Source organism: Bos javanicus, chromosome 1 (genome assembly GCF_032452875.1).
Source record: "Bos javanicus breed banteng chromosome 1, ARS-OSU_banteng_1.0, whole genome shotgun sequence".
Classification (NCBI taxonomy): domain Eukaryota; kingdom Metazoa; phylum Chordata; class Mammalia; order Artiodactyla; family Bovidae; genus Bos; species Bos javanicus.
In genome coordinates this window covers 129,911,508-129,983,036 of record NC_083868.1, presented here as the reverse complement: position 1 = coordinate 129,983,036, position 71,529 = coordinate 129,911,508, and the positions used below count along the sequence as shown (strand labels likewise).

The following is a 71,529-nucleotide window of genomic DNA, read 5'->3' as shown; positions in this document are numbered from 1 at the left end:
GGGGCCCTACTTTCCCTTGCTTAAAGCTCCCACATCTAGCTCTCAGTAACCTCTTTCTAAAAAATACAAGCATAGGTCTGCTTTCATCTCCTGGAATTATAGTTTGGTGCCTCTTGTGTTCAGGTTCATCCCATGGGAACTTGGGATCCCACCAGAGCCTCCGGGAACCCAGCGCCCATGCACCTTCCAGCACTTACACCTGAAACATCACCTCAGGGGAATTTGTTGACCCTTGGCCAGGGATAGTGGAGTTTCAGCCATGAGACCCAATTATGACCAGTAGTGCATGGCAAACGCTGAAGGCTGGCCATGGACTTTGGAGTATCCCTGTTGCCTTTGTTACCATCCAGCAGGGTTCTGACCTTGAAGACCCACCACCCTGGTACCTGAAACACTCCAATGCTGAAAGGGAAGAAGTGTTTTGACTTTCAACACTGGCATCCAGTGACATGTTTGGTGAGGGGCTTACATTGAATTCCAGGGTCCTTCACTGCAGGAATTCTGTTCTGTGTTCCTGGGTAGCCGGCCAGGAATCTGAAGCTTTATCCTGATTGGCTAGAAGATGCCTGTGCCCACCCATCACAGACCACTAGGTTCAATGTCCTTGGAGAGAGGCCTGATAAATAAAATTCTGTGGAAAGGAATTCAATGCTACCCTAAGAATGAGAATATATAGGAATTGCTATGGTGTGAAAAGATAAAAGTGAGCCAGCATGTGCAGAAAGGAGAGGGAGTGGGCAGGGAGGTCTTTTCCTCTTGTCTGCAACCCTGCGGTAGTATTCTGCATTCCAAAGACAATGTGGGGTGTTTTCCCACTGGGAACGCTGGAGAGAAAGTTGAGCCACACACACCTATGCTTGGGCAGGAGGACGGGTGCCATAGACAAACCTTTCCTGTGACATGTGGATCAAAGGCTTTGCCTTTGAGCCTGTTGACTGATCAGGTGCAGTTGTGCGGGTTCCTGGATCCTGGGCAGATGGGTTCTTCCTTGTGCTTGACATTTCCATCATCTGTCTTTTGGGCTCTAAAAGCTCCACCTCTTGAGTGTAGTTTCTGTCCTAGCAGAGGGTGTGAACCTTTGGTTCAGTTGCTGGAACTCTCTCCAAGAGCACCGACCTGCTCCAGGGATAGAAGTAAAAGTTGATCCTGCAGCAGATGCTGATAACATTCTCTGTTCCAAGAGCCCTTTCCCTTTGCACCCCGCTTGGAGGATCTGACCGCCCCTGACTAGTTCGGCCCAGGGAGGCTTCAGGATGCTATCCCAGACTCAACCCCAGGCTGGGGCTGAAATAAAAGGGCCCAGGACGTGCCTGGGGCAGCGAGTCAGTGTAAGTAGGGACCTAGAGTTCCTTGGGACTCGATAGGGAGTGGGGTTTCTGGTTAAGTTGTTCTGCTTCTGAGGTCCGCTTTTTGAAACGAAAGCACGTGACCCTGGGCGCCTAGCCTTAGAGTGGCAGAATCATTTGGGGACCCGGTAATCTTAGGGTAGTTCTCTAGCGGTAGTTCTCTAAGGTGAATTACCAGTCGTAGTCAGGGCTGTCAATCAAGCAGATTAGGTCCAGCGAGTTCTCCGGGTGGAACCTGGAAGGGGGCGGAGCCTAAGGGCAGGGATGTATTTATTGCTGTGCGGGACGCGCTGGCCTCACTTGCAATATTGGCCATCGCTGGTGGTTGCGCCAAGGAGTGAGCTTCGGTGACCAGGGAGCTAAAGTGCTGAACGCGGCTGCCCTGCGCGCATGGACAGTGAGTCTCCCGGGAGCTGGCCCCAGATATCTGAGGACTTGCTCAGCATCACCGGGTCCTGTGCCCCAGCCAGCCCGTGCCGGTTTGCCTTACAGGTCTTGGAGACCTGTCGCAGAGAGCAGGACCGAGAGCCTCGTTGCCCTCTGTCAAGTCTCGGGTGTGCCGTCCTTCGGTCGTTGTGATGGGCACCCGGCCCCTCAGCCCCAGCGCCTCCTCTGACGATCTGTGGGGACCGCAGGCCGGCGGACCCGGCCCAGCCAAACGCCGCCGAACAGAGGAGCTGGAGTTTCTGGAGTCCGAGTCCGAATTTGAGCTTGAGCCTGAGCCTGAGCCTGAGCCTGAGTCCGAGTCCGAGGTGGCACCCAGCCTGGCCGACTGGATGGAGCCCCCCATAGAGTGTCCGCCCACGGCCCAGCTGGTTGTGCCCACTGGCTTTGCCCTGCACCTGCCTCTAGAGCACGTCGACCTGTTGCTGGAGCTGGACTCCATGTCCATGGTGCAAGTGTCTCTCGGAGATCAAGTCCTCATGCTGATCCCCGAGGCTCTCCTGGACTCGGACGTGGAAGCGCCGAGGGTACAGATCCTGGAACCGGCCGCTGTCCTGAGCCTTCCCGGCGAGTACATGGCCCTGGAGCCTGAATTCTGCCCAGCTGTGCAAGAGGTCGCCTTCCAAGAAGAGGCCAATGAGGACGACGCTGACCTGCACGTCAACTTCCCGCGGCCTTGGATGGATGGTACAGGCAGCCCCGTCTCTGTTCTCTGTGACCCAGAGCTGCAGGGCTCCTTCGTAGAGCCCTGGCGTCAAGAGATCAACCTTAGTCCAGAGAAAGGCTCTTCTCACCACGACGATTACCTGGACTTGCACCTGCAGGAAGCCTCCCACGACTCCCCACTTCAACCTCTACCTCCTTCTCCTAGTCCTGGTCCCGTGGAGCGCCCGAAGCGTCCTCAGGGTCCTCATTGCAAGGCACGGAGAAGCCTGATCCTGCAATGAACTGATCCCATCCCCACCCACCGCCAGGCTGGGGACCAGATCAGAGTCTTCCGATGAGGGCTTCATGTGCAGTTGACTGCTGGCAAGCATCTCAAGAGCCAGATGAGTTTTGGATGCTTGCCATGTTGCAGAATTTTCCATCAGTTGCAAAATCAGCATCTAGCTGACTAGAACACTGGCAAGGAACTCACCAGGACAAAGAAAAGCCTCCTGAAATACAGCTTTCTTTCAGAAGATCAGACAGCTGCTTAGGGTTTTCTCTAGGGAGGTCACTCTGAAGTATCTCTACCCTGCCCCACCCCGCCCCCAGTTTCCCTTCAAACCCTTGTGCCAATGCTTTCTCTCTCAAAAGCCATGCTTTCTCAGGCACCTGCCTCTTCCTGTTCCCCTCATATTCCAGCCAATGGAGTGATATTTAATCTCTTTTTGGTAAGATTTTGTCCCTAATGTCCATTCTAATTTATGAGAACTTCTGTGCAGTGTGAACTTTTCTGGATGGCCCCTGTCGTTCCCTGTGTGTTTATGTGTCTGTTGAATCTAGGAAATATCCACTGAAGAGTGTGGACAAAGTGTTTGGTGTATACCAAACACAAAACTGTGAAGAGAGATCATGTGCCCTCCTCTTTCTGAGTGCTGAGGTTGTCAATGGTTGAATTCTGTACTGGGTTTGTGGGTTTTACATAAAATTTGTGACTCCCTTCCCTAAAGCCCACTGTTTCCCATTGTTTTTATAATAGAAATCTGCTGTCATGGAAAGGTCTATAATTCTCCAGATTCTGTGTTTTGAATTGTTTTAAAACACTCACATGGGAAATTTGCTGTATGACACAGGGAGCACAAATCCCATGCTGTGTTACAACCTAGAGGGGTAGAATGGGTGGGATATGGGAGGGAGGTTCAAGAAGGAGAGGACATATGTATACCTATGGCTGATTCATGTTGATGTTTGGGAGAATGAAAGAGTATTGTAATTAGCCTCATACAAAAAATAAAAAAAGAAGACCCCACATGTATGTTATCCATTGTGACTGCCACTTAGAGACAGTTGGTTCTTAGATTGACTTGGTATCCAAAAAAACAACTTCATGTTGGCCATGGTTTATGCATAGATTCTCCTGCCTGACCAATAAAGACAAAAGTATCTCCAAATCATGAGGGTATTGTGTCTTTGTATTGTTTACCTGCCTCTTATCTTTCCTTCATCTTTTGATTGGCTATTTCTTGTCAAGGGCAGAACTATGAGTTGGGTAGGGGCTTCCAGGGTCTCATGCCTGGTGTCAATGGAAGTGCTTTTAGCATTATCATGAAGCAGGAGCTCTCTCTATGTGATTTGTAAGTAAGTGTTCTAGTACTGAAATGATGGTTTGTAGTGTTTCTGATCCTGAAAATTTCAGAGTCTTGTTTTTTGTCTCTGTGCTTGAGGATAGAGACTTTGTCAAAGTATTTCAACTGTTGGCATTTCCTGATTTGTGGGGACATAAAGCAGCTACTGGGAATTTGAAGTCTTTAGGAGTCCATGGAGAAACCTAGCAGAAGAGCCAATGAAAGAAATTTGGGGCTTCAGGAATTGGAAACCTTGAATGCCCATGGTAGGTCTTAGGAATTGAAGATGGATGAGGAAGAGCATTCCAGAAGGGTAGGGTCTAGGGTTTGATGGATGGGTTAATGTATTGATGGTTTGATTGGGTTATTTATTAAAGTGGAGATGATTCACCATTTAGATTAGATTAAGATGGACTACTAGCAATTCATCTTTCCTGATCCTGGGGCTGTACAACTTATTACAAAGTCAAGGCAGTCATTCCTTGTTTGGGAATGACTAGTACATGCTAGTTTGCAGGCCTTCACCCCACCTCTTTGTGCCCCTGCTTCCTTTCCTCTCCTAGCTTATATGGACTAATTTATTTACTCTACTTTTGAGTCTGTTTCACTGTTGCACCTGCATTAATCCATATTCTTTCTTTATACTCTCTACAGTGGTGATGTCATACAGTATTTGTCATTCTCAGTCAGCCTTCTGTCACTAAGCATGCTAGTGATGCTAGGTTTGCCCCGTTTCCTGAAAACAGAAATCCACTCTTACTTCTAGCAGCATAATATTCCATTTGGGTGTGTGTGTGTGTGTGTGTGTGTGTGTGTGAGTTTACTTGTGTGTCCCTCCTCTCCTGTATCTCTTTCTGTGGATGGGTACTAGGGTTGCTTCCATATTTGGGCTATTTTCTGTAGTTGTGCTATCAACATCCTGTTCATGGCTCACTTTTAAGGAGAGTTTTTGTTGTGTTCTGGATGTATACTAAGGAATGGAACGTCTGGATGGTACAGAGTCTACCTGTAGTGCTTGGAGGAGAATTTATTCTCTTTTGCACAGTGGCTGTCCCAGTTGTCATTCCCAACAGTGTTTGGAGATTGCCTATTCCTCATATCCTAGAAAATATTTCTTTTGGAAGACTTTCAGGTGTCAGCCATTCTGACACCTGTGAGGTGATAAGCCATGGGTTTTTGAAAGTGTTTTTCTCTAACAATTAGTGAACTGAAGCATCTTTTCACATCATGTTAGGCATCTGCCTTTCTTCTTTGGACCAAGGAGTTTATTCAGATCTTCTGCCTGTGTTTGGGTTGGGTTGTTTGTTTTTATCCAATGGTGCTGTCAAAACCACCACCAGCTCCCCTGGAGCTACACCCCACCCCACCTCACCTCTGTCCCTGGCCCCATGGACCTCACTTTTCCTCCTCCTAAGCTCCCCAATCTCCACACCTGAGGACCAGGATAGAACCTTCTGGTGATGGCTCTGTGTACATTGCCCTCCTGGCAATCATCACAAGAGCCAGATGACCTTGGATTCCTGCTGCCTTCCAGAATTTTGCCTTGGTTGCAAAATTTGCATCTAGCTGGCTAGAATACTGGTAGAGATCACCTGGGCAAAGAAAAACCTCCTGAAATACAGCATGCTTTTGGATAGCTGCTTAGGTTTTTCTCTAGGGAGGGCACCCTGAGCAGCTCTATCCCACCCCCACTCCCGAAAACCTTCTAACCTAACTCCCAGCACTTTTCTCTCAAAGCCATCCTTTCCCAGGCACCCTATCTCTGCCTCTTCCCCTTGTATTCCCACCAATAGAGTAATTACTTGATCTCTTGTTGACAGGATTTTGTCTCTATTATCCATGCTAGTTTATGACAACACTCTGCCCATTGTAAGCTTTTCTGGATCACCAGTGTAGCTCTTGTGTGTTTAATCTAGCCGATATCCACTGAAGAATATCCACTGAAGAATATGGACAAAGTGTTTTTTGGATACCAAACACAGAATTTTTCAGAGATCATGTGCCTTCCTCTTTCTGAGTGCTGAGGTTGGCAAATGGTTGAACTTAGTTACTGGTTTTTAACAAAATTTGTGATCCCCCCCAAGCCAACTGTTTCCCATTCTTTTCTTCTGATATGTTTTTACAATAGAAATATGCTGTCATGGAAAAGTCTGTAATTCTCCAGACTCTGTATTTTTTAAATGTTTTAAGACCTCACATGGGGAATTTACTGTATGACATAGGGAGCACCAATCTAGTGTTCTTTGACAAGCTAGAAGGCTGGGATGGATTGGGAGGTGGGAAGGAGGTTCAAGGAGGGGACATATGTATACCTATGGATCATTCATGTTGATGTTTGGCAGAAAGAAACATAATGTTGTAATTGTCCTTCAATTAAAAATAAAACCTAAGAAAAGAAGAACCCAGGTGTATTTTGTCCATTGTGACTGGCATCTAGAAACAGATGGTTCTTAGGTTGACCTATTACTCTGCAAAACAGCTTCACTTTGGTCATAGCTTATGGGTAGGTTCTCCTGCCTGACCAAAAAATACAAGAGAATTTTCAAATCATGAGAGTACTGTCTTTATTTACCTGTCCCTTATCTTTCTTTCATCTTTTGACTGGATATTCTTTGCCAAGTGCGGAATTATCGGTTAGATAGGGGCTTTGAAGTCTCATGCCTGGTGTCAAGGGAAATCCTTTTAAATGTTACCATGAAGTAGCACCTTTTTGTATGTGGTTTGTCAGCATCCCTTCTAGTACTGAAAGCCTTAGTTTGCAGTTTTTCTGATCCTGAAATCTTAGGTTGTTTCGTGTGTCTGTGTGATGACAAAGACTTGGTCAAATTATTATTCCAAGTGTTGGCATTTCATAGTTTGCGGGTACACAAAAAGCAGGTACTTGGAATTTGGGGGTCTTTGGGGGGGTCCATCAAAAAAGCTGGCAGAAGGGCCAATGAGAGCATTTTGGGGGCTTCAGGCATTGCAGAGGACTTGGAAATTGAAGGTGGAAGAAGAAAAGCAGTCCCAGTAAGGATGCATCCAGAGTTTGATGGATGGGTGGATGGATTGATGATTTGATTGGGTTATTTATCAATGATTTCCCCTTACAGATTAGATTTAGGTGTAGAGATGAGTGATTCAGCAGTCTGACTACTCCTAGGTTTCTACAACTTATTACCAGGTCAAGACAATAATTCCCCTTTGGAACAATACCTGCTGGTTCCTAGGACTTCATCTCCTACCTCTTTTGGCCCCTGCCCACTTCCTTCTCCCATTTGGTAATATTCGTGTGTTTACTTTACATTTGAGTCTGTTTCAGTGTTGCACATACATTCATCCACATGTTTTTTTACACTGCCCATGTAGGCAATGCCATACAGTATTTGTCATTTCTGTCACTAAGCATGTTAGTTTGGGAGCCAAATAAAAGAGGCCAGGACATGCCTGGTGGAGTTTGGGGTGGGGTGGGGTAGGGGTGGTGGGGGTGGAGAGAGTCAGTGGGAATAGGGACCTACAGGTCCTTGTGACCCTATAGGCAATGGGTTTTTGGGTTAAGGTTTTCTGTCTCTGAGGTCTACTTTGAGAAAGCAGAGCATGTGACTTGGAAACCCAGTCTTAGAGCCTCGGGAATATTCGGGGACCCTGTAAACATAGGGTAGTTCTCTAAACATAGATCCCTAAAGTGACCTTCCAGCCAGAGCCAGGGTTGTCAATCAGGCTGCTCTGGTCTGGCAAGTTCTACTCCGCGGAATCTTAGACGGGGCGGAGCCTAGGGGCTAGGTTGTATTCATTGCGCCACGTGCTGGCCTCACCGCAGCAGCTTTAGCCATCCCGGGTGTGTGCGCCGAGGAGTGGGCTTCGGTGACCAGAGAGCTGAAACGCTGAATGTGGCTCCCCTAGTAGCGAGGGCTGTGGGTCTCCCAGGAGTTGGTCCGGGACCTCTAAGGACTCCCCAGCAGCGCTCTGTCTTGGGGTCCAGCCAGCCCACTCTGGCTTGCCTAGCCTGTGGTCAAGACCTGTCACAGCGTGCAGGACCGAGCTCCTCGCTGTCGAACGGAGGTGCAGGAGCGCCCGGAGTCCGAATCCGAGCCTGAGCCTGAGTCCGAGGTGGCACCCAAACTGGACGACGGGAGAAAGCCCCAGGCTGAGCGTGAACCCACCGCTGAGCTGGTGTGTCCGCCGGCTGTGCCTTGCTCTTGCCCCTGGAGCATGTAGACCTGCTGCTGAAGCAGGAGTCCACGTCCGTGGTACAAGGGTCTCTCGGAGATCACATCCTCATACTGATCCCTGAGGCCCTACTGGGCTTGGACGTGGGTACAGATCCTGGAACTAGGCTGCTGTCCTGAGCCCACCTGGCAAGTACACAGTCCCGGAGCCAGGATTCTTCTGCCCACGAGGAGTACGTGGACCTGCATGCCGAGTACCTGCCTCATGGGATGGATGCTGCTGGTGGCCTGCACTGTTCTCCGTGACCTAGATGCACAGGGCTCCTTCCCAGAGTCCTGGCTTCGGGCAACCAACCCTAGTCCACAGAGAGGCTCTCCTCACCATCACGACCTAGTGATGTCTCCTCTACTGGACGTGGAGCTTCAGGAGGCTTTGCGCGACTCATCACTCCAACCTCTAACACCCTCTCCTAGTCCGGGTCCCCTCAAGCGCCACCAGCGCCCTCACAGTCCTCCTGGCAAGGAGCGAAGAACCCTGATCCTGCAGTAAACTGCACACCCGCCTTACAATGGTGTGGACTAGGACAGTCTTCTGATGACGGCTGTGTGTACATGGCCCACTTGGCAAGCATGGCAAGAGCCAGATGATTATTGAAAGCATGCTGCGCTGCAGAATTTTGCATCAGTTGAAAATTAGCATCTAGGTGGCTAGATCGCTAGCAAGGAACCTCACCTGGGCAAAGAAAAGCCTCCTGAAATACAGCGTGCTTTCAGACAGCTGCTTAGGTTTTTCTCTAGGGAGGTCACCCTGCAGTAGTTCTACCCCACCTCCACCCCTAATTTTCCTTCAAACCCAACTGTCAGCACTTTTCTCTCAAAAGCTATCTTTTCCCAGGCACCCTACCTCTGCCTCTTCCCCTCATATTCCTACCAATAGAGTAATTAATCTTTTGTTGACTAGATTCTGTCCCTATTGTCCATGCTAGTTTATGACAACACTCTGCCCAGTGTGAGCTTTTCCGGATGGCCGCTGTAATCTCTTGTGTATGTGTGTGTGTGTTGAATCTAGCCAATATCCACTGGAAAGTGTGGACAGTGTTTGGTGTATACAAAACACATTATTGTCAGAGAAATAATGTTCCCTCCTCTTTCTGAATGCTGAGATTGGCAATGGTTGAACTCTGTTGCTGAGTTCGTGGGTTTTTAAATAAAATTTGCCATCCTCCCCACTCCCAACCATTTCCATTTCTTTTTTCTGATGTTTTAAAAATAGAAATCTGCTTATCACATAACTCCAGATTCTGTGTTTTTAATCGTTTTAAGACCACACATGGGGAATCTGCTGCATGACACAGGGAGCACAAATTTGGTGCTCTGTGAGAACCTAGAGCAGTGGTATGGGGTTGGAGGTGAAAGGGAGGTTCAAGAAGGAGAGGACATATGTATACCCATATCTGATTCATGCTGATGTATGTCAGAAACCAAGACAATATTGTAAACTAATTATCCAATTATTTTTGCTGCTGCTTAGTTGCTTAGTCATGTCCCCATGGACTGTAGCTCCTCAGTCCAGGCAAGAATACCGGAGTGGGTTGCCATGCCCTCCTCCAGGGGAATTATCCTTCAATTAAAAATTAAAAAAAGAAGACCCCACATGAATTCTGTCCATTGTGACTGGTATGTAGAAACAGGTGATTCCTAGATTTACCTGGTATCCTGCAGAAGAGCTTCATGTCAGCCATGGCTTATGGGTTGATTCTCCTGACTGACCAATAAAGATAAGTGAAAAGTGTTAATGGCCCAGTCATTTCTGACTCTTTGGGACCCCATGGACTGTAGCCTGCCAGGCTCCTCTGTCCACAGAATTCTCCAGTGAGAGTATTGGAGTGTATTCCCATTCCCTTCTGCAGGAGATCTTCCCAACCTAAGGACTGAACTCTGATTTCCTGCATTGCAGTCAGATTCTTTACCATCTGAGCCACCAGGGAATCCCAGTAAAGACAAAACTGTTTGTCTTTGTTGACCTGCCTCTTATCTTTCTCTTATCTTTTAATTGGATATTCCTTTTATCCAAGTGGAACAGTGGGTTGGATAAGGACATCCATGTCTTTAGCCTAGTGTCAATTGAAGTACTCCTAAAGTTTACCATGAAGTAGGAACTTTCTGTCAGTGCTTTGTGGGTAAGTCTTCTAATACTAAAGATATTAGTGTGCAGTTTTTTGGATCCTGAAAATGTAGGAGTGTTGTTTTGTGTGTCTCTGGTTGAAGACAGAGACTTTGTTGAATTATTCTGAATGTTGGCATTTTATAGTTTGTGGGGAGACATAAAGCAACTGCTTGTAATTTTGCTGTCATGGGGATACAAGGGGAAACCTCGTTAAAGAGCCAGTGAGAGCAATCTTGAGGCTTCAGTGATTGAAAACCTTGAATGCCCCTGGGAGGAGTAGGAGATTAAAAGTGTAAGAGGAAGAATCCCAGCAGGTTCTCATACAGTTTTCTGGATGGATGGATGGGGTTGATTGGGTTATTTATTGAAGTGGAGGTGATTTACAGTTTCAGATTAGATTCAGGTATATAGACAGTGGTTCCTGTACAACTTATTACAAGATTAAGGCAATCATTTCTTGTTTTGAACCATACCTGCTATTTTATATGACTCCATTCTCTACCTCTTCTTGCACTTGCCCCCTTCCCTCTCTCATTTGGTAAAGACTAGCTTGTTTACCGGAGAAGGCAATGGCACCCCACTCCAGTACTCTTGCCTGGAAAATCCCATGGATGGAGAAGCCTGGTGGGCTGCAGTCCATGAGGTGGCTAAGAGTGGGACACGACTGAGCGACTTCATTTTCACTTTTCACTTTCATGCATTGGAGAAGGAAATGGCAACCCACTCCAGTGTTCTTGCCTTGAGGATCTCAGAGACGAGGGAACCTGGTGGGCTGCCGTCTATGGGGTTGCACAGAGTCGGACACGACTGAAGCGACTGAGCAGCAGCAGCTTATTTACAGAGTTCTGTCAAGAGAATGCAGTGGTTATAGCAAACACCCTCTTCCAACAACACAAGCGATGACTCTACACATGGACATCACCAAATGGTCAATACGGAAATCAGACTGATTGTATTATTTGTGGCTGAAAATAGAAAAGTGCTATACAATCAGCAAAAACAAGATTTGAGCTGTGGCTCAGACCATGAGCTCCTTATTGCAAAATTTAGCCTTAAACTGAAGAAAGTAGGGAAAAGCACTAGGCCACTCAGGTTTGACCTAAATCAAATTCCTTATGATTATACAGTAGAGGTGACAAATAGATTCAAGGGATTAGATCTGATAGACAGAGTGCCTGAAGAACTATGGATGGAGGTTCTTAACATTGTATAGGAGTCAATGACCAAAGGCACCCCATGAAAAAGAAATGCAAGAGGGAAAAATAGTTTTCCAAGGAGGCCTTACAAATAACTGAGAAAAGAAGAGAAGCAAAAGGCAAAGGAGAAAAGGAAAGATATATCCATCTGAGTGCAGAGTGTTAAAGAATAGCAAGGAGAGATAAGAAAGCCTTCTTCTTTTTTTTTTTTTAAGAAAGCCTTCTTAAGTGAACAATGCAAAGCAATAAATGGGAAAGACTAGAGATCTCTTTAAGAAAATCAGAGATATTAAGGGAATATTTCATGCAAGGATGGGCACAATAAAGGACAAAAATGGTAAGGACCTAACAGAAGCAGAAAATATTAAGAAGAGGTGGCAAGAATACACAGGAAAAACTGTACAAAAATGTCTTAATAACCCAGATAACCATGATGGTGTGGTCACTCCCTAGAGCCATACATCCTGGACTGTGAAGTCAATTGGGCCTTAGGAAGCATTACTGAGAACAAAGCTTGTGGAGATGATGGATTCCAGCTGACCTATTTCAAATCCTAAAAGGTGATGCTGTTAAAGTGCTGCACTCAGTATGTCAGCAAATTTGGAAAACTCAGCCACAGTGGTCACAGGGCTGGAAAAGGTCAGTTTTCATTCCAATTCCAAAGAAGGGCAATGCCAAAAATGTTCAAACTGCTCCACAGTTATGCTCATTTTACATGCTAATAAATTGATGTTCAAAATTCTTCAAGCTAGGTTGCAGCAGTATGTGAACCTAGAACTTCCAGATATATAAGCTTGGTTTAGAAAAGGTAGAGGAACAAGAGATCAAATTTCCAACATTGGTTGGATCATAGAGAAAGCAAGGCAATTCCAGAAAAGCATCTACTTCTGCGTCACTGAATATACTAAAGCCTTTGACTGTGTGGATCACAACAAACTGGAAAACTCTTAAAGAGATGGGAATACCAGACCACTTTACCTGCCTCCTGAGAAACCTGTATGCCAGTCAAGAAGCCACAGTTAGAACTGGATATGGACCAACTGACTGGCTCAAAATTGGGGAAGGAGTATGACAAGTCTGTATATTGTCACTCTGTTTACTTAACTAATTTGCAGAGTAATCATACGAAATGCTGAGCTGGATGACTCACAAGCTGGAATCAAGATTGCTGGAAGAAAATATCAACAACCTCAGATATGCATGTGATACCATTCTAATGGCAGAAAGTGAAGAGGAACTAAAGAGTCTCTTGATGAGGGTTAAAGAAGAGAGTGAAAAGCTGGCTTAAAACTCAACATTCAAAAAATGAAGATCATGGGATTTGGTTCCATCACTTCATGGCAAATAGAAGGGAAAAAAGTAGAAGCAGTGACAGATTTTATTTTCTTGGGTTCCAAAATAACTGCAGACAGTATTTTTAGCCATAAAATTACAAGCTGCTTGCTCCTAGGGAGGAAAGATGTGACAAACCTAGACAACATATTAAAAAGCAAAGATATCACTTTTCTGACAAAGGTCTGTATAGTCAAAGCTGGGGTTTTTCCAGTAGTCATGTACAAATGTGAGAGATGGACTGTAAAGAAGGCTGAGCACCAAAGAATTGACACTTTCAATTTTGGTGCTGGAGAAGACTCTTGAGAGTCCCTTGGACAGCAAGGAGATCAAACCAGTCAACACTAAAGGAATTTAACCCTGAATATTCTTTGGAAGGACTGATGCTGAAGCTCCAATACTTTGGCATACCTGATGTGAAGAGCCAACTCATTGGAAAAGACCCGATGTTGGTAAAGATTCTGGGCAGGAATAGGTAGTGACAGAGGATGGGATGGTTGGATGGCATCATCTATTCAATGAACATGAGTTTGAGCAAATTTGGGATATAGTAAAGGACAGGTAAGCTGGGGGTGCTGCAGTCCATGGGGTCTCAAAAGTCAGTCACGACTTAGTTGACTGAACAATAACAATAAGCTTGTTTACTCTATGTTCAAGCCTCTTTCACCGTTGCCTACCATTTGTCTGTATTCTTTTTTAACATTCCCTGTCCATGGTATTATACAGTATTTGTTATTCTTGTTTGGGCTTCTGCCACTTAGATTGTTATAGGCTAAGTTCATCCGAGTTCCTGAAAATGGCAGAATTTCAGTCTTCTTTCTGGGACAGTATTATTCCGTTTTGTGTGTCTGGTTTTTTGCGTTTGTCAGCCCTCTTCTGTATCTATTATTCTGTGGATAGGCACTAGGGTTGCCTCCTTGTTTTGCCTATTGTCAATACTGCTGCTGTAAACATCCAGGGCCTCATTCACTTCTAGTGAGAGTTTTTCTTGTTTTCAGGATATATACTCAGGAATAGAATGGTTGGATAACACGGTGTCTCCAACCATTTGTAGTGTTTGGAGGAAACTTTATTCTGTTTTGCCCAATGGTTGCCCCAATTGTTATTCCCAGCAACAGTGTCTGGGGATTTTGTATTCATCCCTTTATAGAGTCTATTTCTTTTTAAAAGACTTTCATATGCTATCCATTGTTAACGTTGTGAAGTGACATGTCATGGTTGTTTGAAATTGCATTTCTGTTGATTAGCGATGTGGAGTATTTTCTCTTATGTCATGTTCATCTGCCTCTCTTCTTTGGACCAAGAAGTGTATTCAGAACGTCTGCCAATAGTCTGATTGAGTTGTTTGGTTGTTTTTATCCTACAGAGCTGGAGGAACTGTTTATAGGTTTGGATTGGTCATATCACTTGCAGATATTGTGCCCGATTCCATAGGATGCCTTTTGGATTTGTCTGTAGTTTCCTTTGCTCTGTGAAAGCTTTGAAATTCAACTAGGTCCCACGCATTCAGAATTGCTTAGATGACTTTTGCCTGAGGAGACATATGCCTTGACACAAATGTTGCCTTCATTTATGTCCAAGATCGTGTCTCATTGAGGAGTTTTATGGATTAAGGTCTCACTTGGAGGTCTGTCACCCATTTTGACTTTATGTTTCTTGAAGGCCTGTAGAAATATTCAGCTCTCTTTGTTGTCCATGTGGGTGTCCAGTTTTGCCTGCAACACATGTCGAAGAGACACTCTTGCTATTGTATATGGTACCTTTTACGTTGTGAATTCATTGACTATAGGTGCCTGGGTTTACTTCGGGGTCATGTCTGGGATCTCTGTTCTGTTCCATTGAGCTCTATGTCTGTTACTGTGCCAGTACCATGCTGTTTGAATTTCTGTGGCTTTGCAGTTTGGTCTGAAGTCTAGGAGGGTGGTAGCTTCAACCTTGTTTTTTGTTTCTTTTTTCCCCATGTTTGCTTTGGCCATCTTGGGTCTTGTGTGGCTCCCTGTGAATTTTAGGAATATTTGTACTTGTTTGAGAAAAAGGTGTTTTGCTAGGGTCTGCCTTCAATCTTTTGATTGCTTCAGGCAGTATGGCCATTTGAACAATATTAAGTCTTCTAGTTCAAGAGCTTGTGATATCTTCGTATTTCTCTTGTCATCTTTCATTGCCTTTGTCAGTGTTTTAGTTTTCAGAATTCAGGTCTTTCTCCTATGAGTCAGTTTTATTTTGAGGTATTTAATTCTTTTTATGGGATTAGTACTGGCATTCTTATTGACTGGATTATAGATGGCTTTCTTCTTCTCCTACATTCCTTTTCCCTTAAGTGAATATCTTCTTCCTGTATAAAAAAGCTATATTTTCCTGTGTATTAATCTGTATGCTCCACATTTGTGGAATTCATTTATTAGTGCCTATTCTTTTGTGGTCAAGATGTTAGTATTTTCCTTTTTAAAGTTCTTGCCATCTGCAAATATTAATAGGTTCCCTCTTTTTTATCCAGTGTGGGTGCCTTTTATTTCTTATTTTGCCTGTCTGCTGAGACTAGTTTTTCCAATACTTTTTAAAACAGAGAAACTGTTCAGGGGCAGTGTTGTCATTCTACTTCAAGGCAAGAACAACAGTGTTGCTATACAAGAAATTGTTGAAACTGCCCTTTCTTATACCACATTTTCTTGTAAAGGCCTATAGTGCATTTTGGAGAATGTCTCTCCAATAAAAGACAGAATAGGTAATGTACTTTGCTGGTAACAGTATGAATTGTAATAAGGTTTTACACATTGCAAAGAAAGACCCACAATACATGGCCATTCCAGGAAGAAGACAAATTCCCTGTGTTATGTATGTTAATAGATTGAAAAGGATCTCCTCACATCAACACTGGATTAGGAGTTGGTGGGAGCTGAAGTCAGCTACCGTCTTATATATAGTGTTTATATTTTAAAAATATATTAAAGAAAAAAAATATATATCCAGGTATTATTTTTAGGTGAATAAAAATAAATAGGATTTTTAAATCCTAGTTATGCATTTTTTTTGAATAACCAAATGGCCCTCATTAATGTTAATGTCAAGAGCACCCTTGGTCCCAAAGTTCTGGACCTGTGCCTCAGAGTGCCAAATGAAGGAAGAAAGCATTCACTATGCTCAGATGCCCAATGCTGAGAAAACTCAGTCCTACTTCGGGGTGTCTATCTTTTTCTTGGCTTCTGTACTCAACTTTCCTCACTCTTCTCCTAACTGGACCACTGGTAGCCATCTTGTACCCTATCTTGTACCCTACCCAGAACTGGGATTTATTTGGTAATTCTGCCTCATAGTGGTTGAAGAAGTTCATACAGATTGAATAGTTTGTTTTGATTGACACCAAGAAAGACCAATGAGTGGGCCTGAAAATCCACTCTGCCAGTCATTGAGCATCGTAGAGTAAAGAAAAATAAGGTAAAAAGAGACAACTGATCTGGTACCCAGCAAGTCATTTATGAATTATATAGATGTTCTGTCATGAAAACACCTAGAAAAATAATTTCTTTTTTATTAAAAAAAAATCTTCTCCCAGTCTCTGGGTTATCTTTTCACTTTCTTGGTGGCATCATTTGCAGGACAACTTTTTAAATTGTTTTTCATTTTATTTTTGGTTGCACTGCGGTTTCACTGCTTTGTGGGGACTTTTCAGTAGTTGTGGGAATGGGGGCCACTCTAGAGTTGTGGTGGGTGAGCTTCTCATCGTGGCTTCTCTTGTTGTGGAGCACAGGCTCTAGGTGCACGGGCTTCAGTTGTTGTAGCACTTGGGCTCAGTAGTTGCAGAATGGGGGCTCTAGGGCACAGGCTCAATAATTGTGGCATATGAGCTTAGCCGCCTTGTGGCATGAGGAATTCCCGGACCAGGGATCCAAACTGTGTCTCCTACATTGGCACTCAGATTCTTCTCCACTGTACCACCAGGGAAGTCCTGGAAAAGTTATTTTTAACATATCTGGCCCCTTTTTAGGATGATGATGAGGATACTGTTTACCATTTCATTCACTGCATGTAGGCTACATGCTGGGCACTCTTCAAGATACTGAGAACAGGGCTATGATATCACTGAGAAAAACAGATTATAAACATAATAAAGAATGAATAATTAATATTTACTAGACACTTGCCATGGAGAAGGCAATGGCATCCCACTCCAGTACTCTTGCCTGGAAAATCCCATGGATGGGGGAGCCTGGTAGGCTGCAGTCCATGGGGTCGCTGAGCATTGGACACGACTGAGTGACTTCAACTTTCACTTTTCACTTTCATGCATTGGAGAAGAAAATGGCAACCCACTCCAGTATTCTTGCCTGGAGAATCCCAGGGATGGGAGAGCCTGTTGGGCTGCCATCTTGGGGTTGCACAGAGTTGGACACGACTGAAGAGACTTAGCAGCAGCAGCAGACACTTACCATGTTCAAAGAACATTTTACCTACATTGTCTCACAACCACCCTACACAGTAGATGGCATTCTCCCCTCTTCATATGTAAGGAAGCTAAGGTTACCAAAGGTGAAATGACTTGCCTGCGATCACACAGTTATAGAGGGGCTGACCAGAAGAAGAAACTGGGAGTGTCTGTGCCAGGCCCCCAGTAACTGTCTTTGTTTCAGGACAGGACCACAGTCCCTTGTAAGCAGAGTTCAGTGTGAGGATTCACAGGGCCCCGGACAATAATAAGCCCAAGTTCTGATAATAAGCCTACTGATATCAGGAGAGCAGTGGATAAGAGGTGGCACCAGCTGAGGCAGAAACCACTCTGCTCAGGGTCCCAATACTCATTATGCCAAGAGCTCCAAACCGTATCTTCTGTCCTAGCAAGATTTTGGCTCCTCCATCTGTCGCTTAAAACATAGCATGTCCACACTCACTGCCCTGAATGGAGTTCCCATTGAATGTTCTCTGACCATGGGATGTTCAAGCATTGTCAAAAGAATTCTCTGGGACCAAAGCAGATGTTTCCTGCAAGTTCCCCAACATCTCCTCGCATCTTCCTATCCTGCCTTCTGTACAAACAACAGAGGAACAGCAGCTGCTCCCATCACCTGGGAATATAGAAGTAGGTGCCTGTGGCATCCATGTTCACCCAATGAGAACTCATGTTCCTGGTAGCCATGCCCTTAAAACTGTGTACAGCCCCTGCATGTTCCCTCAGCAAGCCTCCTGATCTATATAGGGAATTTCTTAGCCCATAGGCAAGACACTGGAATGTAACCATGAGAGTGGATGCAGGAAGGAGTATAGGGGAAACCACTGAAGGCAGGCCCAGGAAGGTTGAATTTCCTTCTTGACTTTGTCATCAACAGGCTGGGATGTCGCCTTGATTATACACTGCAGTGTTCCTGAACCCCTCAAATGCTGAATGAAAACAAGTTCTGTCATCTTAAACTCGGGCCCCAAACAGAAGCTTTGTGGAGCTGCTTAAGGAGAATTCCTATGCCCATGGCTCTCAGAAGTCTGATCAGTGGTTCTGGGATGTGGCATAGAATCTGCATTTTACACTAACTGGCTAGAGAAGGGCAGTGTCTGCCAATTCAAAGATCACTAGCTTGAATGTCCATCAAAGTAAGCCTGATTTTAACAGGATCTGTATGAAGGAATATTATGTGGCCCTAAAAATGAGACCATATAAGCTATTTTGTAAAAAGGGACAAAGTGAGCAATCATGTGGTAAAAGGACACAAAGGGAAGTATTTTACCTTCTTCTGAAACTATATGAAAGAATTCTCTATAGTAGTAGTAGTAGTGTTCCAAAGTAATTATTGATTTGTTTTCTTCTATTAACTCTGGATAAGTTGTGGATCCACACCTTCCCTTGGCCACCAGGATCTGTAGCATAGGTGCGCCTTTAAAGTGACACCCAGATTAAAGGCGCTGCTGCCTGCATCACCTGGAGGGGAGCCTGATGGGTCAAAGGATTCTCTGCTACTTCCGGGATCCTGGCCAATTGGTTCTTCCTTTGGCATGACAATTGAGCTGCAACAGATACACCTCTGAGTGTCAGTTCAGTTCAGTCGCTCAGTCGTGTCCGACTCTTTGAGACCCCATGAATTGCAGCACACCCGGCCTCCCTGTCCATCACCAACTCCCGGAGTTCACTCAAACTCATGTCCATCGAGTCGGTGATGCCATCCAGCCATCTCATCCTTTGTCATCCCCTTCTCCTCCTGCCCCTAATCCCTCCCAGCATCAGAGTCTTTTCCAATGAGTCAACTCTTCACATGAGGTGTACAAAGTACTGGAGTTTCAGCTTTAGCATCATTCCTTCCAAAGAATACCCAGGACTGATCTCCTTTAGAATGGACTGGTTGCATCTCCTTGCAGTCCAAGGGACTCTCAAGAGTCTTCTCCAATACCACAGTTCAAAAGCATCAATTCTTCGGTGCTCAGCTTTCTTCACAGTCCAACTCTCACATCCATACATGACCACTGGAAAAACCATAGCCTTGACTACACGGACCTTTGTTGGCAAAGTAATGTCTCTGCTTTTGAATATGCTATCTAGGTTGGTCATAACTTTCCTTCCAAGGAGTAAGCGTCTTTTCATTTCATGGCTGCAATCACCATCTGCCGTGATTTTGGAGCCCAAAAAATAAAGTCTGACACTGTTTCCACTGTTTCCCCATCTATTTCCCCTGAAGTGATGGGGTGCCATGATCTTTGTTTTCTGAATGTTGAGCTTTAAGCCAACTTTTTCACTCTCCTCTTTCACTTTCATCAAGAGGCTTTTTAGTTCGGTGTGTAGTGTAGGTCAAATTCAATACAATAAACTCTTGGATAAGTGATGGAAGTATAACAATGACCATCTTGCTAAACTGATATATACATAAGTTGATCGTGCAGCACTTGCTAATAAGACACTCAATTCTAACATCGCTTTCCCTTTCAATACCGCTGCAAGGATCTGGCAGTCATTGAGAACACAGGCGTAGACTTAAGGATGTCATCCAAAACCTTACCTCACTATCGGACCAAAAGAAGATAAGAGGTCACTACCAGGGCGACGTCTCAGGGGATGAAGGAACTACATTTCAGGGTCCTGGTGCAGCGTTCCAATGGTGAGACTTCAAATGTAATCGGTTTTCCGGTTAAGGTTTTCCTCATCTGAGGTCAACAAGAGGAAAGCCAAGGACTTCACCCAGGAGTGGCACGATTGCTCCGCCCCCTTCAGGCCTATAAAAACATCTACACTGAACTACCCACCAGGGTCAGGACTCTAGGGCTTCCCAGACTACTCCATTTCTGTAGGCGGAGCCTAGGAAGGGGCGGGGCTTAGCGTGAGGTTGCTTAGCGTGAGGTTGCTTAGCGTGAGGTTGCTTAGCGTGAGGTTGCTTAGCGTGAGGTTGCTTAGCGTGAGGTTGCTTAGCGTGAAGCTGCTTTGCGACTCTGGTTCCGCCCGCTTCACTCACGGCACCCTTGGCCCACTCCTGTGCAAACCCGTTCACGTGAGGAGCTGAAGCTTCAGACTCGCAGGACTGAACTCAGCAGCTCCCCTAGAAGCCACGACTGAGTGACTCCCCAGAGGCAACCCCAGAGTTCCGAAGACTCGTCCTGCGTTCCTGCGCCCCACCGCCCCTCGTCGGCCTCACCTGTCAAGCCGACCTGTCACTGCCTGCACAAGCCCTCTGTCGCCTTCTGCCAGGTCCCAGGCCCGCGGCGACATTCACATGATGGGCTGCCGACCGCGCAGCCCCACGGCCTACCCTGAGGACACGTGGGAACCGCAGGACGGAGGACCCGGCCCTGCCAAGCGCCGCCGAACCGAGGAGCCCGCGCTCCCCAAGTCCGAGCCTGAGGCGGCGCCCAGCCTGGATAACTTGACCTGGTTCCCGACAGCGGGCACCCTCATCTTCATGGCTGTCCTGCCGGCGGGATGTGCTCTGCACGTGCTCCTGGACGACGTCGAACTGCTGCTGGAGCCCGAGCCAACGTCTGTGTGGCAAGTGTGTTTCGGAGGTCGCATCCTCATGCTGGTCCCCGAGGCCCTCCTGGGCTCGGGTGTGGAAGGGCCGTGGGGGCAGGGCCTAGAACCGGGCGCTGTCCTGAGCCCTCCCGGAGAGTACGTGGCCCTGGAGCCGGGACTCTCCTGTGCCGCTGTCCCAAAGATCGCCTGCCAGGGAGAGGCCAGCAGGGAGGACGCGAATGCTGACGCTGACTTCCTGCTGGGCGGGATGGATGCTGCCTCAGTCCCAATCGCTGGGCTCCGCTCTTCTGCTGGAAGTTTGACTCACTTTGACCTGTTCGACCTAGTCTCAGAGCTCTCCCCTCGGGCCTCCAATCCTAGTCCAGAGAGAGGCTCTCCTCAGCACGACGACAACCTGGACTTGCACCTTCTGGAGCCCTTTCCTGACTCACCACTCCAACCTCTACCTCCTTCTCCGAGTCCAGGTCCCCAGGAGCGCCCCTGTCGCCCAACTGGTCCTCCTTGCAAGGCCCGGAGATGCCTGTTCCCTGAATCCACTGCCTCCCACAATTCCTGGACACCTGAGCGGGCACCAGGACAGAATCTTCCGATGTTGATTGTGTATATATTGAACACACTGTAAGAATCACATGAACAGATCCTTTTTGGATACAGGCTGCAGATTTTTCTTTAAAATTTTTTTAAAATTTATTTTTTAATTGGTGGAAAATTGCTTTATAATTTTGTGTTGGTTTCTGCTATACAACAATGTGAATCCGTTACAATTTATATATATTTATAAACATGCCTTCCTACCTGAGCCTCCCTTTCCTCCCCTCATCCACCCCTCTAGTTCACCAGGTTGTGCTCACTGTGTTATTTAGCAACTTCCCACTATTTATCTATTTTATACATGATAGCATATATGTGTCAATGCTACCTTCTCAATTCGTCCCACCCTCACCTTTCCCCACTGTGATCACAAGTCCATTCTTTAGGTTAATCATTGCCATTTTTCTAGATTCCATATATATGTGTTAGTATAGGATACTTGTTTTTCCCTTTCTGACTTACTTCACTTTGTGTAAGGGGCTCTAGGTTCATCCACCTCAGTGCAATTGACTCAAATCTATTACTTTTTTACGGCTGAGTCATATTCCATTGTATAATATACCACGTCTTTATCCATTCATCTGTTGATGGACCTAGATGGGTTGTTTCCATGTCCTGGCTATTGTAAATTTTGCTGCAGTGAACACTGGGGTACAGTGACTTTTAGAATTGTGGTCTTCTCAGTGTATATGCCCAGTAGTGGGATAGTTGGGTCATGTGGTAGATTTATTCCTAGTTTTTTAAGGAATATACACAGTGTTTTCCATAGTGGCTGTATCAGTTTACATTCCCACCAAAGTACAGGAGGGTTCTATGTAGTGGGAATAAAAACAAAAATAAATACTAGGGACCTAATAAGACATAAAAGCTTTTGCACAGCAAAGGAAACTATAAACAAGATGAGAAGATAACCCTCAGAATGGGATAAAATAATTGCCAATGAAGCATAGAAAAAGGATTAATCTCCAAAATATATAAGCAGTTCATACAGCTCAGTATCAGAAAAAACAAACAACCCCAATCCAAAATGGGCAGAAGACCTACAGAGACATTTTTCCAAAGAAGACATACAAATGGCCAATAAACACATGAAAAGATGCTTCATATCACTCATTATTAGAGAAATGCAGATAAAAACTACAACAAAATACCACCTCACACCAGTCAGAATGGCCATCATAAAAAAATCTACAAAGAATAAATGCTGCAGAGAATGTGCACTGTCTAATTTTGACCAGTGGTTGCCTAAACACCTGAAAGGAGCTCACTGGGCAAAAAAAAAGGCATCTTCAAATGTAGCATTGTTTCAGGCAGCCTTACTGTTGCTTAGGTTTTCTCTAGGGTGGACACTCAAGCAGTTCTATCCCCCAGCTTTCTTCAAAGCTAAACCACAGCACTTTTCTAGTAAATATAAAAAGCCATCTTTCTCAAGCATCCTACCATCGCCCCTTTCACTTCTTTTCCTGTCAATAGAGTAGTTTATAAATTTCTTTTGTTTACAGGTTTTGGTCCTAGTGTCCATCTAAATTAATAATGTGACAACCCTCTACCCTGTTTTACCTTTTCTGGATGGCCTGTGTGGGGATCTCACTACTGGTTCTATGGGACAAATGTAATTGGATACAAGCCAGAATGGGGAACAATGATTCTGGGCTCTTTTTTTGAATGACTAGGTTGGCAAATTAACTCTATTGCTGTTTTTGTGGGAGTATTTTCAAAAAATGGACTCCTCTCATAGCTTAGTTGGTGAAGAATCCACCTGCAGTGCAGGAGATCCTGGTTTGATTCTTGGGTCCAGAAGATCCCCTGGAGAAGGAAATGGCAACCCACTCCAGTATTCTTGCCTGGAAAATCCCATGGACAGAGGAGCCTGGCGGGCTACAGTCCATGGGGTCACAAGAGTTGGACACGACTTAGAGAGTAAATCACCATCATTTTCCAAAAGAACTTACTATTTCCATCCTTTTCTTCTTATATGTTTTTAATATAATTCTCTTGTCATAGAAAATTTATAATACTAAAGATTTTTTGTTTTTATACTTTTATGAGTCAATATAGTTTGTACATTGTTACTAGCTTATAGAAATAATTTGTTCTTATATTGGTCTGATATCCAGCAATATTAATTATAGTAATCACTTCTCTTTGGATTCTCTTGCTTGACTGATAAGGATAATATCTCCAAATAATGAGAGTATTGTCTCTTTTTCTTTTACTAAGCCTTTTACATCGAATTTTTCCTTAATCTTCTTTATTGGTTATTGAAGTAATGACCATTACTTCAAATCCAGGGTGACCGATATAGTTAATAGGATTATCCCTTTCTCTTCTTTCGAAATATGGTTATATATAATTTTATATGATTTTATATTAGTTTCAGGTATACAAAAATAGTTCAATACTTTTATGGATTATATTCAGTTTAAAGTTATTACTAAATAATGAGCATGTTTTCTTATGTAATATGTCCTTGTTACTTATCTACTTTATATAGTGTAGTGTTTAATCTCTTAACCTTATACCCTGTCTTATCCCTTCCTTCTCTTTCCCACTGTTAGCCACTTCTTTGTTCTCATTATCTGTGAGTCTATTTTTGTTTTATTTTATGCATTTGTTTTATTTTTTAGTTTCCACATATGAATGATAACATAGAGAGTATATATCTTTCTCTGTCTGACTAATTGCATTAAGCAGAATACACTGTGGGTCCATGCACATTGTTGAAAATGGCAGAACTTCACTCTCTTTATGACTGAGTAATATTCTTCACATCTTTTTTTTTTCCCTTTTAAACCTATACATTTATTGATTTGTCTGCGTTGGGTCTTAGTTGCAGCACATGACACCTTCATTGTGTTGTGTGGGATCTTTCCTTGCAGCGCGTGGACTCTCCAGCTGTGGCGCCCAGGCTCAGTAGTTGTGGTGGGCCGTCTCTGGAGCACATGGACTCAGTAGTTGTGGGTCAGGGGCTTAGTTGCACCACAACATGTGGGATCTTAGTGCCCTAATCAGAGATCAAACCCATATACCTTGTATTGCAAGGCAGATTCTTAACCACTAGACCACCAGGTAAGTCCCCTGTACTGTGTGTGTTTAGTCGCTCAGTCATGTCCAACTCTTTGCTACCCCATGGACTGTAGCCCATCAGGCTGTCCCCTCATCTTCTGTATTCATTCATCTATAATAGTGAGATCACAGATTTATTGAGCCCTGAAACATTAGATGGAGACAACTGGATAGATAGATATGAATAATGAACCCCCAGATCTTTTTTAATCCTCTTGGCCCACAGAAGTGGCCCACCACTCTCTATGAAAACTTACACATCTACCTTGCTCTAAGATGATGCAGAAGCCTCTGCCTGGCAAGGCAAAGTGCACCAACTTCAAGATTTACCCCATCTTCTCTCTTTGCCACTAGACAATAACTGAAGTTAAGTATAATATAATACAACAGAGGATCAAAAGGTTCAGAGTAATGGGGATGATACACTGGATATACTACCTAAAGCTAAATAATGTGTCAGCTAGTGGGAGTGTGGCAGGGCCTAGAGGGACACTGTGTAACTAAGCAAAAGAAATGTACTGGGGAGGCATCAGCATCATTGAGTTCAGTGGGCCATGGTTGGCTAACAGATGTCATTAAGCAGCTAGAAACTTGGTAGCCCTGGGGATCATAGGATCTGAGAGACTGAATATACAAGCTAACAATGACCAGACAACTTATGACAACAGAATTCTGACCCACAAATTTTGCAGCAAGCAGCCCAGAAACAAAACTGTAACCTCTATGGTAACTGGCCCCAGTAATCAGAACTTGGTCAATAACTGCCAGCTTCCCTAATTTTCATCCCTCCTAACTCAGGACAGTTCTAAGAAAGTCAGATGTATTATGCTTAAGGCTACAGAGTTCACAAAATCAAATCAATTACATAGATTCCCTCCTTCTAGTTAGCCTGCCTCTGGCTTTCCCCTGCCAACAACCTCTGTTCAAACATATCTGAAGTTCTCCTTTTTTCCCACCATAAACATCTCTCACTCCTTTACCTGCCTATCAGCTCTCAAATGCAAGTGATGGGGCTGACTCTTTTGCTATATAACAACTTCTGATTAAATAGCTTCTGCTTGTTCTCCTGAACTCTCTCATTGGTAAATACCCCAGATAATTTCTCGACACCATATCTGACCCTTTATGAGCTAGAAATTTCACTGACATAGAAAAAATGAGAAAAAGGAAAAACAGGTAAAATAGTGGAAGCAGAACACAGTAAAGAAGTTGCCTGCAGTGCAGGAGACTCGGGTTTGATCCTTCAGTGAGGAAGATCCTCTGGAGAAGGGAATGGCGACCCACTCCTGTATTCTTGCCTGGAGAATTCCTTGGACAGAGAAGCCTGGCTGGCTACAGTCCATGGGGTCACCAAGAGTCAGGCAGGACTGAGCAACTAACACTTTCACTTTCAACCTATTAAAATTTAGGTACATTCTACCAAGTCATTACCAAACTTCCCCCAATATCCCTTGACACCAAAAGGAAAAGCTCAAACATAGAGTTGAGTGCCTTATATAAAAGGTCTTCCCATACATTGCCTTTGTAACATTCTCATCCACCAGGAAGTGAAGGCAAACAGACAAGGATTTTTATTTGTTCAAGATCTTAAGGCCATCAACAAAATATGTATACCTTACTAGCTGACAAAAATTAACCCAAATACAATCCTCTTATCACTTCTACCTGAAGCCACTTGCTTCAATTCTATTGAGTCTTTGCTTTGCCTTTTTTCCAATGTGCCTCTAGACCAAGACAGTCAATATGATTTTGCTTTCGCTTGGAGAGGATAATAACATACCTGGACAGTCATGCCCCTGGAGTACACTGGAGCCCACTCCTATTTTTCCCTGGTCTCATTCATGATTTAAAAGATCTAACTTTCCCTTGTGATTTAGTCCTATACACTGTATAGATAATCTACTTTGTTCAAAGAACAACGAAACCTGTTCAAAGATTTTCATTGACTTGCCCCAGGATATAGTAATAGGGAAACTGTGTTTGGGAGAGGTGGGGTATAGGGAACTGTGTGCCATTTGCTCAATTTTCAGTAACATAAAATTGTCCTAAAAATATATTACTTTTAGAAGGTAAGGAAGAAAAACCATTTGAGAAGTTAACTTCAAAAAAGAATATACATTTTTTAAAAGTTTGATATCCTCAAGATCTAAAGGAAAGAAGAACCCGCTTGATGTAAAAAATGAAGATTTTGTTAGAAGTCTGTTGGAGACAAGTTGCATACATCACTAAAGTGGTTAGCTTAGTGTTTAACTGCTTCCCTAACCTCTGAAAGAGATGGGAAGACCACCTGACAGACCACCTGACTTGCCTCTTGAGAAACCTATATGCAGGTCAGGAAGCAACAGTTAGAACTGGACATGGAACAACAGACTGGTTCCAAATAGGAAAAGGAGTACAGCAAGGCTGTATACTGTCACCCTGCTTATTTAACTTATATGCAGAGTACATCATGAGAAACGTTGGGCTGGAAGAAGCACAAGCTGGAATCAAGATTGTCAGGAGAAATATCCATCACCTCAGATATGCAGATGACACCACCCTTATGGCAGAAAGTAAAGAGGGAAAAAGGCCGTGTAGCTTCGCTGTTACTCTGAGCAGAAAACAGTCGGTGGAGAGGTACAAAGATGCAGAGCAATAAAACTTTTAACTTGGAGAAACAAAACCACACTCCAAGGAAGCATCATCAACATCACCATCAGCAGCACCACCACCAGCAACAGCAGCAGCCACCACCTCCACCAATGCCTGCAAATGGGCAGCAAGCCAGCAGCCAGAATGAAGGCTTGACTATTGACCTGAAGAATTTTAGGAAACCAGGAGAGAAGACCTTCACCCAGCGTAGCCGGCTCTTTGTGGGCAATCTTCCTCCTGACATCACTGAGGAGGAAATGAGGAAACTGTTTGAGAAATATGGGAAGGCAGGCGAAGTCTTCATTCATAAGGACAAGGGCTTTGGCTTTATCCGCTTGGAAACACGAACCCTAGCGGAGATTGCCAAAGTAGAACTGGACAACATGCCACTCCGTGGAAAGCAGCTGCGTGTGCGCTTTGCCTGCCATAGTGCATCCCTTACAGTCCGAAACCTTCCTCAGTATGTGTCCAATGAACTGCTGGAGGAGGCCTTTTCTGTGTTCGGCCAGGTGGAGAGGGCTGTAGTCATTGTGGATGATCGAGGCAGGCCCTCAGGAAAAGGCATTGTTGAATTCTCAGGGAAGCCAGCTGCTCGGAAAGCTCTGGACAGATGCAGTGAAGGCTCCTTCCTGCTAACCACATTTCCTCGACCCGTGACTGTGGAGCCCATGGACCAGTTAGATGATGAGGAGGGACTCCCAGAGAAGCTGGTTATAAAGAATCAGCTATTTCACAAAGAGCGAGAGCAGCCACCCAGATTTGCACAGCCTGGCTCCTTTGAGTATGAGTATGCCATGTGCTGGAAGGCACTTATTGAGATGGAAAAGCAGCAGCAGGACCAAGTGGACCGAAACATCAAGGAAGCTCGTGAGAAGCTGGAGATGGAGATGGAGGCTGCTTGCCATGAGCACCAGGTCATGCTAATGAGGCAGGATTTGATGAGGCGTCAAGAAGAACTTCGGAGGATGGAAGAACTGCACAATCAAGAAGTGCAAAAACGAAAGCAGCTGGAGCTCAGGCAGGAGGAGGAGCGCAGGCGCCGTGAGGAAGAGATGCGGCGGCAATAAGAAGAAATGATGCGACGACAGCAGGAAGGATTCAAGGGAACCTTCCCTGATTCGAGAGAGCAAGAGATATGGATGGGTCAGATGGCTATGGGAGGTGCTATGGGCATAAACAACAGAGGTGCCATGTCCCCTGCTCCTGTGCCAGCTGGTACCCCAGCTCCTCCAGGACCAGCCACTATGATGCCAGATGGAACCTTGGGATTGACCCCACCAACAACTGAACGCTTTGACCAAGCTGCTACAATGGAAGGAATTGGGGCAATTGGTGGAACCCCTCCTGCATTCAACTGTGCAGCTCCTGGAGCTGAATTTGCTCCAAACAAACGTTGCCGATACTAATAAAATTGCAGTGTCTAGTTTCCCAAAACCCTTAAAAGAAGGACCCTTTTTGGACTTAGCTGAATTCTACTCTGGAAAAGTGTTTGGGATTCCTCCCAATAGTTTAGGTCTTCCCTGCCTGTAGTACTCTAGGGAGTATGTTGGAGGCAGAGGGTAAGGGAGGGGTGATATTTAACAAATCAGTTCTATGTGGTATATCCTTTCGCTAATCAATTCTGTGTGGTGCATTCCTAAAATCTCATGTGATTGTTGAGAGCCTGCGAGGGCCAGGGAGCCATGGCAAAATGGATCCAGTTAGAGCCCCCATTAATCGTAATTATTCCACTCTTTGTCCACCCTGTTCTATTTGCTTTCTTGTTCTTACACCCCCCCCGCCACCCCAGTCGGTAAAGAATCTCCCTGCAGTGCTGGAGACCTGGGTTCGATTTCTGGGTTGGGAAGATCCCCTGGAGAAGGAAATGGCAACCCACTCCAATATTCTTGCCTGGAGAATCCCATAGACAGAGGAACCTGGCAGGCTACAGTCCATGGGGTCGCAAGAGTCGGACACGACTTAGTGCTCTGTCTCACCCCAGAGATCCTGCCACATATACCACAAAAACCAAACATCCCCCAATGACCTTGGCCCCACTGTTCCAATCACTCCCAGGTGGGAATTCAGGCACATGTCCACAGAGGTCACAGACAACATACATACGGTTCTGTTATGTCCCATATATTACCCTTTCATGTCCCAAGGAAGACATTTTCTCTTAGAGATTTTCATTTAGTGTATCTTTAAAAAATCTTGTGTTAAACTTGCCTCCATCTTTTTCTTGGGTAAAGACAACCCAGAAATGGCCCTGTTGTGTCTGTGATGTTGCCATTCACAGCTTTCTTGATAGGCCTAGTACAATCTTGAGAACAGGGTTGCTGTATGCTGAGTGTCAGACGGTAGCTCTTAGCTTTGCCTATCTTAGGTAGTTATGCTGTGCATTTTTTATTGGTGTACCATGTTTGATTTGTCCCTAATACCTTTGAAGTTTTTCTGAGAAATGAATAATGCAACATGAACTTATTAAAATACATTTTAAGCCTTAAAAAAAAAAAAAAAAGAAAGTGAAGAGGAACTAAAAAGCCTTTTGATGAAAGTGAAAGAGGTGAGTGAAAAAGTTGGCTTAAAGCTCAACATTCAGAAAACGAAGATCATGGCATCTGGTCCCATCACTTCATGGGAAATAGATGAGGAAACAGTGGAAACAGTGTCAGACTTTATTTTTTGGGCTCCAAAATCACTGCAGATGGTGATTGCAGCCATGAAATTAGAAGACGCTTACTCCTTGGAAGGAAAGTTATGACCAACCTAGATAGCATATTCAAAAGCAGAGACATTACTTTGCCAACAAAGGTCCGTCTAGTCAAGGACCTATGGTTTTCCCAGTGGTCATGTGTGGATGTGAGAGTTGGACTGTGAAGAAAGCTGAGCGCTGAAGAATTGATGCTTTTGAACTGTGGTGTTGGAGAAGACTCTTGAGAGTCCCTTGGACTGCAAGGAGATCCAACCAGTCCATTCTAAAGATCAGCCCTGGGATTTCTTTGGAAGGAATGATGCTAAAGCTGAAACTCCAGTACCTTGGCCACCTCATGTGAAGAGTTGACTCATTGGAAAAGACTCTGATGCTGGGAGGGATTGGGGGCAAGAGGAAAAGGGGACGACAGAGGATGAGATGGCTGGATAGCATCACTGACTTGATGGACGTGAGTTTGAGTGAACTCTGGGAATTGGTGATGGACAGGAAGGCCGGGTGTGCTGCAATTCATGGGGTCGCAAAGAGTTGGACACGACTGAGCGACTGAACTGAACTGAACTGAACTGAACCTCTGAAAACAATCAACCTTAAAGTCACTAACTATATTCTCACTCTTGACCCTGTTGGAAAGGTTTATCCCACTTGTCATAGAGTAATAGCTATTACCACCCAAAACCAGTGCTCTGCAACAATCTGGAGGGATGGGGTGGGGAGGGAGGTAAGAGGGGGTTTCAGGAGGGAGGGAACATATGTGTGCCTATGGCTGACTCATGTTAATGTATGGCAAAAGCCATCACAATATTGTAAAGTAATTATCTTCCAATTAAAATAAAAAACCCCAAAACAAACACAAATTTGTTGATATTTCTGCTGAATAAGTTCTCTCTTTGCGACCCCATGGACTCTAGACCACCAGACTCCTCCGTCCATGGGATTCTCCAGGCAAGAATACTGGAGTGGGTTGCCACTTCCTTCTCCAGGGTGAATAAGTTCTAGCCTCCTCTTTTGATTTCATGGCTCCTCACTCAGTACAGACATTACTAATGACAAAGCAGACACTTTCAACCAGCCAATTAATATCTTTTGAGATACTATCACTCTCACCCTGTCCCATTACTGTTCTTTACTGCAACACTCTTAATCCAGCCACTCTCCCTGCACTATCAAAAGAAGGGGGAACCTCATGGTTGTCTTACTTTAGTTAGGAAAATCTCTGTACCTCACTCAGATTTATTAGAGACTCCTCCTGAGACTAAAGAGCCTCTTGATGAAGGTGAAAGAGAAGAGTGAAAAAACTGGCTTAAAAATTCAACATTCAAAAAGCGAAGATCATGACATCTGGTCCCATCACTTCATGGCAAATAGATGGGGCAACAATGGAAACAATGACAAACTTTATTTTCTTGGGCTGCAAAATCACTGCAGATGGGGACTGAAGGCATGAAATTAAAAGATGCTTGCTCCTTGGAAGAAAAGCTATGACCAACCTAGACAGCATATTAAAAAGCAGAGACATTACTTTACCAACAAAGGTTCCTCTAGTCAAAGCTATGGTTTTTTCAGTAGTCATGTGTGGATGTGAGAGTTGGACCATAAAGAAGTTTGAGCACCCAAGAACTGATGCTTTTGAGCTATGGCGTTGGAGAAGACTCTTGGGAGTCCCTTGGACTGCAAAGAGATAAAACCAGTCAATCCTAAAGGAAATCAGTCCTGAATATTCATTGGAAGGACTGATAATGAAGCTGAAGCTCCAATACTTTGGCCACCTGATGTGAAGAGCCAATTCACGGAAAAAGACCCTGATGCTGGGAAAGATTGAAGACAGGAGGAGAAGGGGATTACAGGAGGTGAGATAGTTGGATGGCATCACCGATTCAATGGACATAATTTGAGCAAGGTCTGGGAGATGGTGAAGGACAGGGAAGCTTGGCATGCTGTGTAGTCCATGGAGTCACAAAGAGTAGGACACGACTGAATGACTGAACAACAACAACCTCCTGAGATACTGACCTAATACTGTTGATGGATCATACCTGAAAACTGAAACTGGAGGTTATCAAGCAAGATATTCTATCAGTACTCTATACAGCCTTCTACCTGAGGTAAAATCAGTCCAGACAGCAGAAGTTATTGTACTTACTATAGCTTGTCAGCCAATCAGACCAGAAATTAAGTATATAGCAGGTATGCTTTTGGTGTAGTAAGTGACTATGGGCTGCTTTGGAAACAAAGGGAGTTTCTTGCCTCTGCCAGTATCCTCTCAAAAGTGGACAAGTTAAGGACCTTTTAGATGAAGTTCCACTTCCTTGAGGTAGCTACAGGAAAGGCTGAACCCCATCTAGAGAGAAGCAGTATGGCAGCTAAGGGAGATACTCTAGCAGATCAATATGCCAAGCAAGTACCTTACCCAAAATTAAGTTTCTATGAAATCTCTGGAGGAATTCAAAGCAGCCTATCATATTAACTATTGGTCTCTAAAAAGGAAAAATGAAAAAAAAATCAGGTACCTTTCATTGGAATAATCTGTGGTGCTCTCAAGAGAGATGGAACAAAGTGATTTCAAATATGTATAACTAATTTTATAAAGAAACTACTCATAATGATATAGACAAATGGGTTACTATATTAAATCAGCATTAGTGGGGAAATATTGTTAAAAAACCCAACTCATTACAATAACATCAAAAAGAATAAAATACTTAGGAATAAAACTTTATCAATGAGGCAAAAGACTATCGGGTATTCTTTGCACCCTTGTTGAAGATCAGTTGACTATAAATGTGTGGGTTTATTGCTGAATTATCTATTCTCTTCCTTTTGTCTATATGCTTGTTTTTATGCAAGTACCATACTGTTTTGATTACTGTAGGATCGGGTAAGTCATTTCCAGGTTGAACATCTACAGTCTTTTCAGTTGCTAAAAAGCTACTTGATACTGTGTTTCCAACTTGGAACATACCAGTGACCAAGGCATGTATTTTACAGTAACTATCATAAAAGAGTTCTGTAAGGCATTGTCTCTTACTCAAAAACTATACTTACCAGGCTTAACCTCATAGAGAGGTTAACCAATGGTATCCTTAAATAAACATTAGCAACACTTTAAGAAAGTGTCCCTTGGCCAGTTGTACTCCTGCTGGAACTTTTGAAGCCATACTTTCCACTTCCTTGGGGACACATTACTTATCCTCCTGTGGACTGGTAACTGGAAAGCCCATGAATTTAAGAATCTTATCTCCAATTTTCCATTTTTATAGTTTTTACAGGACCATGTTTTTGACAGATTACATATGACTTGGAAATAACCTCAGATGTGTTTTAAATAAAATTGTGGTAATATACATAACATAAACACAACACAAAAGACACATAACTTTTTTTAAAGTCCCAAATTCTTTTTTTTTAATTAATTTATTTTAATTGGAGGCTAATTACTTTACAATATTGTAGTGGGTTTTGTCATACATTGACATGAATAAGCCATGGGTGTACCTGTGTTCCCCATCCTGAACCCCCCTCCCACCTCCCTCCCCATCCCATCCCTCTGGGTCATCCCAGTGCACCAGCCCTGAGCACCATGTCTCATGCATTGAACCTGGACTGGTGATCTGTTTCACATATGGTAATATACATATTTCAATGCTTTTCTCTCAAACCATCCCACCCTTGCCTTCTCCCACAGAGTCCAAAAGACTGTTCTTTACATCTGTTTCCAAAGCAGCCCATAGTCACATACTACACCAAAAGCATACCTACTATATACTTAATTTCTGGTCTGATTGGTTGACAAGCTATAGTAAATACAATAACTTCCGCTGTCTGGACTGATTTTACCTCAGGTAGAAGGCTGTATAGAGTACTGATAGAATATCTTGCATATAGGGTCATCGTTACCATCTTCTAAGTTCCATATATATGCATTAGTATACTATATTGCTGTTTTTCTTTCTGGCTTACTTCACTCTGTATAATAGGCTCCAGTTTCATCCACCTTATTAGAACTGATTCAAATGTACTCTTTTTAATGGCTGAGTAATATTCCATTGTGTATATGTACCACACCTTTCTTATCCATTCGTCTGTTGATGGACATCTAGGTTGCTTCCATGTCCTGGCTATTATAGACAGTGCTGCAATGAACATTGGGGTACACGTGTCTCTTTCAATTCTGGTTTCCTCAGTGTGTATGCCCATCAGTGGGATTGCTGGGTCATATGGCAGTTCTATTTCCAGTTTTTTAAGGAATCTCCCTACTGTTCTCCATAGTGGCTGTACTAGTTTGCATTCCCACCAACAGTGTAAGAAGGTTCCCTTTTCTCTACACCCTTTCCAGCATTTATTGTTTGTGGACTTTTGGATAGCAGCCATTCTGACCAGCGTGAGATGGTACCTCATTGTGATTTTGATTTGCATTTCTATGATAATGAATGATGTTGAACATCTTTTCATGTGTGTGTTAGCCATCTGTATATCTTCTTTGGAGAAATATCTGTTTAGTTCTTTGGCTCATTTTTTGATTGGGTCGCTTATTTTTCTGGAATTGAGCTTCAGGAGTTGCTTGTATATTTTTGAGATTAATTATTTGTCAGCTTCTTTGTTTGCTATTATTTTCTCCCGTTCTGAAGGCTGCCTTTTCACCTTGCTTATGGTTTCCTTCATTGTGCAAAAGCTTTTAAGTTTAATTAGGTCCCATTTGTTTATTTTTGCTTTTCTTTCCATTACTCTGGGAGGTGGGTCATAGAGGATCCTACTGTGATTTATGTCAGAGAGTGTTTTGCCTATGTTTTCCTCTAGGAGTTTTATGGTTTCTGGTCTTACGTTTAGATAAAAGGCACATAACTTAAAATTTACCACCCTACCCATTTTAAGTGTACAGTTTAGTAGTCCTAAGTATATTTACCTTGTTATGTAACCAGTCTCCACAAATTTTTTATGTTGCAAAATGAACAGTCTGTACTTTTAGAACAATTCCCCATTGCCTCCTCTCTCCAGCCCCTGGAAACCACCATTCTACTTTTGTTTCTGTGAATTTGACTACTCTGGATACTTCATATAAGTAAAATTATACAGTATTTATTTTTTGTAACTGGTTTATTTCACTTAGCATAATGTCCTCAATATTCATCCATGTTATGGTATGTGTCAGAATTTCCTTCCTTTTTAAGGATGAATGATCTATTGTATGCATCTACATTTTTTTAAAGTCAATTCATCCTTCTATGGACATTTGGGCTGCTTCCACCTTTGTTTTTTGTGAATAATGTTGCTACCAACAGGAGTGTATAAATATCTCTTTGAGGTCCTGTTTTTTATTCTTTTGGGTATATAGTCAGAAGTGGAATTCCTGGATTATACAGTAGTTCTATTTTTAATTTGTTGAAGAATTGACAAACTATTTCCTATAATGGCTGCACCATTTTCATACTGACCAACAATGTACAATAATCTTAAATTTTCCACATGCTTGCCAAACACTTGGTTTTTTTCTTTTCTTCTTCTTTTTTTTTTAAAAATAACAAACCTTCTAAGGTGACATCTCATGGTAGTCTGTATTTTGCTAATGGCACCCCACTCCAGTACTCTTGCCTGGAAAATCCCATGGACGGAGGAGCCTGGTAGGCTGCAGTCCATGGGGTCACTAAGAGTCAGACATGACTGAGCGACTTTACTTTCACTTTTCACTTTCATGTGTTGGAGAAGGAAATGGCAACCCACTCCAGTGTTCTTGCCTAGAGAATCCCAGTGATGGGGGAGCCTGGTGGGCTGCCGTGTATGGGATTGCACAGAGTCGGACACGACTGAAGCAACTTAGCAGCAGCAGCAGCAGTGATGTTGAACACCTTTTTCATATGCTTCCTGTATGTTTACAAATATTTGTATATTTTCCTTGGAGAAATGACTATCAAGACTTTTGCCCATTTAAATGTCAGGTATTTTTTTCCTGTTGAGTTGTAGTTCTTAATGTATTCTAGATATTAACCACATAGAAGATATACAAATATTTTCCTATTCTATAGGTTGTTTTTCAGTCTATTAATTGTATCATTTAAAAATTTTTTTCATGTAGTCCAATTTATCTATTTTACTTTTGTTTTCTGTCTTTTGGTGTCATATTGAAGAAACAAATGCCAAGCTCATTATAATGAGGGTTTCCCTAGTGGCTCAGATGGTAAGGAATTGTCTGCAATGCAGGAGACCCAGGTTCAATCTCCAGGGTTGGGAAGATACCCTGGAGAAGAAAATGGCCACCCACTCCACTATCCTTGCCTGCAAAATGCCATGGACAGAGGAGCCTGGCAGGCTTCAGTCCATAGGATTGCAAAGAGTTGGACACAACTGAGCAACTATCACTTTCACTTCAATATAATGAAGCTTTCCCCTTTTGCTTTCATGTAAGAGCTTTATAGTTTTAAGTCTTATGTTTAGATATTTGACCTCATTTTGGGTTAATTTTTACATAAGGTGTAAGATAAGGGTTCAGTTTCACTTATTATTTTGCATGTGGATATCCAATTTTTTCCAATAACAAAAATTTTTTATTGAAATATAATTGAAGGACAATATTGTGTTTATTTCAGATTCACTAAATAGTGATATGAAATTTGCATACTTAATGAAATAATCACTGTGATAAGTCTGGCAATCATCTGTTTCTATACAACATTATTACAATATTATTGATCATATTCTTTATGGTGTATATTGTATCCCCATGGCTTGTTTATTTTATAACTGGAGATGTTTGTACTGCTTAATCCCCTTTACCTATCTCAAAACCCCTCTGCCCAACAAAATTGTTTGAAAAGATTATCCTTTCCCCATTGGGTAGACTTGCTGAATTTCATTGTACAATATATACAAGAGTTTGTTTTTGGACTATGTATTCTAATCAATTATCTATCTTTATTATTCCAGTACCATACTGATTTGATACTGTAACAAAGTGCTGCACTTGATATACCAGCAAATTTGGAAAACTCAGCAGTGGTCACAGGTCTGGAAAAGGTCAGTTTTCATTCCAATCCCAAAGAAAGGCAATGCCAAAGAATGCTCAAACTACCGCACAATTGCACTCATCTCACATGCTAGTAAAGTAATGCTCAAAATTCTCCAAGCTAGGCTTCAACAGTACATGAACCAAGAACTTCCAGATGTTCAAGCTGGATTTAGAAAAGGCAGAGGAACCAGAGATCAAATTGCCAACATCCGTTGGATCAGAGAAAAAGCAAGAGAATTCGACAAAAATATCTACTTCTGCTTCATTGACTATACTAATGCCTTTGACTGTGTGGCTCACAACAAACGGTGGAAAATTCTTAGAGATGGGAATACCAGACCACCTTATTTGTCTCCTGAGAAACCTGTGTGTAGGTCAAGAAGCAACAGTTAGAACTGGACATGGAAGAATGAACTGGTTCAAAATTTGGAAGGGAGTATGTAAAAATGTTGTGTGTGTGTGACACTGTTCTAATTTTGTTCTTTTATGTGTAAATTTCCAATTATCCCAATAGCTTTTGTTGACCTCATTATATGTTCTTGCTTCCTTCACTGTAGGTTAATTGACCATGTGTGCAAAAGTTTATTTCTCAGCCTTCTATTCTGCTCCATTGGTCAACTTATCTGTTTTTCTGCCAGTGCCATACTGTTTTGATAACTCTAGCTTTGTAGTGTAGTCTGAAGTCAGGGAGCATGATACCTCCAGTTTTTGTGTGTGTGTGATTTCATATAAGTACTAAATTATTTTTCTAGTTATGTGAAAAATTGTGTATACTGATAGAATTGCAATAAGCTTGTAGGTTGTTTTGAGTTGTTGGGACATTTTAACAATATTAATTCTTCCAATCCATGAACATATGATAGCTTTCAATTTATTTATATTGACTTCAATTGCCTTCATCATTGTGTTATAATTTTCAGAGTATAGGTCTTTCACCTCTTTGGCTAAAATTATTCCTAGGTGTTTTATTTATTTTTTGATGGAATTTTAAATGGGATTGTTTTCATAATTTATAATCCTGATAGTTTATTGTCAGTGTATAGAAAGGCAACTTCTAAATATTAATCTTATATCCTGAAACTTTACTGAATTCATTTATTAAAAGTTTTTTGATGTCTTTAGGGTTTTTTTAATATAGTATCATGTAATCTGTAAATAATGACAACTTCACTTTTTCCCTTTCAATTTGGATATCTTTTCTTTTTCTTGTCTGATTGCTGTTGCTGGACTTCCCATACTACGTTAAATAGGAATGGTGGCAGTGGGCATCCTCGTCTTGTTTCTGATCTTGGAGGAAAAGTTTTAAGCTTTTTTGGCCAATGATTATGATGTAAGCTGTGGCTTAGTCTTGTATGGTCTTTATTATGCTGCTGCTGCTAAGTCACTTCAGTCGTGTCCGACTCTGTGTGACCCCATAGACGGCAGCTCACCAGGCTCCCCCGTCCCTGGGATTCTCCAGGCAAGGACACTGGAGTGGGTTGCCATTTCCTTCTCCAATGCATGAAAGTGAAAAGTGAAAGTGAAGTTGCTCAGTCGTGTCCGACTCTTAGCGACCCCATGGACTGCAGCCTACTAGGCTCCTCCATCCATGGGATTTTCCAGGCAAGAGTACTGGAGTGGGGTGCCATTGCCTTCTCCATGGTCTTTATTATAGTGAGGTATTGTTCCTTAGGGAGAAGGCAATGGCATCCCACTCCAGTACGCTTGTCTGGAAAATCCCATGGACAGAGGAGCCTGGTGGGCTGCAGTCCATGGGGTCTCGAAGAGTCGGAAATGACTGAGCTACTTCACTTTCACTTTTCACTCTCATGCATTGGAGAAGGAAATGGCAACCCACTCCAGTGTTCTTGCCTGGAGAATCCCAGGGACAGAGGAGCCTGGTGGGCTGCCGTCTCTGGGGTAGCACAGAGTGGGACATGACTGAAGTGACTTAGCAGCAGCAGCATTGTCCCTTAGAGCTTCCTTGGTGGCTCAGCAGTAAAGAATAAGCCAGCAATATAGGAATCACAGGAGATTCGGGTTTGATTCCTGGATTGGGAAGATCCCCTGGAGGAGTACATGGTAACCCACTCCAATATTCCTGCCTGGAGAATCCCTTGGACAGAAGAGCCTGGTGGGCTATAGTCCATGGGGTCGCAAAGAGTTGGACACAACTGAAACGACTTAGCATGCATGCATAGTCCCTCTTTGTTCATTTTGTTGAGGGTTTTTTTTTTTAATCATGAATGGATGTTGACTTTTGTCAAATGCTATTTATGCATATATGAGATGACTATGTAGTTTTTACCCTTTGTTTTGTTAATGTGTTGTATCACATCACTTGATTTTTGAATATGAATTCATCCTTGAATCCCTGGAATACATCTCACTAGATTGTGGTGTAAGACCCTTTTTATGCATTGGTGAATTCAGTTTGCTAATATTGTGTGGAGGATTTTTATATATAGTTTATCAGTGATATTGACCTATAATTTTCTCTTTTTTAGTGTCTACCAGTCTCGTTTTGGTATCAGGGTAATGCTGACCTTGTAAAATGTGTTTCAAAGTATTTTCCCCACTTCAACTTTTTCCATAGATTGTGAACTATGTTTCCTTAAATATTTTGCAGAATTCCCTTATGAACCTTTATATATAACGTCATAGAGAGTAGATACCCACCCTACAAATCATGTGCACTCCACCTATTTATCTAGCTTCTTCTGAAGCCCTGACAACCACTGATTTTTCACTATCTCTTTAGTTTAGCTTTTTTTCAGAATGTATTTAATTGGATTCACACAGTATGTGGTCTTTCCAGATTGGCTTCTGTAACTTAGCAATATGCATTTAAAATTATTTATTACCTGGCTTTGCAACTCATTTACATTTTTTCTTAATGTTAATAATATTACATATGTTATATCTATATAGGTATATAATATATATGGATTACATGTATATATTATATATAATCACAGATTTTTCTCCATCTGCCTATGAAAGACATCTTAGTTGTTTCTGGTTTTAGGAGCAATGGATTTCTGTTAGTTCTCATCAAGTTAAGTTAAAACCTCAAAGACTTGTCAGATAGCTTATTCATGAGTAGACATAAGAACTTTTAGTACTTAGAGATGACTAGAGAAAGAGGCCATTAAACAGTCTTCTTCTGGTTACAAAATCCCCCTTCACATTTGAGTACCCCAGGAAAGGGTTTCTTATAGGACTTTGTCAATTTATAAAGATGTTTTTCAATATATTAAAACTTGGACCCATTGTCTGTAATATCCAGTTATTAATAAAAACACATACTCTCAACTGTCTTTGGTGAGGTGTTTAGGATGTGTTTCAATTGTCTTTTTTCTATCAGGACAGAAGGTTTTCCCCTTGTGATGTCATACTATAAATAATAGACTATATTTTGGCAAAATTATAACATATTTAAAATTGTATGCCTCCTTTTTGATAAGGTTGGAGCAAGCCAATGAAATCTTTGTTTAGGATTCCTTGTTCTTTGAACAAAGAAGATTAACTTACACATTATATTAAGAACTGAATCACAAGGGAAATTTAAATCTTTTAAGTCATGATCAAGAACCAGGGAAAAATAGAAGGGGACTCCAGTATACTCTAGGGGCATGACTGTTCAGGTATGTTGTGGTCCTCTCCCGGTGAAGGCAAAAAGTATTGACTGTCTTGGTCTAGCTGCTGCTGCTGCTGCTGCTAAGTCACTTCAGTCTTGTCCGACTCTGTGCGACCCCATAGACGGCAGCCCGCCAGGCTCAGCCATCCCTGGAATTCTCCAGGCAAGAACACCGGAGTGGGTTGCCATTTCCTTCTCCAATGCATGAAAGTGAAAGGTGAAAGTGAAGTCGCTCAGTCGTGTCTGACTCTTAGCGACCCCATGGACTGCAGCCTACCAGGCTCCTCCGTCCATGGGATTTTCCAAGCAAGAGTACTGGAGTGGGGTGCCATTGCCTTCTCTGGTCTTGGTCTAGAGGAACCCTGAAAAAAGGCAGAATAAAGATTCATTAGAGTGAAGCAAGTGGTTTCAGGTGGAATTGGCGAAAGGATGGTATTTGTGTTAATTTCTATCAAGAAGTTTGTCAATGGCCTTACAATTTTGAACAAAATTGATATCCTTGCCTGTTTGGGTTCTTTTCTTGCAGAAAGAGAGTGTTACAAGGGCAGCGTATGGGAAGACCTTCATATACAAGGCTCTCAGCTATATGTTTGAGCTCTTCCTTTGCCTTCAAGGAAAGTTATGACCAACCTAGACAGCATATTGAAAAGCAGAGACATTATTTTGCCAACAAAGGTCCATCTAGTCAAGGCTATGGTTTTTCCAGTGGTCATGTATGGATGTGAGAGTTGGACTGTGAAGAAAGCTGAGAGCCGAAGGATTGATGCCTTTGAACTGTCGTGTTGGAGAAGACTCTTGAGAGTCCCCTGGACTGCAAGGAGATCCAACCAGTCCATTCTGAAATCCCAGATCAACCCTGGGATTTCTTTGGAAGGAAAGATGCTAAAGCTGAAACTCCAGTACTTTGGCCACCTGATGCGAAGAGTTGACTCATTGGAAAAGACTCTGGTGCTGGGAGGGATTGGGGGCAGGAGGAGAAGGGGACAACAGAGGATGAGATGGCTGGATGGCATCACTGACTCGATGGATGTGAGTCTGAGTGAACTCCGGGAGTTGGTGATGGACAGGGAGGCCTGGCATGCTGTGATTCATGGGGTCGCAAAGAGTCGGACACGATTGAGCGACTGAACTGAACTGAACTGAATAATGAGCGATGTTGAGCATCTTTTCATGTGTTTGTTAGCCATCTGTATGTCTTCTTTGGAGAAATGTCTGTTTAGGTCTTTTTCCCACTTTTTGATTGGGTTGTTTGTTTTTCTGGTATTGAGTTGTATGAGCTGCTTGTATATTTGAAATTATATTGAAATTAAAAGGAAATTAATCCTTTTTCAGTTGTTTCATTTGCTATTATTTTCTCCCATTCTGAGGGCTGTCTTTTCACCTTGCTTAGTTTCCTTTGCTGTGCAAAAGCTTGTAAGTTTAATCAGGTCCCACTTGCTTACTTTTGTTTTTGTTTCTGTTACTCTGGGAGGTGGGTCATAGAGGATCTTGCTTTGATTTATGTCATCAAGTGTTCTGCCTATGTTTTCCTCTAAGAGTTTTATAGTTTCTGGTCTTACATTTAGGTCTTTAATCCATTTTGAGTTTATTTATGTGTATGGTGTTAGGCAGTGTTCTAATTTCATTTTTTTTACATGTAACTTTCCAATTTTCCCAGCACCATTTATTGAAGAGGCTGTATTTGCCCCATTGTATATTCTTGGCTTCTTTGTCAAGAATAAGGTATGCATAGGTGCATGGGTTTATTTCTGGACTTTCTATCTTGTTCCATTGGTTTATATTTCTGTTTTTGTGCCAGTACCATACTGTCTTGATGACTGTAACTTTGTAGTATAATCTGAAGTCAGGAAGGTTGATACCTCCAGCTCCATTCTTTCTCAAGAGTGCTTTGGCTATTTGGGGTCTTTTGTGTTTCCATATGAACTGTGAAATTTTTTGTTCTAGTTCTGTGAAAAATGCCATTGGTAATTTCATAGGGATTGCATTGAGTCTGTAGATTGCATTTGGTAGTATAGTCATTTTCATGATATTGATTCTTCCTACCCAGGAACATGGAATCTCTCTCTATCTGTTTATGTCATCTTTGATTTCTTTCATTAGTGTCTTATAATAATGAAGCAGCTTTTTATTCAGTTTTGTGTGGAAGACTCTTTATACCAAATCAAAACACACTGCCCATTGAAACTGAGAAATCTTTTCCCCTTCTTATCGAAGGAGCCTCTCCAGTGAACAGTTTTGTTCCAGTCAAATCCTTAGTCAAGTTATGCCATTTAAAGAGACAGGCACAAGAACGAGGAGTCGAATGAGGTGACGTGGAAGAAGCAGGCATCTTTCTTGGAAGAGTAGAAGCTCTACACTTCAACTACCCCATAAGAGCTGGCAATCACGGGTAAATGTGGTGTTTGTGCATCTCATAACTTAGGCCTCGACATGACTTCTCTGAATGTAGATTCCACTGCCTCCACCACCTGACACCAAAGAGAACCCTCTTCCTGGATTGAAGCCAAACTTTCAGGGCAAAAGAAAATCCAGAGAACCTCATCTGGTTTTATTGACCACTGCAAAGTATGTGCAAATAGATGCTAGTTTGATGAGAATGAATATCTACTCTTTGCAACAACATGGATGGTCCTAGAGTGTATTCTGGTTTATAAAATTACTCAGAGAAAGACATATACTCTTATGTTATCACTCATGCATAGAATCTAAAAAATAAAACAAATTAGTGCATATAACAAAACAGAAAAGATTCTTATATGATGAGAACAAAGCTGTGGTTGTCACTCAGGACAGGGAAGGAGGGAGGATCAAGATAGGGTAGGGGATTAAGAAATTAAAATTACTATGTATAAAGTAAATAAGGAACAAGGACATATTGTACAGCAGAAGAAAATATACTCATTTTTTTGTAGTTACTTTACCTTGAATACCTTGAATATAATCCAATAATATTGAATTATGTTATTGTGCACCCAAAACTTAATAAAATACACTTGTTAACTATACTTCAAAAGGCAGGTTATAGCTCAGTTGGTAAAGAATCTGCCTGCAATGCAGGAGACCCAGTTCAATTCCTGGGTCAGGAAGATCCGCTGGAGAAGGGATAGGCTACCTACTCCAGTATTCTTGGGCTTCCCTTGTGGTTCAGCTGGTACAGAAACCCCTGCAATGCAGGGGACCTGGGTCTTATCCCTGGGTTGGGAAGATCCCTGAAGAAGGGAAAGGCTACCCACTCCAGTATTCTGGCCTGGAGAATTCCATGGACTGTATAGTCCATGGGGTCACAAAGAGTCGGACATGACTGAAACCACTTTCACTAACTAACTGTATTTCAAAAAAAGGGGTGACACTATTAACTACACCAGACAACCTGGATTTGAGGTAATATCCAATGAAAGGATTATGGAAAAATAAGATGTAAGAGGCTTGTCAAAAAAAAAAAAAAAAAGGAGACATACTCATTATTTGGAAATAATTTTATTAGTCAAGCAAGAGAATCTATAGATAAGTGATTACAGAAATTAAGTAATTTTCTGGTTGTCAGACAATTTAAGAAAAAATATTTCTATATGTTAGTAGCAATATAAAAAACATATTTTGGAGCTTATAAGTATAAAAACACAAAATCTTTAGAATTACAAACTTTCCTGGGGCAAGAAAATTATATAACATTAAAAGCATATAAGAAGAACAGAAAACTGTTGGTTCTTTTGGGAAAACCCAGCAATAGAATTAAACCATCTGCCAACCTAGTCATTCAAAAGAGGAGGGGCCATAATCATTGTTCCCCATTCTATGTTTTGTATTCAACAAATATTTGTCCACATAAAACTACTGACTAGATTCCCCTAAAGGGGCTAGACCTTCCATCCAAAAAAGTCCCAGCTGGGTAGAGGTGTTGTAAACTAGCATGGACAGACACTAGGACCAAAACCCTGTAAAGAACAGAAATGAGCAATTCTTCTGTTGAGTGGGGTGGGGCACAATAGGGAAAGGGGCCAGTGGTAGGGTATCTGGGAAAGGATAGCTTTTTAGAGAAAAGTGCTTTTGCTTATGTTTGAAGCAAATGGGAAGGGGGTAGAGCTGCTTAGGCTTCCCCAGCGGCTCAGTGGTAAAGAATCCGCCTGCAATGCAGGAGAGGCAGCTTCCATCCCTGGGTCAGGAAGATGCCCCGGAGAAGTAAACGACAACCTATTCCAGTATTCTTGCCTGGGAAATCACATGGGCAGAGGATCTTGGAGGACTATAGTCCACAGAGTTGCACGGAGTCCAAAACAACAGCAAACAAACAAACAAACAAAAACAACAACAGATCTGCTTAAGGGTAACCTCTTTAGAGAAAACCTACCAGCAGTCTGGCTGGCTGAAAGAATGCTGCATTTCAAGTGGATTTTCTTTGCCCAGGTGAGCTTCCTTTCAGGTGTTCAGGCAGCCACTGATCAAAATTCTGCAATGCAGCCTGCATCCAAAAAGGACCTATTCGTGTGCTTCTTTTGGTGTGTTCAATATATACACAACCAACATCGGAAGATTCTGTCCTGGTGCCCGCTCAGGAGTCCAGGAATTGTGGGAGGCAGTGGATTCAGGGAACAGGCATCTCCGGGCCTTGCAAGGAGGACCAGTTGGGCGACAGGGGCGCTCCTGGGGACCTGGACTCGGAGAAGGAGGTAGAGGTTGGAGTGGTGAGTCAGGAAAGGGCTCCAGAAGGTGCAAGTCCAGGTTGTCGTCGTACTGAGGAGAGCCTCTCTCTGGACTAGGATTGGAGGCCCGAGGGGAGAGCTCTGAGACTAGGTCGAACAGGTCAAAGTGAGTCAAACTTCCAGCAGAAGAGCGGAGCCCAGCGACTGGGACTGAGGCAGCATCCATCCCGCCCAGCAGGAAGTCAGCGTCAGCATTCGCGTCCTCCTTGCTGGCCTCTCCCTGGCAGGCGATCTCTGGGACAGCGGCACAGGAGAGTCCCGGCTCCAGGGCCACGTACTCTCCGGGAGGGCTCAGGACAGCGCCCGGTTCTAGGCCTTGCCCCCACGGCCTTTCCACACCCGAGCCCAGGAGGGCCTCGGGGACCAGCATGAGGATGCGACCTCCGAAACACACTTGCCACACAGACGTTGGCTCGGGCTCCAGCAGCAGTTCGACGTCGTCCAGGAGCACGTGCAGAGCACATCCCGTCGGCAGGACAGCCACGAAAATGAGAGTGCCCGCTGTCGGGGACCGGGTCAGGTTATGCAGGCTGGGCTCCGCCTCAGACTCGGACTTGGGGAGGGCGGGCTCCTCGGTTCGGCGGCGCTTGGCAGGGCCGGGTCCTCCGTCCTGCTGTTCCCACGTGTCCTCAGGGTAGGCGGTGGGGCTGCGCGGTCGGCAGCCCATCATGTGAATGTCGCCGCGGGCCTGGGACCTGGCAGAAGGCGACAGAGGGCTGGGTCCTGCAGGCAGTGACAGGTCGGCTTGACAGGTGAGGCCGACGAGGGGCGGTGGGGCGCAGGAACGCAGGACGAGTCTTCGAACTTTGGGGTTGCCTCTGGGGAGTCACTCAGTCGTGGCTTCTAGGGGAGCTGCTGCGTTCAGTCTTGCGAGTTTGAAGCTTCAGCTCCTCACGTGGACGGGTTTGCAGAGGAGTGGGCCAAGGGTGCCGTGAGTGAAGCGGGCGGAACCAGAGTCCCTAAGCAGCCGCACGCTAAGCAGCCGCACGCTAAGCAGCCGCACGCTAAGCAGCCGCACGCTAAGCAGCCGCACGCTAAGCAGCCGCACGCTAAGCAGCCGCACGCTAAGCAGCCGCACGCTAAGCAGCCGCACGCTAAGCAGCCGCACGCTAAGCAGCCGCACGCTAAGCAGCCGCACGCTAAGCCCCGCCCCTTCCTAGGCTCCGCCTACAGAAATGGAGTAGTCTGGGAAGCCCTAGAGTCCTGACCCTGGTGGGTAGTTCAGTGTAGATGCTTTTATAGGCCTGAAGGGGGCGGAGCAATCGTGCCACTCCTGGGTGAAGTCCTTGGCTTTCCTCTTGTTGACCTCAGATGAGGAAAACCTTAACCGGAAAACCGATTACATTTGAAGTCTCACCATTGGAACGCTGCACCAGGACCCTGAAATGTAGTTCCTTCATCCCCTGAGACGTCGCCCTGGTAGTGACCTCTTATCTTCTTTTGGTCCAATAGTGAGGTGAGTTTTTGGATGGCATCCTTAAGCCTTTGTCTGTTGTTAATGATTGTCAGATCCTTGCAGGTGTGTTGGAAGGGAAAGAGATGTTAGAATTGATTGTCTTAATATCAACTGCTGCATGGTCAACTTATGTATGTATCAGTTTAGCATGATGGTCATTGTTATACTTCCGTCACTAAACCAAGAGTTTAGTGTATCGAATTTGACGTACACTACACTCAGAGCTGTATCTGTTGCGGCTCAACTGTCATCCCAAAGGAAGAACCAATTGGCCAGGAGCCCGGAAGTAGCAGAGGATCCTCCGACCCATCAGGCTCCCCTCCAGGTGATGCAGGCGGCAGCGCCTTTAATCTGGGTGTCACTTTAAAGGCACGTCTAGGGCTTTCCTGGTGGCTCAGAGGTTAAAGCGTCTGCCTGCAATGCAGGAGACTTGGGTTCGATCCCTGGGTTGGGAAGATCTCCTGGAAAAGGAAATGGCAACCCACTCCAGTATTCTTGCCTGGAGAATCCCATAGAGAGAGGAGCCTGGTAGGCTACAGTCCACGCAAAGAGTTGGACACGACTGAGTGACTTCACTTTCTCTTTCACCACATGATTGCTCACTTTGTCCCTTTTTACAAAATAGCTTTTATGGTCTCATTTTTAGGGCCGCATCATATTCCCTCATACAGAATTCCATTAAAATCAGGCTTCCTTTGATGGACATTCAAGCTAGTGATTTGTGAATTGGCAGACACTGACCTTCTCTGGCCAGTTAGTGTAAAATGCAGATTCTATGCCACATCCCAGAACCACTGATCAGACTTCCGAGAGCCATGGGCGTAGGAATTCTCCTTAAGCAGCTCCACAATGATTCTGTTTGGGGCCCGAACTTAAGATGATGGAACTTATTTTCACTCAGCATATGAGGGGTTCAGGAACAGGGCAGTGTATGGTTGAGGTCATGTCCCAGCCTGTTGGTGACAAAGTCAAGAAGGAAATTCAACCTTCCTGGGCCTGCCTTCAGTGGTTTCCCTGATACTCCTTCCTGCATCCACTCTCATGGTTGCATTCCAGTGTCTTGCCTGTGGGCTAAGAAATTCCCTGTATAGATCAGGAATGTTGCTGAGGGAACACGCAGGGCTGAACACTGCTTTTGGGGCACTCCCGACCAGACCTTGTTGGAGTTCTGTTGCTGATGCTTGGACATCCCATGGTCAAGGATAGTTCAATGGGAGCTCTATTTTCAGGACAATGAGTGTGGACATGCTATGTTTTAAGGGATGGATGGAAGAGCCAAAACCTGGCCAGGATACCAGGTGTGGCTCACAACTCTTGGCATAACTGGTATTGGAGCCCTGAATGAGGTGGCTCCTGTCTCTGCCTTGTCCACTACTCTCCTGACCTCAGTAGTTTCACATTTGGGCTCATCATTGTTCTGGGCCCTATGAATTGTCACTGTGAGCTCCCCTTCCAAGGGAACGTGGTCCTGTCCTGAGATAAAGGCAGTTACTGGGGGCCCGGCGTAGAGGGACCTGATTTTCTCTTCTGATCAGTCTCTTTCTTTCTTTTAATTGGCTGTGTAACTCAGCTTGTCAGAATCTTAGTTCCTGACCAGGGATCAATCCCAAGACCCCTGCAGTGGAAGCGCAGCATTCTAACAACTGGATTGCCAAGTAATTTCCATGGTCAGCCCCTTTCTAAGTGGGTGATTATGGACCAGTCATTTCACCTTCTCTGATCTCAGTTTCCTACACATGAAGTGGACAGAATGCTATCTACTGTGCAGGAGGGTTGTGAGATAATGTATATAAAATGTTCTTGGAATAGGGTAAGTGCCAAGTGAAAGTGAAAGTGTTAGTCACTCAGTCATGTCTGACTCTTTGCAACCCCATGGACTGTAGCCCACTAGGCTCCTCTGTCCATGGGATTTTCCAAGCAAGAATACTTGGAAAAGCAAGTATTTCCTTGCTTTTTCAAGGAAGGCCATTTCCTGCTCCAGGGGATCTTCTGGACCTGGGGATTGAACCTGGGTCTCTTATGTTGCAGGCAGATTCTTTAGTGTCTGAGCCACCAGAGAATAGTAACTATTCACTCGTTATCATGATTATAATCTGTCTATTCTCATGTGACACTATAGCTGTATTCTCAGCATCTTAAACAGTGCCTGGCAAGTAGCCAACATTCAGTGAATGGTAAAAAAAAATATCATTGTCATCATCATCATTCTAAAAAGGGGTCTGATCTGTTAGAAAGTAATTTTTCAGGTTTTTTCGTGGCATAACATCTATATAATTCAAGAATGGCTCGCTGGGCACCAGATTAGAAAATCACAAAATCTTTAATTTTGCCTTATTTTTCTTTACTCTAAGATGCACAGAGACTGTCAGAATGATTTATCAGGCCCACTCATTGGCTTTTCTTGGGTCAGTCATTACTGTCTATCCAATCAACGTGAACTGATTGAACAACTGTGAGGGAGGAATTAGCAAATAAATTCTGGTTCCCTGCAGATCCTCCCTCTAATGAGGGCTTTCCTGGTGGCTCAGAAAATCCCATGGACAGAGGAGCCTGGGTGGGCTACGTCCATGGGTCGCAAAGAGTCAGACATGATTGAGCGACTAACACTTTCACTTTCCTCCCTCTAATGAGGGCCATCCTGTTGTCCCCCTAGAATACATAGTGAAGTTGCTCAGTCGTGTCCGACTCTGCGACCCCATGGGCTGTAGCCTACCAGGCTCCTCCGTCCATGGGATTTTCCAGGCAAGAGTACTGAAGTGGGTTGCCATTTCCTTCTCCAGGGAATCTTCCCGACCCAGGGATTGAACCCAGATCTCCTGCATTGCAGACAGTTGCTTTAACATCTGAGCCACCAGGGAAGCACAAAATACGTTAAGTAGCTTTTAAAAATTCTCATTATTTTATTTACTTTAGGAATAATACCTGAATACATATTTTAGAAAATCCCCACCACAGCCCAATTCAGTGTTTATTATGTCAAGATCCTTTTCTGTGTATGTACAAACGTGACATCGGATGTTTTCTTCCTGGAATGGCCAAGTATTGTGGGTCTTTTTCTGCAAAATGTTAGAGCTTACTGCTATTTGGTATTGTCATCCACAACATACATTATCTCTTCTATCTTTTATTGGAGAGCCCTTTTCCAACATGCAATACAGGCTTTTATATGAAAATGTTGAATAAGAAAAGGCAGCTTCAAACATTTCTTGTACAGCAACACTTTTGTCTTCGTCTGGAGCAGAATAAGGTAGCGATCCACTCACTCTGTGCTTAACTCACAGTAATCCTGGCATATTATGCTGTGCTTTCTGAGTGTGTCACAGTGATGAATTCTGTTGGATTAGTGATGCTTGGATAACAAGGAGATCAAACCAGTCAATCCTAAAGGAAATCAACCCTAAATATTCATTGAAAGGACTGATGCTGAAGCTGAAACTCCAATACTTCAGCCACCTGATGTGAAGAGCCAACTCATTGGAAAAGACCCTGTTGCTGGGAAAGATTGAGGGCAGCAGGGGAAGGAGATGACAGAGGATGAGATGGTTGGATGGCATCATTGACTCAATGGACATGGGTTTGAGCAAGCTCTGGGAGATGGTGAAGGACCGGGAAGCCTTTCGTGCTGCAGTCTGTGGGTTGCAAAGAGTCAGACACGGTTGAGCGACTGAATAACAATTGATGCTGTCCCAGTGATTTAATATTTTATGATGGCCTATGTTGTCACAATATTATTAATCTTTTACTTTTTAAGGAGTTTTTAAGACAAAACTGTTATTGCAGTAGTTATTTGGCATTTTAAAGGGTGAGGCTGAAGCTGAAGCTAAATACAGGGTTTTTTTTTAACCAAATACTTTTTTTTTCAGCTTCCCTGTGATATGAAAGACAATGATTTCTGTATCTTAATTTTGAATTTAGATTTCTTATAGAATTCTCATTTTTTCTGGTTATTTCTTTGGTTAACAATCATATGACCATATGCAAATGGTCTTATTTGCCCTCCCTTTAAGATTTTAAACATTTTTTTTTCTCTTGTATAATTTTGTTGACTAGTATCTCCAGTCAAATATTGGAAAAATGTCATCTTTTTCTTGTTTTAGACTTTGGTGGGACTCCTGCTAATGTTTGCCTGTTAAACATGGTGCTTCAAAGTAAGTGTCATGTCAAAGAATTATCAAGCTCTTGCTGTTTTATTGAATATTTAATGCTTTATCTTGAAATATTTCCAAACTTACAGAAACAATGCAAAAACAGTATGAAGAATTCTCATCTATCCTTTATTAATTTTTAACACTTTGCCTTATCATTCTTTTTTTTTTTTTTTTTACCACACCACATCGATCTGCCTTATCATTCTTTAGTTCTGTCTTTCAGAAAGACCACAGGATATATTGATATTTATATTTATATTCTTTGAATCATTACAGAGCAAGTTGTATATATTCAGACTCTTTTCCTCAGAATTGTTCAGTGTATATTTCCTAATAAGAATATTCTCTCATATATTTTTAGAACAATTATCAAATTAAAAAAATTTAAAATTGCTGTCATGCTTTAATCCACGGTTCATTTTCCAATTTTGTCAATTGTACTGTCAATGTTCTTTATTATATATCACTCTTTATCGATTTAAAAATTTTAATTTACCATAATTTTTTCTTCCATCTTTATTGAGATATAATTGTCGTGCAGCACTGTTTAAGATGTGCAGCATAGTGATTTGTCTTACATACGTCATTTGATGATTACCACAATAAGTTTAGTGAGAATCCCTCATAGCCTATAGATAGAAAATTTAAAAATAGGAAAAAGTTTGTTTTTCTTGTGTCTAGAACTGTTTGGATTTATTCTCTTCTCTCTCATGTATGATGTACAGTAGTATTAATTACATATAGTATGCTATACATTACATTCCTAGTACTTGTTTATCTTATAACTGGAAGTTTGTACTTTTGTCTACTTTTATCTAATACTGTCCATTTTTATTTTTGTCTAGAAGATGTGGGTCAGGTCAGGATCATGCATTTCATTCAAGTGTCATGTCTCTTTAGTTAACTTTTATCTGGGCTAGTTCCTTAACCTTCTGTTGTTTTTCAAGCCATTAATATTTTTGAAAATTATAGGTAGTTATTTGCTGGTGTTCCTCAATTTGGGATTCTCTGATGTTTCCTCATAAAAAGATTAAAATTATATTTTTTTGCCTTGAATATTAATAGGTGATCCTGTGTCTTCTAGAGACACATCATATCCATTTGCTCCTTACAGTGATTTTAATATTTCTTTTTTCAATTTAGTGGTTGTTAATAAACTTATGGAGGTGGGCTACCATCACCATAGCAGTTTTAGAATATCTTTTTCACCTCAAAAATTTCCTTTATGCCTATTTGCATTAAGGTTTCATCTCTCGAAACCCCAGACCAAGGTAATAGGTAATTGCCTCTTTTTCTTTAAATTTGCCTTTTTACTAGTTATTTCATAGAATGAACCATTCAGGGTATAGTCTTTTGCATCTGACTTGTTTCAGTTAGTGTACTATTTTGGAAGTTTATTCCTGTTTTAGCAATTGTTATCCATGTTATAGAATATTATATTGCTAATTGTTCCATTTTCTTGAGGAATGGTATCTATTGTATGAAATACCACGTGTTTGTACATTCATCAGTATTTGGACATTTGGATTATTTCCATTTGGGGGCTGTTAGGAATAATGCTGCTATGAACACTCATACACATGTCTTTGTGAGGTCATATGTTTTTAAGTCTCTTACAAAGATTCCAAGGAGTGGAATTCTTGGGTCAAATGGCAAGTTTATGTTCTACTTAAAAATAAACCTGTGGAATGGTTTTCCAAAGTGGCTGTACCATGTTATATTCCCACAAGCAATGCATGGGGATTTTAATCTTTCCTCAGTCTCACCAGCATTTAGTATGGTCTGTCTTTTTGAATATAGCCATTCTAGTGAGTGTGTTTTGGTATGTCACTGTGGTTTTAACTTGCATTTCCCTAATGACTAATAATAGTGCACATCTTGTCATGAGTGTATTAGCTAAGCCTGTGTTGTGCATCTTTTATGGTTAAATGTATTAAAATCTTTTGTCCATTTAAAAATTCTATCATTTGCCTGATCTTTGAATTGTTACAGTTTTTTGTATATTCTGGATACAGTCCTTTATCTGATACCTGATTGCACATATTTTCTCCTATTTTATGGACTTTCTTCCATTGTTTCATTAAAATATAATTGGCATATTACGTTATATTAGTTTTGGGTGTATTTAAAAATTCTTATTAGTGATTTTTGATTTGCATATGTTTAAAATTTTGATCACTTTCAAAATGCCAAATTGAAAAGATGAATTGTAACTTTGATTTTATATCTAAGAACCTTCAGCTTAATCAAGGTCAGAGATTTCCTTCTCTTTTTTTTGAAGAAATTAATTCAAAAGAATTCAAAGAAATTAGTTCTAGTTTTTACATCTAGATCTATGATCCAGTTTGTGTTTTTTGTGTGCATGTAATGTGAAATAATAGTTTCAGATTTTTAATGTGAATATTCAATTTGTAAAAAGACTATGCCTTTTACATTTAATTGTCTTGGAACTTTTGTCAGAAATGAATTGATCATAAATGTAAATATTTGTTTCTGACTTGCAATTTAGTTCCTTTGACCTGTTGTATGACTATTCTTCTGCCAGTACCACACTGTCTTGATTATTGTATCTTTTGAATAAGATTTGAAACTTAAGTTAGCTTAAGTCCTTCAACTTTGTTCTTTTTAAATGTTGTCATTACAATTCTAGGTGCTTTGCATTTCCATATGAATTTTAGAATCCATTTGTCAATTTCTGATTAATGCCTGCTAGATTCATGTACAGCTCAATTTGAAAAGAATTGCTATTTTGACAGTATTTAGTCTTTCAGTCAGGAACATGACTTGTGTCATGAATCATATGTGTCTCCCTATTTATTTAGATCACTTTAATCTCCTCAGTGTTTTATTATTATAGTTTTTATTGAAGTATAGTTTATTTACAATGTTGTGTTAATTTCTGCTGTACCACAAAGAGTGATTCATATATATATATATTCTTTTCCATTGTGGTTAATTTCAGGATATTGAATATTGTTCCCTGTGCTATACAGCAGGGCTTGTTGCTTATCCATTCTATATGGACTAGTTTGCATCTACTAACCCCAAACACCCGGTCCATTCCTCCCCCGCTACCCCTCCATCTTGGCAACCACATGTCTGTTCTGTATGTGAGTCTGTTTCTGTTTCATAGAGAGGTTCATTTGTGTCTTATTCAACATTTAAGTGATATCATATAGCATTTGTCTTTCTCTTTCTGATTTACCTTATTTAGTCTCTAGTTGCATTCATGTTTTTGCAGAAGGCATTATTTTGTTCTTTTTTATGGCTGGGTGGTATTCCATTGTATATATGTATCACATCTTTATCCATTTACCTGTTGATGGATGTTTAAGTTGTTTCCATGTCTTGCCTATTGTGAATAGTGCTGCTGTGAACATAGGAATACATATATCTTTTTGAACTACAGTTTTGTCTGGATATATGTCCAGAAATGAGATTGCTGGATCGTTAGGTAGTTCTATAGATTGCTTTGGGTAGTATACTAATTTTCACTGTATTAATTCTTCCAATCCATGAACATGGTATATTTCTCCATCTATTTGTGTCATCTTTGATTTCTTTCATCAGTGTTTTATAGTTTTCTATATATAGGTCTTTAGTTTCTTTAGGTAGATATGTTCCTAAGTATTTTATTCTTTTCATTGCAATGGTGAATGGAATTGTTTCCTTAATTTCTCTTTCTGTTTTCTCATTGTTAGTGTATAGGGATGCAAGGGATTTCTGTGTGTTAATTTTGAATTCTGCAACTTTACTATATTCATTGATTAGCTCTAGTAATTTTCTGGTGGAGTCTTTAGGGTTTTCTATGTAGAGGATCTGGAGAAGGAAATGGCAACCCACTCCAGTGTTCTTGCCTGGAGAATCCCAGGGACGGGGTAGCCTGGTGGGCTGCCGTCTCTGGGGTCACACAGAGTCGGACACGACTGAAGTGACGCAGTAGCAGCAGCAGCATGTAGAGGATCATGTCATCTGCAAAAAGTGAGAGTTTTACTTCTTTTCCAATCTGGATTCCTTTTATTTCTTTTTCTGCTCTGATTGCTATGGCTAAAACTTCCAAAACTGTGTTGAATAGTAGTGGTGAGAATGGACATCCTTGTCTTATTCCTGACTTTAGGGGAAATGCTTTCAATTCTTCACCATTGAGGATAATGTTTACTGTGGGTTTATCACATATAGCTTGTATTATGTTGAGGTATGTCCCTTCTGTGGCTGCTTTCTGGAAGGTTTTTATCCTAAATGGATGTTGAATTTTGTCAAAGGCTTTCTCTGCATCTATTGAGATAATCATATGGTTTTTATCTTTCAATTTGTTAATGTGGTATATCACATTGATTGATTTGCAAATATTGAAGAATCTTTGGATCCCTGGGATAAAGCTCACTTGTCATGATGTATGATCTTTTTAATATATTGTTGGATTCTGTTTGCTAGAATTTTGTTAAGATTTTTGCATCTATGTTCATCAGAGATATTGGCCTGTAGTTCTCTTTTTTTGTGGCATCTTTGTCTGGTTTTGGTATTAGGGTGATGGTGACCTCATAGAATGAGTTTGGAAGTTTACTTTCCTCTGAAATTTTATGGAAGAGTTTGAGTAGGATAGATGTTAGCGCTTTTCTAAATTTTTGGTAGAATTCAGCTGTGAGGCCATCTGGTCCTGGGCTTTTGTTTGTTGAAAGATTTCTAATTACAGTTTTGATTTCTGTGCTTGCAATGGGCCTGTTAAGATTTTCTATTTCTTCTTGGTTCAGTTTTGGAAAGTTATACTTTTCTCAGAATTTGTCCATTTCTTCCAAGTTGTCCATTTTATTAGCCTACAGTTGCTGATAGTAGTCTCTTATGATCCTTTGTATTTCTGTGTTGTCTGTTGTGATTTCTCCATTTTCATTTCAAATTTTGTTGATTTGATTCTTCTCCCTTTTTTTCTTGATGAGGCTGGCTAATGGTTTGTCTATTTTATTTATCTTCTCAAAGAACCAGCTTTTAGCTTTGTTGATTTTGGCTATGGTCTCCTTTGTTTCTTTTGCATTTATTTCTGCCCTAATTTTTATGATTTCTTTCCTTATACTAACTCTGGAGTGCTTAATTTCTTCTTTTTCTAGTTGCTTTAGGTGTAGAGTTAGGTTATTTATTTGATTTCTCTCCTATTTCTTGAGGTAGACTTGTATTGCTATGAATCTTCCCTTCAGCGCTGCTTTTACTGAATCCCATAGATTTTGGGTTGTTGTGTTTTCATTTTTTAATTTCTTTTTTGATTTCTTCTGTGATTTGTTGGTTATTCCAAAGCATGTTGTTTAGCCTACATATGGTAAATTCAAAAAAATTGAAATCATGTAAAGCATCTTTTCTGATCACAATGAGGTAAGATTAGATGTCAATTACAGGAAAAAAAAACTATTAAAAATACAAACATATAAAGGAGAGTTTTGCCAGGTAAAATATTCTTGTTTGGCAGTTTTTTTTTCCTTTGTATATATCATCATAGTCTTTCATGACCTATAATGTTTCTGTTGAAAAAACCCTGATGGACTTCTATGTTCATGACAAGTTGCTTTCAAAATTCTTTGTTTTGATAATTTAATTATAATGTGTCTCATCATAGACCAATCAGGACTTTTCAGCTTTGAATGAAGATACCTACTTCCTTCCCTAGATTTGGTAAGTTCTCAGCCATTATTTCTTTAAATAAGCTTTCTGCTCCTTTCTTATCCTTCTGGAACTCCCATTAAGTGTATCTTATTTCATGTGATGATTTCACCTAAGTCTCATATGCTTTCTTTACTCTTTTATACTTTTTTTCTTTTTGTTTCTCTAACTAGATAATTTCTTTTTGATTATTTCTTCTACATGGTTGAATCTTCTGTGAAGATCTGTGTTGAATTTTTCAGTTTAGTTGTCATAGTTTTTAGCTTTAGGATGTTGGTTTAAATCTTTTTTTAATGGTTTCTATTTTTTATCAAAGCTTTTATTGTATTTTTTCCAGATTTCATTTAGCTGTCTACCTATGTTCTCTTGTATCTTAACGGATTTCTTTAAGATGATTATTTTCAATTTTTTTTGTCAGTTAGTTCATGGATTACCATTTCTTTAAGGTCAGTTACTGGAACTGTATTAGTTCCCTTTTAGTCTTGTCATGTTTCCCTAATTCTTCCTTTTCCTTACACCTTTGCATTGAATTCTCTGCATTTGAAGAGGTGGAAAACTTTTCTAGTCTTTATAGATTGGTTTTGAAGGTAAAGACCTTCTTTTACAGGTTTCCTCTAATGATGCGAAATGACAAGACTGTGGTGAAGCAGAGTTGAAGCTGGATTACAGGACTGCTTTTAGGGTCTGCATTTGCGTCTATGGTCAGTGGCCTGTTAGTGGGGGCACTGATGGAGTGACTTCTCCTGTGTCCCTTGGTGGATGGGGTTGGTGGGAGGACTATAGAGAGATGGGGCTGGAACAAAGCTCACTAAGGGATGGGGACGTCTTTTGAATATGCAGCTGGTATTGCTGCTGCTGCTGCTGCTGCTAAGTTGCTTCTGACTCTGTGCGATCCCATAGACGGCAGCCCACCAGGCTCCCCTGTCCCTGGGATTCTCCAGACAAGAACACTGGAGTGGGTTGCCATTTCCTTCTCCAATGCATGAAAGTGAAAAGTGAAAGTGAGGTCGCTCAGTCGTGTCCGACTCTTCACGACCCCATGGACTGTAGCCTACCAGGCTCCTCCGTCCATGGGATTTTCCAGGCAAGAGTACTGGAGTGGGGTACCATCACCTTCTCCGGCAGCTGGTATTAGGTTGGTGCAAATGTAATTGTGGTTTCAGACCGTGAATTTTAAGTCAATATGTCTAGGCTCAAACACATCTTTATTAATCAAAACAGGAACCATTACAATCAACACATTTTTGCCAAAGAGAAATAAGTTTGTTTATTCCTATAGCCTAAAAATCCATGCTTTAGTATTCGATGAACTCTTGAAAGCACTTTCTGCATCCTACTGGTTGTGGAAGTGTTTTATCTGCAAAAAGTTGTCAAGATGCTTGAAGAAGTGATAGTCAGTTGGTGAGAGGTCAGGTGAACATGGCAGAGGAGGCAAAACTTCATAGCCCAATTCATTCAACTTTTGAAGCGTTGGTTGTGTGACATGCAGCTGGGTGTTGTCATGGAGAAGAATTGGGTCCATTCTGTTGGCCAATGACAGGCTGCAGGCGTTGCAGTTTTTGGTACATTTCATCGATTTGTTGAGTATACTTCTCAGACGTAATGGTTTTGCCGGGATTCAGAAAGCTGTAGTGGATCAGACTGGCAGCAGACCACCAAACAGTGACCCTGACCTTTTTTTGGTGCAAGTGTGGCTTTGGGAACTGCTTTGGAGCTTCTTCTCAGTCCAGCCACTGAGCTGGTCATCACTGGTGGTTCTATAAAATCCACTTATCATCACATGTCAGAATCAGATTGAGAAATGGTTCATTGTTGTTGCATGGAAAAAGAGAAGGTGACACTTCAAAATGATATCTTTGATTTGACGTCAGCTGGAGAAGCCAATGGCACCCCACTCCAGCACTCTTGGCCTGGAAAATCCCACAGACGGAAGAGCCTGGTAGGCCGCAGTCCATGGGGTTGCTAAGAGTCGGACAAGACTCAGTGACTTCACTTTCACTTTTTACTTTCATGCATTGGAGAAGGAAATGGCAACCCACTCCAGTGTTCTTGCCTGGAGAATCCCAGGGACGGGGAGCCTGGCGGGCTGCCGTCTATGGGGTTGCACAGAGTCGGACATGACTGAAGCGACTTAGCAGCAGCAGCAGCAGCATAAGGCACCCACTCATTGAGCTTTTTAACCTTTCCAATTTGCCTCAAATGCTGAATGACCATAGAATGGTTGACACTGAGTTCTTCAGCAACTTCTCATGTAGTTGTAAGAGGATCAGCTTTGATGATCCTCTCAATTGGTCATTGTCAGTTTCTGATGGCTGGCCACTGTACTCTTCATCTTCAAGGCTCTTGTCTCCTTTGCAAAACTTCTTGAACCACCACTGCACTATACATTTGTTAGGAATTCCTGGGCCAAATGTGTTGTTGATGTTGTGAATTATCTCTGCTGCTTTATTACCCATTTTGAACTTAAATAAGAAAATTGCTCAAATTTGCTTTTTGTCTAACATCATTTCCATATTCTAAAATTAATATAAAATAAACAGCAAATAATAAGCAAAAAATAAAGCAGGATATGCATATTAAAATGACATATAACATAACCACATTTATGTAAGAATGTATTCCAAAATTAAATAACAAATTTCAACAATGCGAAAACCGCAATTACTTTTGCACCAATGTAATACCACACCGTAGTCAGTGCGTCTGCCACTGGGGCCTTCTTTGTAAAAGTACCCTCCCTGATCTCGGGCTCTGCTGGGGTTTCTCAGCCTTCTACCTAGTTATAAGGCTTCTAGAAAAAAAACTTTTTCCCATGGGTGGCAATCACATAATTGTTTCAATGTGGGAAGAGTGCTGGCACTTCTTGTTCTGTTTTCTTGCTGATGTCACCCCTGAGGTTTCTGGTTCTAAAGTTTCAATGCTTCTAGAACTCTCAGAATCATCAATTTGACACCCCATTTTGGGTAGACTTTTCATTTTATGGAATTCTAATAGCTGATTCAATTGTGAAATGTGAACATAAGGATTAACTTCCTGGAGTTTCAGAGCTCTATTTATTGTTAACAGTATCTGGTAAGTTCCCTTCCAATCAAGTTCAAGAACAGTTTTTTTCTGATATCTCTTTTAATAAATAAAATCTTTTGGCTAAAGATCATAAAGAGGCTTTTTAGGAAGGTGTAGTTGGAAGGTAGATTTAACCTCTTGGTGTTAGAACTGGGTATGCTGCTGCTGCTGCTGTTCAGTTGCTAAATTGTGTCTGACTCTTTGCAACCTCACATACTATAGCCTTCCAGGCTCCTCTGTCCATGGGATTTCCCAGGCAAGAATACTGGAGTGGGTTGTGATTTCCTTCTCCAAGGGATCTTTCTGACCCAGGCACCAAACCTACATGTCCTGTGCTGGCAGATATTAACCAGAGGATTCTTTACTGCTGAGCCACCAGGGAAGCCTCAGAACTGGGTATAGTATGAGTCTTTTGCAATATTTTTCTGAGTCTGTATACAATAGGGTATAATCTAGAATTGGAGGAGAAACTCCTAAATTCATGGATTTTTCATTTACCAATTCATAGGGGGAATAAGCCATGTGTTCCCAAGGAAGTGGCAAAGTATGTCCTCATAAGATCCAACAGGATTACAACTGGTCAAGGGATCTCAGGATTTCTTAAAGATTTGCTAATTTTAATTTAAAGATGTCATTGGTGCTAAGAGGAGATTGAGGGTGGTACGGACAGTGTAGTATTTGAATAAGAATGAATGCCTTACAGAATGCCTTTTATATTGGTTTTCATAAAGTGTGTCCCTTGGTCACTGGTATGCTCTGGGTTGGAATCACAATATCTGGCAACTTTTCAGCAACTGTAAGGGAATGTTCAGTCAGGGAATGATTTAACCCATCCTGAAAATAGACATATAAAACAAAAACTTGTTAAAATCTCATGGAGAGTGAAAACTGGAAAAAATCTATCTGAAGGTTTTTAAAGGGCCCTTGCAACTTTCGTTCCTGCTATGTTCCATTTTATACTTTTTCTAGGGTAACATATGGAGAAGGCAATGGCATCCCATTCCAGTACTCTTGCCTGGAAAATCCCATGGACAGAGGAGCCTAGTGGGCTGCAGTCCATGGGGTCGCTAAGAGTCAGACACGACTGAGTGACTTCACTTTCACTTTTCACTTTCATGCATTGGAGAAGGAAATGGCAACCCACTCCAGTGTTCTTGCCTGGAGAATCCCAGGGAAGGGGGAGCCTGGTGGGCTGCCATCTATGGGGTCACACAGAGTCGGACACGACTGAAGTGACTTAGCAGCAGCAGCAGCAGCAGGGTAACATAATACTAGACAGGTGACACCTGACCTGAAAAAAACCTCACATGTCTTAAACAAAATTATGTCTCTCATAGGAGACACATAACATAAAATTTACTACTCTAAACATTTTAAGTGTACAGTTTAGTAGTATTAAATATATTTGCTCTGTTATGTAACCAGTGTCCATAACTTTTTCATCTTGCAAAACTAACAAAAACAACCCCACTCTCATTTCCTTCTCTCTCCAGTTCCTGAAAACTACCATTCTACTTTCTGTTTCTAGGAGTTTGACTATTCTTGATATCTCATGTAAGTGAAATCATACAATATTTATCTTTTTGTGACTGTTATTTCACTTAGCATAGTGTCCTCAGTATTATTACCTGTTGTCAGGTGTGTAAGAATTTTCTTCCTTTTTAAAGGTTGAATAATATTCCATTCCAAGAGGGTCAAGAGTAAGAGTATAGTAAGTAATGTTTTTGGATGTTTGTTAGTTGTTAGAGGTTAGGGAAGTGGATAAACTTTGAACTGGCCATTTTAACGATGTATAAAACTTGCCTTTGACAGACTTCTACTAACAAAATCCTCCTTTTTTGTGCATTAAGCAGTTTCCTCTTTCCTTTATATTGTGAGGATATCAACTTGTTTTTAATGTATCTCCATTAAAAAATATATCCCTGAAGTTAACTTATCAAGTGGTTTATTCTTATTACATATCCTTCAGTTCAGTTCAGTTCAGTTCAGTCGCTCAGTCATGTCCGACTCTTTGCAACCCCATGAATCGCAGCACGCCAGGCCTCCCTGTCCATCACCAACTCCCGGAGTTCACTTAGACTCACGCCCATCGAGTCAGTGATGCCATCCAGCCATCTCATCCTCTGTCGTCCCTTTCTCCTCCTGCCTCCAATCCCTCCCAGCATCAGAGTCTTTTCCAATGAATCAACTCTTCACATGAGGTGGCCAAAGTACTGGAGTTTCAGCTTTAGCATCATTCCTTCCAAAGAAATCCCAGGGCTGATCTCCTTCAGAATGGACTGGTTGGATCTCCTTGAAGTCCAAGGGACTCTCAAGAGTCTTCTCCAACACCACAGTTCAAAAGCACCAATTCTTTGGTGCTCAGCTTTCTTCACAGTCCAACTCTCACATCCATACATGACCACTGGAAAAACCATAGCCTTGACTAGATGGACCTTTGTTGGCAAAGTAATGTCTCTGCTTTTGAATATGCTATCTAGGTTGGTCATAACTTTCCTTCCAAGGAGTAAGTGTCTTTTAATTTCATGGCTGCAGTCACCATCTGCAGTGATTTTGGAGCCCCAGAAAATAAAGTCTGACACTGTTTCCACTATTTCCCCATCTATTTCCCATGAAGTGATGGGACCAGATGCCATGATCTTTGTTTTCTGAATGTTTAGCTTTAAGCCAACTTTTTCACTCTCCACTTTCACTTTCATCAAGAGGCTTTTTAGTTCCTCTTCACTTTCTGCCATAAGGGTGGTGTCATTACATATCCTTAAAAAGTAATATATTTATGTCTAGGACAAATTTATGTTTACACAAAATTGAGTAGATTCCACAGAGTTCTCATATACCACTCATTCCTCTCTCACACATTCCCCCCTATTATTAATATGTTGTATTACAATGGTATACATGTTACAGCTGATAAATCATCAGGTACATTATAATTAACTGAAGTCCATAGTTTACATTAAGGTTCACTGTGTTGTGTAGTCCTATGAGTTTTAACACATGCATAATGTCATCCATCCAGATAAAAGCATGCAGAGTAGCTTCCTTACCCTACAAGTCCCTTGTACCCCACCTACTCACCACTCTCCCTCTAAACCCCAGGCATCACTGATCCTTTTAGCATTTTCAGATAGTTATATAATTGGATTCACATAGACTTTCCAGACTGGCTTCATTCACTTAAGTTTCCTCCACATCTTTTCATGTCTTGGTAGTTTCTTTATTTTTATTGTTTTGTCTCTGAGCAATAGTTCATCACATGCATATACCCCAGTTTAACTGTTCATCTGCTTGTTGAGGGGCATCTTAGGTGCTTGTAGTTTTTGGAGCAATGGGTTTTTGATAGTTCTCATCAAGTTGAGGTAAAATCTCAATGTTGTGTCCGATTGCTTATGCACAGATAGACACAAGATTTTAGTAGTTAGACCTGACTAGAGAAAGAGGCTGTTAAATAGCTTTATTTAGGTTTCAGATGTCCTCTTCCCATTGGAGTCCACAGGAAAGGGTCTCTTAATGCTTAGCGAACTCATTAAGAGGTCATTCTGTCTCAGTGAAACTTGGCACATAGTGTCTGCAGTACTCAGTTAAAAGCAGAAATACACTAAGTTGTCTCTTGTTAAGGCATCTAGGATATGTTTGGATGTCTTTAGTCTATCAGGAGAGAACGTTTTTCTCTTGTGAGATGCACCATACTCTAAATAATGGGCTGTATTTTGGCAAAAATTACTTATATTTGGAACATTATGTCCCTTTTTTTGCTAAGGGTGGGGCAAGTCAGTGGAATCCTTTTACAGGCTTTCTTGTTCTTTGAACAGAGTTGATTATCTACACATTGTGTTAGGACTAAATCACAAGGGAAATTTATATCTATTAAGTTTTGATCAAGGACCAGGCAAAAATAGAAGGGGGCTGCAGTGTATTCCAGGGGCATGACTGTCCAGGTATGTTTTTGTGCTCTCCAGGTAAAGGCAAAAAGGTGTTGACTGTTTCGGTCCAGAGGCACGCTGAAAAAAGACAGGACACAGGTTAGGGTTAGAGTGAAGCAAGTGGCCTCAGGTGGAATTGGTGGAAGGCTGGTATTTGGGTTAATTTCTGTCAGAAAGTGAGGTATATATATTTTGTGGATGGTCTTAAGGTCTTGAACAAATTGATTCTTTTCTTACAGAAAGAGAGTGTTACAGGGCAGTGTATGGAAAGACGTTTGTATGTAAAGCATTCAACTGTATGTTTGAACTCTTTCTTTGGATTCAGGGGATATCAGGAGGAATTTGGATAATGGTTTGGTAGAATGTGTCTGAACTTTAATAGGTTCTGCCCCAATTATTTTTCATATGTCAGTGAAATTTCTCGCTGGATTTGCAAGCTCAGGTGTGGTGTCCAGATCTTTATCAGGGCTATGTGTCACATAGTGAGAAAAGAAAATATATATTCAGAACAAATACAATTGGTTATGAACAGAGAGTCTTCTGAAATTTCAAGAAATGGTCCCTTTGGTGTGCTTTTAATATATAATAATTTTACAAGTAATGAAAGTTTTACTTTCTTAAATTTGCAAGAGTGTTATCACAGAGCAGGAAGGAAAGGTTACATACAAAGGCTGGGAGATAGGGAAGTCTGTGATTTATTTAAAATACCAACCACCTGTGTGGTACATTTATGTCAAGGAAGTGACTGAGCGAAGGTAGCAGGGTTTAATGTGGAAAGAGTAGCAGTTGTATTGATTTTTATTGGAAATGGTTCAGATTTGTTTTTTTAGGAGACTCTACCCAACTTTTCAAGCTTGTTATTAAATCCTTAAATTTACTGTAGTAAGAGAGATCCTGAATGTCCTTTCCTGGATCAATTCAGTCTTCTCTGAATCCAGAAATGAGCACTGGCAGCTCTGACCCATACATGCATAAGTAATATGTGTCAGATAATCCTAGGGCTTATGCATCCGAAAGAATGCTAAATTCTTCCAGGAATATTTGTTGGTTTATGTCATGATTTAGAGGAACTCTTACAAATAACTCCTAATTAAGTTCAGGTCCAAGGTTTAAACTCTGAAGTTGTCTGAATACCTGGTGCATGGATCTTCAGAGGCAGATTGCATTTTGGGCACCTGGACAAGGGGAATTGGAAAGAAGAGTCAGTGGAAATTCAGAAAGAGAGAGAATGGCAGGTGAAGAGGTAGATTTATATCTAGGAGAGGCAACTGGAGGACTTAATAGAGAAGTAAGTTTAGTTTAGATTTTTTTTTTTCAAATTGGTCATTAGCTTTGGCTAGAGAATGTTTTAATGAAGCAACTTTTTTTTTTTAATGAAGCAACTTTTGATTCAGAGTTTTGTGTGGAAACCTCCTTATACCAAATCAAAATATGCTGCCCATTGAAACTGAGAAATCTTCCATCTTATTGAAGGAGACTTTCAAATGAACAACTTTGTTCATGTCAGGTCATCTTTAGTGAAGTTATGTCACTTAGAGATAGGCACAGGAATGAGGAATTGAACGAGATGAAGTGGAAGAAGCACACATTTTTCCTGGAAGAGTAGAAGTTCTACATTTCAACTACCCCGTGAGAGTTGGTAATGGTGGGTAAATGTGCTGTTTGTGTACCTTGTGACTTAGGTCCCAACATGACTTCTCTGAATGCAGACTCCACCACCTGATACCAAAGAGAAAATTCTTTTTGGATTAAAGCCAAACTTTCAAGGCAAAAGAAAATGAGAAGAGAACCTTATCTGGTTTTACTGAAGACTCAACTGCCAAGTATGTGCAAATGGATGCCAGTCTGAGGAGAACTTCAAACTCACAAGACTGTGAGGTTGACTTGAACAGCAGGCTTATAGGACACAATTTTGTGTTCTGCCCAGTGATTCCCTTTCTTGTGATAAACAAGATTTTTATTCAGCATAGCAGAAAATGGAATCACGAAAGAGAACGAAAGGGCATTAAAATGAATGTCTGGATGTCACCAACGATGCCAAATAAACAGAACCAGTAACAAAACCTGGTACCAAACTGAGAATAAATAGCTAAGGAACTCAATGCAATGAGAGACTTCAGACACGGCATGGACTTTACACATTGGTGTGGACACTATAAGCTGAGGGTAGCTTACAGCACAAGGTGTTCTATGAGTACCACACTTAGTCCAAGGCTGAGAGTTATGGCCATGGGAAATGGATACTGCCTCACTGGGACCCCCAGGAAAACTGAATATGAACTGAGGCTGTTCAAAGTAGGACAGTAGGGGCTACTTATTCAGAACTTGATATATAGCAAGAGAGTCAGCCCTGTCACTTGCATTTGAGAGCTGATAGGCAGGTAAGGGAGCGAGAAAGGTTTATAGTGCAAAAAGGCTTTTGTTGTGTTTGAATAGAGGTTATTGGCAGGGGAAAGCTAGAGGAAGGCTAACTAGATGCAGGGAATCCTATACAATTGATTTGTAGATTTTGCATTTTAAGCATAATATATTTGACTTTCTTAAAATGGTCCTGAGTTGGAAAGAAGGAAGAAAGTGTGAGTTGCTCAGTTTTGTCTGACTCTTTGCAACTCCATGCACTGTAGCCTGTGGGGCTCCTCTGCCCATGGAATTCTCCAGGCAAGAATACTGGAGTGGGTAGCCATTCCCTCCTCCAGGGAAATCATCCTGACCCAGGAATTGAACCTGCTTCTCCTGTATTGTCAGGGGGATTCTTTACCATCTGAACTACCAGAAAGAGGGATGAAAATTAGGGAAGCTGGCAGTTGTTGACCAAATCCTGATCACTGGGGCCAGTTACCACAGGGCTTATGGTTTTGTTTCTGGGCTGCTTGCTACAAAGTTTGTGGGTCAGAATTTTGTTATCATAAGTGATCTGGCCACTGTTAGTTTGTACATTCAGTCACTCAGATCTAAGGCTACCAAGGAGTCTAGCTTCTTAATGACATCTCCTGCCGTCACTGGCCAACATGGCCCACTGAACTCATGATGCTGGTGCCTCCCCAGCGCATTACTTTTGGTTAGTTATACAGTGTCACTGTAGGCCCTTCCACACCCCCACTAGCTGATATATTATTCTACTTTAGGTATTATATCAGTGTACTATACCCGTTGCTTTGAACCTTCTGATTTTCTATTGTATTGTATTATGCTTAACTTTAGTTACCATCTGGTGGCAAAGAGAGGGGATGGGGGTAAATGCGGTTGGTGCATGTTGTCTTGCCAGGCAGAGGCTTCTGCATCATCTTAGAGCAAGGTAGATGTGCAAGTTTTCATAGAGTTGTGGGCCACTTCTGTAGGCCAAAGATTAAAAGAGATCTGGGGATTCAAGTTATTAATATATAACTACTTAGTTGTCTCCATCTAATGTTTCAGGGCTCAATCATTCTGTCATCTCTCCATTTTAGATGAATTAATAAAGGTGATGTGAGAACGTCACTCAGCCACAAAGAGAAGGAAGTTCTGCCATTTGCAACAATGTGGATGGACCTAGAGAGCATTATGGTAATAAAATAAGTCAGATAGAGAAAGACATATACTCTGTTACCACTTATATGTGGAATCTAAAAATATAAAACCACTAAATATATATAATAAAACAGAAACAGACTCACAGATATAAAGAACAAACCAGTGGTTTAACAGTGGGGAGAGGGTAAAGACAGGGTATGAGATTAAGAGAAACAAATTGGGGCTTCCCTGATGGTCCAGTGGTTAAGAATCTACCTTGCAATGCAGGAGACACTGGTTCAATCCCTGGTCAGGGAAGATCCCACATACTGGGGGACAACCAAGCTCACGAACCACAACTACTGAAGCCCATGTGCCTAGAGCCCATTCTTTGCAACAAGAGAAGCCATTACAATAAGAAGCCCATGCATCACAACTAGAGAAAAGCCTGCTCACAGCAACAAGACCAGTGCAGAAAGAGAGAAGCAAACTACTATGTATAAAATAGATAAGCAACTAGGACATATTATACAGCACAAGGATCAGTTCAGTTCAGTTCAGTCACTCAGTCGTGTCCGACTCTTTGCGACCCCATGAACCGCAGCACGCCAGGCCTCCCTGTCCATCACCAACTCCCGGAGTTCACTCAGACACATGTCCATCGAGTCAGTGATGCCATCAAGCCATCTCATCCTCTGTCGTCCCCTTCTCCTCCTGCCCCCAATCCCTCCCAGCATCAGAGTCTTTTCCAATGAATCAACTCTTCGCATGAGGTGGCCAAAACACAAGGATATATGGTCATTATTTTGTAAGAACTTCACATGAAATATAATCCATAAAAATACTGAATTATTTTGTTGTATATATGAAACTAATATTGTAAATCAACTATACTTCCTAAAAACAATTCTCCAGGGGATCTTCCTGACCCAGGGATCGAACCGGGGTCTCCCACATTGGAGGCAGATACTTTAACCTCTGAGCCACCAAGCAAATCACATTAACCATGCCATTCAATTTGTATTTGAAGTAATAGCCAATAAAAAAAAAATTAAGGAAAAATAAGATGTAAGAAGCTTGTTAAAAAATAAAAAAGAGACAGTACTATCATTATTTGGAGATACTATTATCCATAAAGATAGATATAGAGATATGTCTACATATATATGATAGATACAGATATATCTGTAAAGATAAGCCCTCTGGTGGCTCAGACAGTAAAGAATCTGCCTACAATGCAGGAAACCCAGGTTTGATCCCTGGGTTTGGAAGATCCCCTGGAGAAGGGCACGGCAGCCCACTCCAGTATTCTTGCCTGGAGAATTCCATGGACAGAGGAGCCTGCCGGGCTACAGTCCATGGGGTTGCAAAGAGTCGGACACGACTGAGTGATTAACACTTTCTTTCTTGGGCTTCCAGGGTGGTGCTAGTGGTAAAGAACCCTCCTGTCAATGCAGGAGACATAAGAGATGTAGGTTTGATCCATGGCTTGGGAAGATCCCCTGGAGGAGGGCATGGCAATCCACTCCAGTACTCTTGCCTGGAGAATCCCAAGGACAGAGGAGCCTGGAGGGCTACAGTCCATAGGGTTGCAAAGAACTGGACACGACTGAAGCGACTTAGCACAAAAAATATCTATAAAGATAGATATATCTTTATTATTATCTGATAAAGATATTATCTTTATCAGTCAAGCATAAGAATTTACAGATAAATGATTGCAGAAATTAAATAATTTTTCTGGATACCAGACCAACATAAGAGCAAATTTTTTCTATATGCCAGTAGCAATGTACAAACATTTTTAGGATCTTACAAGTACAAAAACACAGAATCTTTAGAATTAGAAACTTTTCCATGACAACAGAATTGTATTAAAAGTATGTAAGAAAAACGAAAAACAGTTGGTTCTTTTTGGAAACTACCCTTACAAAGCTAGCAATAGAAGTAAACCACTTGCCAACCTAGTCATTCAAAAAGAAGGGCCATAATCATTGTTCCCCATTCTCTGTTTTGTATCCAACAAACATTTGTGCACATACAACAATTGGCTAGATCCCCCAAACGGGCTAGAGCCACCATCTAGAAAAGTTGGGACACTAGGGCCAAAAACTACATTGAACAAAACACATCTAGTAATTACTCTATTGGGGGGAAAACAAGGGGGAGGGGCAGTCGTAGGGTGCCTGGGAAAGGATGGCATTTTAAAGAAAAGTGCTGGCACTTGACTTTGAAGAGAAAGGGGGGGTGGGTTGGGGGGGCTTAGAGCTGCTTAGGGGTGACCTCCCTAGAGAAAAACCTAAGTAGCTGTCTTAAAACACGCTGTGTTTCAAGAGGCTTTTCTTTGCCCAGGTGAGCTTCCTTCCCAGGGATCTAGCCAGCTAGATGTAAATTTTGCAACTGCTGCAAAATTCTGCAAGACAGCGTGCATCCAAAACCCATCACGACCTTGTGATTCTGGCTGGGTGGGCAACATACACACAGCAGTCACCAGAACAGTCCATCCTGGTCCCAGACGGTGGCTAAGAATTGTGGGAGGAAGTTCATTCCTGAAACAGGCGTCTCTGGGCCTTTCGAGCAGGAACAGGAGGGTGTTGGGGGCGCTCGTGAGAACCTGGACAAGGAGAGGGAGGTAGAGGCTGGAGTGGTGAGTCGGGGAAGAAGTCGGGAACGTGCAAGTCCAGGTTGTCTTGGTGGTGAGGAGAACCTCTCTCTGGAGTAGGGTTGGGCGCCTGAGGCCAGGGCTCTGGGGCTAGGCCCACGAAGTCTGGGTCGGATGCCCTTCTAGGGGAAAGGAGGAGCCCAGCAACTGAGCTGGCGGCTGTATTCATCCCAGCCGATGGGAACACAGTGTCTGCGTCCTCCTGATAGACCTCTTCTTGGCCAGCGATCTCTGGGACAGGTCCATAGAATCCCTGCTCGAGGGCGACACATTCCCCAGGAGCGTTCAGGAAAGAGCCCTGTTCCAGACCAAGGGCTGAGTGGCTCTCCCCTTCTAGGAATTCGAGGAGGGCTCCAGGGATCAGTATGAGGGTGTTATCCCCGAGAGAAACTTGCAGCACGGATGTGGGCTCGGGCTCCAGCACCAGGTCGACCTCGTCCAGGGGCAGGTGCAGGGCATAGCCGTCGGCCAGAATCACCAGGGAGGTGAGCGCTCCCATGTCTGGGGTCCCCATCACGTTGTCCACTCTGGGCGCTACCTCGAACTCGTGGTCCGTGGGCTCCTCCGTTCGACGGCGCTTGGCAGGGCCGGGTCCTTCGGCCTGCTGTTCCCACTGGTCTGCAGAGGAAGCGCTGGAGCTGTGGGGCCGGCTGCCCATCATTTCAATGTCGCCGCGGGCCTAGGGAGAGGAAGGGTTCTGTCCTACAGGTAATGACAGGCCGACGCGGGGCGGTGGGGCGCAGGACCGTGGGATGAGGAACGAGTCTTCGGAACTCGGATTGCCTCTGGGGAGTCACTCAGTCCTGGCGTCTAGGGGAACTGCTGGATTTGGCCTTGCGTGTTTGAGCCTTCCGCACCTCTCACGGACGGGTTTGCACAGGAGTGGGCAAAGGATGTCGTGAGCGACGCCGGCGGAACTTGAGTCGGAAAGCAGCCTCACGTTTATTCCTGCCCCTTCCTAGGCTCCGCCCACAGAAATGGAGGCGTCTGTGTTGCGCAAGAGCTGTAGCTGTGGTGGGTAGTTCAAGGTAGACAAATACTTTTATAGGCCTGAAGAGGGCGGAGCAATCATGCAGCTCTAGGACTAGGCTTCCTGGGTCAAGAGTTTGGCTTTCCCCGTGTTGACCTCAGAAGCGGAAAGCCTGAACAGGAAAACCGATTAAATTTCAAGTCCCACCAGAGGAATGCTGCACCAGGACCCTGAGATGTAGTTTTCTCATCCCTTGAGACCTCGCCCTGGCAGTGACCTTTTATCTTCTTTTGGTCCAATAGTGAGGTGAAGTTTTGGAAAGTGAAAAGTGAAAGTGAAAGTCACTCAGTCGTGTCGGACTTTTCGCGACCCCATGGACTATATAGTCCATGGAATTCTCTAGGGCAGAATACTGGAGTGGGTAGCCTTTCCCTTCTTCAGGGGATCTTCCCAACCCAGGAATCGAACCCAGGTCTCCCGCATGGCAGGCGGATTCTTTACCAGCTGAGCCTGGAGGGAAGCAGGTTTTGGATGACATCCTTAAGCCTCTGTTTGCCTGCGTTGTCAATGACTGTCAGATCCTTGCAGCGGAGTTGAAAAAGGAAAAGCAATGTTAGAATTGACTGTCTTAATAGCAGCCCCTGCAGGATCAGCTTATATATCTATCACGATATATAGCTAGCACGACGATGGTTATCTTTACATTTCCATTCACTGAACCAAGAGTTTGTGTGCCTGCTAAGTCGCTTCAGTCTTGTCCGACTCTTTGCGACCCTGTGGACTAGCCCACCAGGCTCCGCTGTCCATGGGATTCTCCACTGGAATAAAGTCCCCTGTCCAGGGGATCTTCCCCACCCAGGGATCGAACCCATGTCTCCTGCGGCTACTGCATTGCAGGCGAATTCTTTACCGCTGAGCCAGCTGGGAAGCCCGAACTGAGTTTACTGTCTCTAATTTTGACGTCGGAGGAGGCAATGGCACCCCACTCCAGTACTCTTGCCTGGAAAATCCCATGGATGGAAGAGCCTGGAAGG

General features: G+C 42.4%; 4 protein-coding genes and 1 pseudogene across 4 annotated transcripts; 3 read left to right on the top strand and 2 right to left on the bottom strand.

Annotated features, from left to right (window-relative positions):
- The first annotated feature begins 1,736 nt into the window (after window positions 1-1,736).
- On the top strand, window positions 1,737-2,737 carry LOC133252907 (proline-rich protein 23C-like). The gene is made up of 2 exons (XM_061425910.1): window positions 1,737-1,743; window positions 1,839-2,737. Exons 1-2 carry the CDS (start codon window positions 1,737-1,739, stop codon window positions 2,735-2,737), a joined length of 906 nt encoding a protein of 301 aa, XP_061281894.1.
- A 17,338-nt stretch (window positions 2,738-20,075) lies between these two features.
- Window positions 20,076-21,529, top strand: LOC133254769 (proline-rich protein 23C-like). Its single transcript, XM_061429034.1, has one exon. The coding sequence runs from the start codon at window positions 20,583-20,585 to the stop codon at window positions 21,459-21,461; it is 879 nt and encodes a 292-aa protein (XP_061285018.1). The 5' UTR covers window positions 20,076-20,582; the 3' UTR covers window positions 21,462-21,529.
- A 5,514-nt stretch (window positions 21,530-27,043) lies between these two features.
- Window positions 27,044-29,600, top strand: LOC133249668 (non-POU domain-containing octamer-binding protein-like; annotated as a pseudogene).
- Window positions 29,601-44,914: 15,314 nt separating this feature from the next.
- On the bottom strand, window positions 44,915-46,538 carry LOC133252901 (proline-rich protein 23C-like). Its single transcript, XM_061425898.1, has 2 exons — window positions 46,496-46,538; window positions 44,915-45,861 (listed from the first exon to the last, which is right to left on the bottom strand). Exons 1-2 carry the CDS (start codon window positions 46,536-46,538, stop codon window positions 44,915-44,917), a joined length of 990 nt encoding a protein of 329 aa, XP_061281882.1.
- A 22,868-nt stretch (window positions 46,539-69,406) lies between these two features.
- Window positions 69,407-70,492, bottom strand: LOC133252895 (proline-rich protein 23C-like). Its single transcript, XM_061425885.1, has one exon. The coding sequence runs from the start codon at window positions 70,184-70,186 to the stop codon at window positions 69,407-69,409; it is 780 nt and encodes a 259-aa protein (XP_061281869.1). The 5' UTR covers window positions 70,187-70,492.
- Window positions 70,493-71,529: the final 1,037 nt, after the last annotated feature.

Bases quoted from the DNA above. Each gene is read 5' to 3' on its own strand.
- LOC133252895 (XM_061425885.1), bottom strand. From the start codon at position 70,186: ATGATGGGCAGCCGGCCCCACAGCTCCAGCGCTTCCTCTGCAGACCAG.
- LOC133252901 (XM_061425898.1), bottom strand. From the start codon at position 46,538: ATGAAGGAACTACATTTCAGGGTCCTGGTGCAGCGTTCCAATG. The intron at 45,862-46,495 runs GTGAGACTTCAA...CACTGCCTGCAG, and splicing joins CCTGGTGCAGCGTTCCAATG to GACCCAGCCCTCTGTCGCCT.
- LOC133254769 (XM_061429034.1), top strand. From the start codon at position 20,583: ATGATGGGCTGCCGACCGCGCAGCCCCACGGCCTACCCTGAGGACACG.